Source organism: Peromyscus leucopus, chromosome 8b, assembly GCF_004664715.2.
Source record: "Peromyscus leucopus breed LL Stock chromosome 8b, UCI_PerLeu_2.1, whole genome shotgun sequence".
Taxonomy (NCBI): Eukaryota; Metazoa; Chordata; class Mammalia; order Rodentia; family Cricetidae; genus Peromyscus; species Peromyscus leucopus.
In genome coordinates, this window is record NC_051086.1 from 32,647,773 (window position 1) to 32,717,345 (window position 69,573).

Genomic DNA, 69,573 nt, shown 5'->3' on the forward strand with positions numbered 1-69,573 from the left:
ATATAGACAAAAATTGGAAAGTCGCCATACACACCCAAGGGAAAGAAATCCACCACACAACCACAAAGAGGTATGACAGCCAGAGTTCCGGGAAGTACGTGTGCTCAATGGTGATGAAAGGGGCAGCTAGCTTCTCACCACTCTAATGTGTTCCTTCTATGTCTTAGCTCCCTTCTCTGTTGTGACAAATGCCATGACCAAAAGCAACTTTGGGAGGACAGGGTTTATTTCATTTTGCAGATTACAGCCCACCATCCAGGGAAGTCAAGCCAGGAAGTGAAGGCAGGAACTGGAAGCAGAAAACACAGAGGAAGGAGCTCGCTTCCACGGCATGTTCAGCTACCTTTCTTATACAGCCCAGGCCCATATACCTAGGAATGGAACTACCCAGTGTTCTGGGTCCCCCTACATTAGTTAAGAATAAAGGAAGTACTCCCACGGACATGCCCACAGGCCAATCCAATGAGGCAATTCTTCAATTGGGTCCTTCATCCCAGCTATGACACACTGGCAATCAAGATTAGCCACCCCACATCTGTGTGTTCGCTAGTCTTACGTCAACTTGACACACAAACTAGAGTTATCTGAAAGGAGGGGAACCTCAGTTGAGAAAATGCTTCCATAAGATTTGGCTGTGAGGCATTTTCTTTAAGGGATTTGATGTGGGAGGGCCCAGCCCATTATGCATGGTGCCATCCCTGGTCTGGTTGTCCTGGGTTCTGTAAGAAAGCAAGTAGAGCAAGCCATGGAGAAGCAAGCCAGTAAGCAGCACCCCTCCATGACCTCTGCATCAGCTCCTGCCTCCGGGTTCTTGCCCTGCTTGAGTTCTTGTCCTGACTTCCATTGATGAAGAACTGTGATATGGAAGTGTAAGCTGAATAGAACTCTTTCCTCCACAAGTTGCTTTGGTGAAGGTGTTTCATCACAGCAATAGTATCCCTGACTAAGACAACCTGTAAAAGCATTTACCATGAAACAGTAAATGGGCCAAGTTAAGCCAGCAATAGCTATATAACTTCGTATTTCTTGCCTGAGTTTCTTGTGCTTGATTTAATCTTTTGTTGTTTTGGTATCACGACAAAAGGAGAAACAGACTGTACCTTGTATACATCCTAAATCCTAGACGTGAGGTTTGTGTGAGTATATGCTATGATATCGAATGACAAAAATCACTTGACAGAATGCTGCTTGGAACACCCCTCTCCCACCATTCAGTGGTGTGTGGCTGAGTGAGGAACTTTTACAGATTCACAAGAGAATGACAGGCAGTAGAAAGTGGATGAAAGAATCGAGCAGGCTCTTCAAAGCAGAGTATATGCCGATAATAAAAAGTGAGACTTTTTCCAGTTTGACCAGAATACCTTTTCCTTTCTACCATGAACAACTAGAAAGCAAGCCCTTTTACATGTTGGGCAGCAAACCAGGTAAAGCCTATAAAAATCTCAACTGTCTGTCTAAAGGCACTATGTGGGTCAAGGAGATGAAACCTATATGAAATTATGGTCCAGAACATAGCAAATCAATGAATTGAACTTCATCAAAGCCAAAAACTTCTGCTTTACAAAATACATTATTTTTTTAATTGATTTATCTTTGGGACTGGAGAGATGGATCAGTGGGTAAGAGTTTGGGTTGCTCTTGTAGAGGACCCAGATTCAGTTCTCAGAAGCCACATGGCAGCTCACAACCGTCTGTAACTCCAGTCCCAGGGGATCTAACACTTGACCTCCTCTGGCACTGTGTGCAGGTAGTACACAGACATACGTATGCATAAAGTAAAGAGAGGTTTAAAAGGTTTGAGACTTACTTATTTTCATTTTATGTGTCTGAGTGATTTGGTTATTTGAAGGTATGCATAACATGTATGCAGTACCACAGAGGCCAGAAGATGAAGCAAATCTCCTAGATCTGGAGTTACAAGTGGTTGGGAGCTGAATGTGGATGCTGGGAATTGAACCCAGGTCTTCTGCAAGAGCATCAGGTGTTGTTAACCTCTAAACCATATTCCCAGATCCCCCAAAAGACAGGAAACTCTTAAGAGAATGGCAAGACGAAGTGCAGATATAACATTTACAAATCATATTTCTGATCAATTATATTTCTGTGTCCAAATATCCAATGGGCTCTAAAATAGCCAACTTTTAAAAACAGCAAATGTTTTAATATAAAAGCAGCAAATAATTAGAAAATGAAATGTCCACATATGTTTATCTGTTCAAATACATAGGAATATTAACTATCTGGGGCTAAGTCTAACAGTGTTCAAGAGCTTGACACACAAAACTATGAAAGGTGACTGACAGATAAATCCTAAAATGGAACAATATTCGATGCTTGTGGGTTGAAAGGAAGTCAGCTTTCCCAAATTGCTGATAGACTAATTATTTAAATCAGTATCCAGGGATATCAAAAATGTCTAGAAACTGACAGAAATGAGTCTGAAATGTGAACAGAGGTGTAACTTGTAGAGAACTGAAGTCACTTTTGAAGAGTAAGTTAGGAGGGTTTAACTTCCAGATATGAAGCAAAGGATCAACCAGGGTGGATCAGAACAAAACCTGACAGCGAGACAAAGCCCAGAAACAGTCCCTTCCAAACAGATGCTGTTTACAGCCAAGGCAGAAATGAAAAGCAATGCAGAAAGAATGATCGCTTCACAAATGGTTATGGAGAAAAAGAAGGTAAGCTTGACCCTTTCTACCTCACAGCCATTACAAGTGCCTGGGGGTCTAAATGTAAAAGAAAAACAGTGAGAATTTGTCATTGACAAAGGCAGTGAATGTCTTTGTGATATTAAGACAGAAAAAGATTTCTTTGAATGTATATAAATGACACTAGCCAAAAGGAAAATGATTGACTCATAAAGGTGCTGCACTGAACTAATACCACCATTGTCTCCCCAGTCCTAAGATAACTATAAAGAGTGAGGAAGAGCCGTGGCATGCATCAGGAGGCTGAGGCAGAAGGACTGTTTGAGCCCAAGAGTTTGAGGACAGCCTAGGCAACAGAATGAGATTCTATCTCAAAAAGAATAAAAAATAAGATGCTGAATGGGAGAGGGGATTTGTTACCTCGATGACCAAGTGTGTTTCCCAAAGATGGCTTCCACACTATCTCCCACCCCACACTTCTTACTTTGCCCTGTCCATCGGATCATCAGCGACAGTGACACCGCCCCCCCACCCCACCCAAGCCTTCCCATTCAACGGCACCTTCAGATTGCTAACAGCCCAATCAAGAACAACAAAAATGCCTCTTTCAGGCTCCTGGTTTCCCCAAACAGAAATGAGGTAAGAGCTGCCTTTTCGCAGCTGGGTGTGGTGACACATGCCTTTAGCCTGGGCGGTGGTGGTGCACGCCTTTAATCCCAGCACGCGGGAAGCAGAGGCAGGCGGATCTCTGTGAGTTCAAGGCCAGCCTGGGCTACAAAGCGAGTTCCAGGAAAGGCACAAAGCTACACAGAGAAACCCTGTCTTGAAAAACCAAAAAACAAAAACAACAACAACAACAACAAAAAAAAAAAACACTTGCCTTTAATCCCGGCACTCCAGAAGCAGAGGCAGGCAGATCTCTGAGTTTAAGACTAACCTGTTCTACACAGCTATTTCCAGGACAGCCAGGGTTACAAGAAGAAAACCTGTCTTGAAAAGCCAAAGGAGAGAGAGAGAGAGAGAGAGAGAGAGAGAGAGAGAGAGAGAGAGAGAGAGAAAGAAAGAAAGAAAGAAAGAAAGAAAGAAAGAAAGAAAGAAAGAAAGAAAGAAAGAAAGAAAGAAAGAAAGAATTGTCACTTTGTGTCTCACATTATGAGGTAAACTGTTACATGGCCACAACAAACAAGGCTAAGCAAGGAAACACAGAATTTATTTAAAAACAACAAAGCAACCTCTTTGCAGATCGGTAAGAAAAAAGACAGGCACTAGAGCAAAAGATTTGAAATCCAAATGGCCAGTTATAAAAAATGTGTTCAGCCTCAGTGGCAGTTAGGGAAAAGCCAATTAATACCATAACGGAATTCCAGTACAAGCTAAATAAAATTAAAAAACTAGTCAGAGCCGTCTGCCTGCATTGAAGACATACATATGTAGCAGTTTCATTCCTATTCAGTTTTCTTGTGCTTGAGAGTGGGAGACTTCAAAACGGCCATCATCATCATCATCATCATCAGTCTGGCCTTGAATTTTGGCAAGAATGACCGAGGGCTGGGAAGTGGGGAGCGTGGGAACAGTGTGAAGAGATTAATAAAAGCAGAAGTTGAAATCGTCATTGTCATTCGAATTTATTTTGAAATAGGAAAATTCTAGCAAAAGAACTACAAAGAGAAAGGAAGTCTGTGCGAGAGCGTTTGCCAAAACAGAAAGTGAAGTGTCACCTGATAAAAAAGACTTATGAATGAGCTCAGAGCAAAAGTATTCGGTGGGGAAGCTAAAGCGAAAAAGCCAGTCCTCCAGAGGGAGTGGGGAGGCAGTTACCTGCAGCGCTCCATTCACACTATCTGCATGGTGCTCGCTAAGACTTAACGTACAGCTGTTTTAACCTTATGTTCGTTGCCGCTTTGCTCACTGATGGACGGGATATACAGGAAAACATCACTGCCCGATTTTGTTCACGCCCCGACGCCACAACGCGCCCGGGGGACAGTGCAGTCACCTGCGCGCCTCGCCCGCGCGCAGTGGCCCAGGAGGGGGGCTAGTTTGGGACAGGGAGCCTTTGGCGTAGACTGCGCAAAGTGGGCGCTCTCCGTACTGGGGCTGTATTCTGCTCCGACTCGCTGGAAGGAACAGAGGGGCGAGGGGCGGGCTGAGGCTACGGTGACCCTCCTCCCACCCCCACCCCCCGAGCCCCGCCCCGGGCTGCCTCGGCCCGCCCCCGGTCCGCTGCCCGGTCCGCGCCCGGTCGGCGCCTCGGCGCGCGCTCTCACTCCCAGCCCAGAGCTGCGGCCGCGTAGGTCCCACCCGCGCCCAGGGGCCGGAGATGCAGCCGGGCGCCGCACTGAGCCTGCGCCTGTGGCTCTGCCTCGGACTCCTCCACGGTGAGCGCCCGGGCCACAACCCAAATCCCAGCCCCGCTTAACCGCCCGGGAGCCGCGGCGCTCCAGGGACCAGTGGTGAGACCGCACCGACGGGGCGGGAGGAGGGACGGGCAGCTTGGGAGCCTGGGTGTACGGACGCCCTCCGGAGCCCGGAAAGCCGGGGGGAAGCCGGGGGCTGGGGGCTGGGACCGCGGGGAGCAGGAAAGAACGGGCGGGGACTGCAGCCGGGTCACGGACAGGGTGGAGGGGCTGTGGCCAGATCCCAGTCTTTGGTCTATGGTCCGGGGTGAACATCCTTAGCCTGGCTCCTTCGGATCCTTACTCGCTCTCTGGGGAGTCCGCGCACACCGCCTCTGGGTCCGACCCTCCAGCGTGAATCATTTCCCCACTGATCCCCGCCCGACCCCGCACTTGGGTGCGCACTTCCCGACGCCTTGCGTCTGCGCTGGAGGTCGGTCCCCCGAGGTCCCCAAGAGGGCGCTCCGGGCGGGCGTCTACCTTCTCCCGGGCTGGGATTGAGGACTCGGGACACCCCACCCCGCACCCAACTCCAGGCACCCCACACTAGCGCCATCCCAAGTGATCTTAGGTGCAAGTTGAAACCTAAGGCGACTCTTGAGTCCGCAACTCCAGACCGATCCGCGTCGCGATGAAAGGCCTGGGCTCCTGGGATTTGAGGGGATCTCCGGGTCAGAAGGGACAGGAGACTTGAACCATAAAGCAGAGGCTGCAAAGAGCGATACTTGGGCACAGGACCGGCAGGTTCAAGTTTGTGTTGAGAGCTTGGCTCTGAGGTGCTGAAGAGTAGCGGGGTGGCTGCGAGGAGGGGCCAGGAAGGAAGCACTGGGGATAAGGCATGGAATGAGGGGGCATCCGCTCAGGATTCGCTGTCCCTGGAAATCCAGGGTGGCAGGGTCATCACAGAGCCCCGACGCTTGATTGGAGGAATGCTGAGAGGCTTTGGAGAAAGAGAGAAACCTGTATGTTCGTATGCCATAGAAATCGACTTTGCACGCTTCGTCTCTTATTCCCATAGAGTGTGAGACCTGTTTTATATATGGGGAAATCGTGTAACGTCGCACGCAAGGTTCTCAGGCGTGGGAAGGATGGGAACTAATCAATGCCAGTTCTGCTATTGGAGCCTTGCTTTCAGCTCCCACACTGTACCGTCAGACAGGGAAGCTGAGGGAGATGTGACTGGCGTTGAAGGATGATGATGGACTGGCCCTTTGCTGGTTTTTGCTCCACTGCACTCAGCCCTGGACCAGGCTTCTTACCTATGTTCAGGATGTGTTGTGAAGTGACTGAGTGTGTGGGAGAAGTAAATGGGGCTCTGGTTGGACAAGAAGGGTGAGAAATGAGACTTTGCTGTGCCCAGGAGGCCTCCCACATTCAGCCGAGTAAGGTATCTGAGGCTCTAGGAGGTTAGGTTGGCTGGAATGCAAGTGGCGCAAATTCTTCCCCTCCCCACTGCTGGAATCCTGGGGTAAGAGACCTGAAAGGAAAGGGATGTCTTAACAGACAGGTACTTTGTAAGGATGTGAGGACCAGTAGAGGCCAATGGAAATGGGGGGGGGGGTGCTGTTCACTGAGGTAAGCACCCATGACTCTGACCACATGGGCTGTGAACGGAAGGAGATAGCTTGATAGGGTGTCCTAGGATGGATGGGAGTGTACGGAGGAGGCTGCCGATGGAAATGGAGATGAAACCTCCTCCCCAGTCCTGTACCTAGCTCTACCCACTGCTGGGTCAGAGAAGACCCAGGAGCTCCCAGGCTGGTGAGGTATGCGCTGCAGGACCATGAACCCCCAAGTGCAGAGAGCGGGGTGTACATCTCAGTGGCAGAGCACAGAAAGAAAATCCCCTAAGAGCGGGCACGCCAGAGCGGGAGATCTGTGTGAAGCCAGGGAACCCTAAAATGAAGCCCTCAAAGGCAGCAGACTCACGCTTTCCTCTTATCTGTGCCCTGAAGTCCTCGAGCTGTGGCCTGAGTCCTCCAGCTGTGGCCTGAGCCCTCCCTTCTCCCACTCAGTGCCAATATTTCCGCATGCATTGTGGGCGGGCAGGTAAACACAGAGGGGCTTCTTAGACTTGGGCTGGACTTCGATGCTTGGTGTCCTGATCCAGTCCCTTAAGTCTCACCCCAGCAGTGGCCCTGTAGAAAGGGCAGATGGCAGTTTCAAGAAACTTTATCTCAAGACTTTAGCCTAGGGGTACGACAGCTGGGAACCAGGAGACTGCTGGGCAGCTGTGGTGGCTTCACCTAAGGATGCCCTGACTTGCCATGGCCTACATCAAGCATGGTCACCTATCTCTCTGATATCCCTGCTCTTAGGTACGACCCAGGTCCAGGATAGCGAGGTTTGCAAGTGCCCGTGGCCTTCTGGGCCTAGCTCAGAGCTCTGGGGGCTGAAATACAAGTGTCTCTCAGAACCAATATAGCAAAAAGGACCCTGATCCCTCTTCAGAGCCAGGCCTGGGACGGTGTGGTGGACAGCCTGGCGAACTCCCTAGTGTCTCAGGGAAGGAGACTTGCTCTACGCAGCTACAGCCATACATCACCTGCTCAGCGTGGCAGAAAGGACAGGGCATGACCCCATCCTGCAGGGGTTCCCAAGTGCCAGACTAGTAGGGACTCTGATGTGGCATTGGGTGTCCGTAGTGTGGGGTGAAAGCGCTCAGAGAGACCCAGCTGCTGCCTGTGGGCTGCACAGGAAGGCATGTGACTTCTATCCAGGGCAGTGGTTCTCAACCTCCCCACTGCTGCGACCCCTTAATACAATTCCTCATGCTATAGTAATCCCTAACCATAAAATTTTCATTGCTCCTTCATAACGGTAATTTTGCTTCTGTTATGAATCGTAATGTAAATAGCTAACATGCAGAGGGTCTTAGGCAACCCCTGTGAAAGAGTCATTGGACCCTCTAAAGGGTCATGACCCACATGTTGAGAACCACTTATCTAGGGGACTCTAGGGGGGATCCGCAGAATGCCAGGAAAGGACGTTCTAAGCAGGGTGAGGAACCCCTCATACAAGGCCCAGAGATAGGAATGCGCAGATGAAGACAAGTGAATGGTCAGCTGAGGTTCGCCAGGGCTTGGGGCGGCTGGATAGGGAGTACAGGAGAGAAGACAGGAGCCAGCAGCAACAGATGGCTGTCCAGGTGAGGCAGGGACCTACACATGAATGGGAGAAGGGGCAAGGTTGTGCTCCAGGACTCCGGCTTGAGCAAACAGGTGGATGATAAGGTCATGCATCTGAGGAGGACTCTGGGAGGAGGAAAAGGCATGGAGAAACATGATCTCCAGATGGAGGCATCCATTTGACTTTTCCGGAAGACGCCAGTTCGTGCAGCCAGGTCAGATAAGGAAGGAAAGTTGGGGGAACCTGAGCACAACCCCGTGGAGGGAAGGAAGAAAGTTCTCTGTGTCTGGCTTATTGTTTGGTGTTTTCCCCTACCGGTCAGGTGTCTCTCCACCACGGTCTGGCTTCCACCCCACAGTTTCTGCAAAGCCTCTTGGGAGTGAAAGGCAGGTGGGGAGATGTGTCCAAAGACCCTCCTGCACTCTGCCAGGACATCTCTGATAGAGAAGCAGCCGGCATGTCCCAGCCAGAGCCAGGGATTGCTGAGTTTGGGTCCTTTTCAGACACTGGCTTCCTCTGGGATCTCAGTTTTCCGGTCACACTGTGGGGACACGTCTGGGAGCAGGAAGGTGCGGGCACTCTGCTGGAGGCAGCTCAGAGGCTCAGGGCTCCGGCCCTGCCCCGCTGGGCGGTGCCAATAGCAATCACACCCCTCTGCTCTTGCTCCTCAGCCTGCCACCCTGTCCCTGATGGCCAGGCCCAGGCGGGCGCAGGTCCTGGTAGCAAGTGGGGGAGCCCCCTGCCACGTGGCCGGCAAGGTCAGCAGGGGTTCATGGGAAAGGACTTGTCGGCCACAAGAGAGGACATCCTGCCTGCATTTCCCTCTTCCTGAGGCAGGAGCTGGTGGCCCCGATTTAGCAGCGCTGGGGGGCCACCTCTGAGCCAGCTGGATTGTGTGATAAAGTGGCTTGTCTTGCCAGCCACTGGGCAGAGACCTGGCCCCAGGGGTGTCCAGGGCAACTGGTTGGCACAACTAGCAATACCACAGCCACCCAGTGCTCAGAGGTCAGCACGTGCTAGAGTCCCTTCATCCCCTTCAGCACCCCAAGAGAATGTAGAGACAGCCTGTACTCCCAACCTCATCCCTGGCTCTTGATGTCCAGCACCTGCCAGATGTTTGCCATGGTGTTTCCCCAAGGGACATCTCTGAGACACAGATCTAAAACTCCCAGAAGCCCCCAAACATAAGCATCAGCTCCTGCTAGTGGAGCAGACTCTTCCTTCTGGATTCCAAGGGCATCTGACCTAAGAGACACCCAGCCTTCACTCACCTAGCCCCACAGGTCCCAGCCTTCACCCACCTAGCCCCACAGGTCCCAGTTTGTACCCACTTAGTCTCACAGGCACCCAGCCTGCACACACCTAACCCTGCAGGCACCCAGAATACACCCATTGCATCCCTAACCCACTACTGACCTTTTCCTGCTCCAGACAGACCCCTGGAAGGCTGCTAGAAGCTCCAGAAGTCTGTTCCACTGCAGGAGTCTGCCAGGGTGGGCGGGTTCATTCCCATTCTCTGTGTGCCCAGGGGTACAGATTCCAGGCTTCCAGGTGGGGCTTAGAAAGAGCCCAGAGTACCAGCTTCAAAGCTTCTGTAGCTTCTCCCAAGTGGAGGATCATCTGTATTAAACCACATGCCAAGTACATATGAGTGTACACACACACACACACACACACACACACACACACACACACACACATACACACACACAGAGTGTCTAGGAGAGAGCTATACATGCACACCTCAGCATAAAATGATCCATCAGATCACTTCACATCAGAGTGTATGGAGAGCTTACCCCTGTGATGTAGGTAGGCATCATTAAGCCCATTTTGGAGATTTGGAAATTAAGGCCACAAGGGTGAATTGGTTACAAGAAGAAAGTGACAGGTGTCTGGTCCCAGATGACAAAGAAGCCAAAGCAGGGCAGGTAGGGGAGCACTGGAGAGGAGGGCAGGTGAACTCCTGAGTGTCTGACCCCTCAGACATTGTCACTTGGATGTCCCCAGCATGCCCCCAAACAGTGCTGGGCATTATATTTCCCCCAGGTCTAGCCTGGGCCTGAGGTGCACACCTCAGTGTATGGCATCTCCACTTTGCCAGGTGCCACCTCCCTCCCCCCTGTATGTGCCCATATAATACGAAGTGTTCCCCCAAAGCAGCCATGGGTGAATCATTCAGAAAGAACATTTCATCTCACAGGAACACTCTGAGACTGCCACAATCAAGACAAGTGAAAGCCCCCAGTCTTGAACTGAGGAATTGTCAAGTGTGAGGAACCAAACTTTCCAAGAAGCTGCAAACAAGTGTGGGGGTCCTGTGAAGGGAGCCTGGGGCAGGGCCATTGGGCTAATACTGAAATCAGAGTAGAGGAAGAGATTGTCACACAACGACAACACCGGGAAGACAGCATCTCCAGGGTTGGAGAGGGACAATGTGGGTGACCAGGAAGCCAAAAGCATCCGTATTGCACCAAACAGAAGGGAGGCACAAGATATTTTCATCAGGAGAGGGAGTTGTGTTCCAGGAAGATCCTCTGACCACTGGGCAGATGAGAATATGCTGGTCCAAGACCGATACCCTGAACTAGTCCAGACAGCCTAGTGGACAGGAGAGAGGATGGAGAGAGGTCAGCCCTACAGGGCATCTGAACTCTGAATGCAAAATTCAATGTTGGCATGATAAGGAGAAGAGGGATCGGGACCTGGTCTTTGATGGCCTCTTCCTGGGTGAGCAAGCTCCTACTCACTCTACAAAGGCTGCTTCAGCTCTGAGAACAGGTGTGGTGTGGACATGTATGGTTACTGACAATTGGTGGAATGACCATCTTCGGACCACCAGCCTAAGCAGAGGGTGAGCAGTAATGCCACGGCTGACAGAAGAAAACTGGTTCCCCTTCATAAACTGCAGACGTGCAAGACATACTGACATCCACGAAAGTGGGCGTAACCCTGTCCCCAGAGGCGATCTGTTACTAGCTGTGAAATTTCAGGCAAGTGCCTCAGTTTCAGAGATGAGGGCTTCTGTACGGTGGTAATAACCGTACCTAACTGGCATGGGGATCATAGAAACAGGGATGGACAGGGTGTGTGAGCAGCGTGGTAACGCACTGGCGCACCAAAAGTGCTAAACATGCATTTGCTTTTATTGTTGTAACAGGATGTATTGGTATAAGCAGAATTTGGGGGTCAGAGTGTGTGAACATTTTTTGATTATTGCTGCGTGAGCCACTGCTTCTTCACATCCTTGCCAACCCCAGGAAGTGCGTGCTTTCAATTCTCGCTCAGCAGATGAGTGGACGCTCACATGTTCCCAGGCTCCTGTGTGTCCTGCCGATGTTAGGCGTGGCCTGGGTCTGAGGGTCCCACCAGGACAGAAATGCAGGAGAGCTGTTGGGGAGTGGTCGGGGGGCACAGAACAGGGTTGAAGTCCCCAAGATATGCCGCTGTCCAGAGGAGAGGGTGTATCCAGTAAGCAGGACCTTTTTCTATGGCCTTATCACCCACATCATTCTCTCTTTCTCTCTCTCTCTCTCTCTCTCTCTCTCTCTCTCTCTCTCTCTCTCTCTCTCTCTCATCTACCTGATTTTTCAAAGTCATTTCCTATCAGGCCAACAAACCCCAGATGAGCTCACACGAACACCCTCCCTGGCTCCCATTGAGCAAGGCTGTCCCCAGCCCCCTCCCTGCCTGTTCCGACTCAACACAGAGTGACTAGCAGGCACAGCAGCATAAGCCGAGCGCTCAGCAGGCAGATGGTAGCAATGAGTCAGTCACAGTTTATTCTAAACTTGTAGTGGTTCTGGGCATGTATTGCGGTATTTGTGATCTGCCACTCGCAGTAATCTTAGAAGGAACCATCATCTCACAAGGGGACAATATGGAGCTTAGATTTGGGGGGGGGGGAGTAAAATCTGGTCCAGGCAGTTGAGGTGAAGAACCAGCCAACTCCAAGCATACCCAGGGCAGCACCTTCGAGCCCTGGCATCTCCTGTCCTACAGATGGGAAATGGGAGACTGATGGCCACTCGACCCTTGAGGTCAGAAGGCACAGGATGTCAGCCAGCTCAGGAGAGAACACACCTGCCATCTCCCTGCCAGGTGTTTGCACAGGCTCAGTGCCAGGGTGAGCGCAGGGGCAACCCTGAGAACAGTACCCTAGATCCTGAGCTCCACCCACTCAGCTATGCCCCATTACATTCCACCACCGTTTGTCTGTGGTCGACAGCCTGGCCATCTTTGTCCTCCTGGGCACGGCTGCATAAGAGAGAGCATGTCACTCTGACACGGACAAGCCTGTTTTCCAAGTCAGCCTGGGGGCAACGATCCTGATATCATTCCGTGTCAGTCATAGTGGCTCCGAGGACCGAGATGTGAGCTGCTCACACCCCAACTCTAGGCACCATCACATGACACAAACCCTCCTGGAGCTTCCGGTCAGAGCCGGGCTGCAGGCATTCCTTTAAGCCTCCCTATCGAGGATGCTGCAGAGGCCTTAGAGCAGCAGAAATTCTTCAGGTGTAGACAAGGAGGACAGAGGACATTCCCGAAGCCAAGCCGGCCTCATGTACTCAGCCGGAATGTGGAGAAATAAGGACTTTCGGAAATAAAGCCAGCCTGAGGACCTCCACAGCTCTAGATGGCCTATGGGAGTCAGGCGCAGGGCCCCGAAGCAGCAATGTCCCTCTATGCTTAGAAGCAGGCTAGAGGCCAAGGAGGCTGGCTGCTGGGCATTGAGGAGTCAGGCCAGTGCTCAGAGAGACAGGAAGAGAGAAAGGATGGAGAGGGTTAGGATGAGGGGTGAGGAGGGGTGTCGAAGGTGTGCCCATTGGTGCCTCACTCCATCATGCCATATCCAAGGACCTGTTCAGCAGCTCCCCAAACCCCCTCCAGCCTGCCCTGCAAAGAAGACCAACACTTTTCACCCTCTGGAGTCCTCGCCTAGCTCCTGGGCACATTCATCAAGTAGATGACTTTCCCTTCCCTTGGCTCCAGACTTCTTTGTCTCGGAGTCCTTTCTATAGACATCCTTAGCATCCTCCGTATTTTCTCAGCATCCTCTTTCTTGACCCGCCTGGGTAGGACTCAGGAACACACCCAACCAGGGACAGCCATGGTAGAGGAAGAATCCGCACTAGCTCTCAGCAGCTCTTGTGTTTGGTTGAGGTTCCCCTGTCCCTCTGGGCAGATGCTTTGGAAAATGCATCTTGGCTGGGGATGGAGGTACATGCTGTAATCACAGCATCTGGGAGGCTGAGGCAGGAGGACAGAGCATTTAAGACTAGACTTGGCTAGAAACCCTGTCTAAAAAGAAAAGGAGGGGGAAATGGTTGGTGGTTTAGAGGTTTTTGCTGGCTGTAAACTGGCTCACGAAACTAAAGAAATAGATGAACAGGAAGCAGAAAAGAGAGTGAGGGGAAGCTGGCGTCCCAGGACCACACAGCTTCCCGCATAGACTTTCCTAGGGTGTGGGGGGGGGGGGCGGCAGCGTGGATCTCTAAGGCTTTAGGTGAGGGATGCAGAGAAAGGGGAAGCAGTCGTTTCTGGATGGAGGATCTTTGCCGACTGCCTTAGGCTCCAAATCGGGATGGACCTATGCTCAGCTAGATTTGGACTGCCTTAAAACTTCTACCTGCCACCTCAGTTTCCTCCTTACTGACTGGATTCAGGATCCTCCCCACCCTCTAAGGCTGTTGTGAGTACTAAGTGAGATGCCAATAGCCAGGCCAGCTGCCCCTTTGCCTGGCCAGGGCCCAACACTTATCTGCCAGAAGATTTCCGTACCACCTGCTTGACCCTCAGCTAGATGCCAGCTTTGCCCTGGGAGTGGCTGCGCCACAGTCTCTTGAGCCTGACGCCAGGGTCTCCGCGACCCGAGGCTGGAGGGTGCCCCCAGGGCTGCTGACAGCACAGGGAAGAGGAGGTATGCACTCTGGCCTTACTGACCCCTGCCTGGCGTCTGCCTCTACTGCTCTGCTGCAGCCCTGGGGGCCAGGGATCTGCTGGCCAGGGGGAGGAAGAAGCCAGTTCCCGAGTCAGGAACAGGAAGGCAGGGGGAGCGCAGCAGAGGCCAGGATGACAGTGCTTCCTGCTGCGGGAAAGGAAGGACAGCAGAGACAGACAACAGCCAAGCAGGAAGGATGCACCCTTTTCAGGGTTGCAGTGGGGGCTGGGCAGTCACAGAGCCTCTGGACACAGCAGCCCTCGGGCCCAAAAGGGCTCAGATGCTGAGTAGTCTGGGGTTCTCCTGCCCCTTCAAACCTGGAAGCACCTTTTGCAAAAGAGCAGCAAGTTCCTACATAAGTCTGACCCAAAGGAATAACGCCAAGATCCGTTTAGCCGTCTTCCATCCATCTATATATCCATCCACCCACCCATGCATCCGTTCATCAACACACCCATCTATTCACCCTTCCAACCATGCCTTTCAATCCATCTACCAGGCCATCTATTCATCCACCTGTCCATCCTTCCATTCATCAGCTCACCCACTCGTCTAGTCCCACAACAAACTGCCCTTCCACCCATTATGCATCATCCACCCAATCATCCATCCATCTCCTCACCCATCTATCCTCACTTTTGCCTGTCTGTCTGTTGTTCATCCATCTGTCCTGCTATTCACCCATCCTTCCGTCCACCCATCCACTTAGTCATTAGTCAAGTATTTATTTTGCCAGGTGCTGAACTAGGCATGGGGAGGGATAGAAAAGAGAATTATCTTGTTCCCTACCCATTGAAACTTGTTTCAAATGGAGGACAGTGGCAAGCAGGGACAAACAAATGATTACAATTCGTCATAAGCAAGCACAAGCCTGAAACGGAGCTCGAAGAAGGAGCTTGGGTTTTGTAAAAGTGAGGAGATGACATCTAAGCTGTGGCCTGGAGATAGGCAGAGCATGAGGAGGAAACTTGTGTAGAGGACAGACATGGCCCTAAGGTAGGAATGAGCATGGCATGCTGCGAAACAATGTGGTGGTTGGAGGATGTGGACGTGAGGCCAGGAATGTGTGCAGAGCGCACAGGCACCAGGCCTCTGTCAGGAGTTGGGATTTTCCCAGAAAGGCAGTGTGAAGTCACAGAAAAGATTCAAAGTCATGTGTGATATGGCTTTATTGTGATACACACACACACACACACACACACACACACACACCCCAGACATATAATATGTAATTATATATTATAAAGTGCATTTTATATTATATTGAATATATGTAATTTCTATGTGTATGGATATGTATATACGTACTACTTGCATGCCTGGTGCCCACAGAGGCCAGAAAGAATCAGATCCCCTGGAATTGGAGGTGCAGATGGTGGTGAGCCAGCATATGGGTTCTAGGAATCAAACCCAGTGCTCTGAAAAATAACCAGTGCTCTTAATCACTGAGCCAACTCTCCAGCCCCTCCGTGTGTGTGTGTGTGTGTGTGTGTGTGTGTGTGTGTGTGTGTGTGTGTATGTGTGTGTGTGTGTGTGTGTGTGTTTAATATTACTAACAAATGCATGGAGGAAATCTTGAGAAAGACAAGAGCATGCCTAGGAGACCACTTTGGAGGCAAATGTAGCAGGCCCCCAGCAGGTGAGCACATATCAAATATGTAATGCAAGGTGTTGGAGCCCATTTCCGTTTCCTGGTGACTTTACCCAGCAGGTCTGCATAACGAGGATGATTGGACCATGGGCCAATCAGGTTTTTGGAAGGGTCTACACTTGGCTGTACCTAGCAAGGGGGAGGTCCTTTGCTCCTCCCCTTGGCACTGTGATTAAAAAGCCCTTTGGAATAAAGTTCTGGACTGGTGGATTAGGATCCAGGCCCTCCCGAGGCTATCCTGTGCTTCTGTCTTTCCTCTCGTCCTCGTCGTCGTCTAGGTATCCCCTTCTAGTTAATATGTCTCACTTCTCCATACTCGAGTGCCCTGGGTTGTAAAAGTGGGGGCTGGTCCCCACCAGGCGTTATGGTGTACGAAGTAGGGAAAAGGAGGTAACCATCCATGATGGTTCCCATTTGGTGACGCCAAGACTGAACCTCTGACAGGGACAACAGAGTCTGAGTCTGGCCTTTAGATGAGGAGCATGAAAGTTGGAGTGTCTTTGGGCCAAGTCCAGTGAGCATCTGGACACCTTTAGCTGAGTTGAGAGAAGTGGTCTGAGCTGAAGATAAAGACTTTAATTATCTGGGCCTTTAGAAGAGAGGGCATAGGGAAGGGAGAGTAAAGGCAGGCAGTGGAGGGCAAGGAGACTAAAGAAGAAAAGAGAGCTAGGTCAGGGGAACTGGCAAGTGTCCTGAGTGACCTCTGAATCGGAGGTATGAGAGTCACTAAATGTGAGGCTTCACCCCAGAAGTGCACAAGAGGGTGTGACAGGGAGTTTTGGCCACAAAGGAGAATATAAAAAGGAACAGTAGCCAGAAGCAAGTGCAGAATTGTTTCTCTGTGTTTCCTGTATGAAGATGGGAGGTGTTTCAGTAGAGAAAGACTAGATATCAGAAGAGAAAGGAGCTGGGCAGTGGTGGTGCACGCCTTTAATCCCAACACTCGGGAGGCAGAGCCAGGTGGGTCTCTGTGAGTTCAAGGCCAGCCTGGTCTACAGAGCGAGATCCAGGAAAGGTGCAAAGCTACACAGAGAAACCCTCGCGGGGCGGGGGGGGGGGGGGGGGGGGAGGGGAGTAGAAGAGAAAGGAATTATCTGTGAGATTTGGGTCTAGGGAGTTAGGGTTTGGGGGACACCAGTGAGTGTAGTTTGAGAGCAGGAATTCCAGAAGCCCTTCTGTGAGGTAGGTGTTGGCTTCAGATGAAGAACAGCAAAGTGTTCCATCTGATGTCTTGTTTGTCAATGCTGAGAGTTGGGGAGGAAGGAACATTCTGGACATATTAGCCTGCTCAGTCTGCAAGAAGTAAAATCAATGGGACATGGCCATTGTGAGGGGCTTCGCTAAGCAGAGTTGAGTTTCTCTGGCATGTGGTAGTCTGGCTTTGAAGAGAGGGTTATAGGCAAAAGACAATCAGAGTGATAGGCTATGGACAGGGGCAGAGCCAGGAGAGGAGATGGGGCAATGGATGTTTCAGATGAAGATATAGAATTTATCAATGGTGAAAAAAAAAGAATTTATCAATGGTGGATAAGAACACCTGAGCAAGAAAGAAAGGAAGGAAAAGAAAGGAAACCCAGGTGACAGGCATTCGGGGATGGCGCGATTTCTGGTGGTGACCACATCCAGGGTGTGCCCCTGGAAGCCAGTGGCTGAGAGGGAGAGGAGGAGAGGATCTCAAAGTTGAGGGAGGGTGTGGGTGAGTCATCCTGTGGATGTTGAAGTCATGGAGAATGGCCTGAGCTGGGGTGGGGAGGAGGATGGTGAGCCAGGAGCTATAGTCAGCAGAGAATGAAAGGAAGTGAGCAGGAGAGAAGCCGATGACAGCTTTAGTGGGGAGAACATGGTGCCATCAAAAGCATGAGCCTCCGGGGGTTGCTACAGGGAGGGGAAATGGCCAAAAGGCATTCTCCATCTGGAATATGGGGTGGGGAGGAGAACCCAGCAGAGGAAGTGGTGTCCTCAGTCGGGTTTCACATAAGCAAGAGGAAACAGGATGGACAGTCTTAATTAGGATGAATTCCTACTCTGGGGGACACAGTACGGAGGCTCCTTCAGGCTCTATTCTTCCCATCCATCTATCTTCCCACCCTCTCCCATTCATCCATCCATTCATCCACTCATCAGTCTGTGTACTTCATCCCTCTGTTGGCCCAGTCTCCCATCCATCCCATTTATTCACCTGATGGTCCATCATTTGTCTTATCCTCTTCCCATATCCACCAACCACTCTTCACACCCATCTCCTGAATCTTTGTTGTACATCTCCCGTTTAGTTGAGGAAGATGAAAGCCGCAGTTCAGGCTAATTACTATTCTAATAGCAGGAGCCCCGAGGAGGACAAGGCGGAAGCCTGAATGATGATGACTGCTCCCTAGGGAAGGGGCATATTGAACTAGACTAAAGAGGGATAGCCCCAGAAGGGAAGGAAATGGGAATGTCCTAGACTGCAGGACAGACGAGCTGCAATGCCCTGTGCCTCTTAGGAGCTGAGGCCAGAGGGACAAGGAGCAGCCAGCAGGTGGGCTGCTCCTCTGCTGTGCCTCAGAAGCTTAAAAAAAAAAAAAAAAAGCCCCCAAAGAAAGCCGGGCTTCCAATTGCCACAGTCCTGCAGCTGGCCGTTACCAGGAGTGTGCACAGATGTACACTCCCAACTTCACTGGGGGATTGTCCCCTCTCCTAAATGGGGTTGAAGTAGATGGGCACTGGCCAGGGTAGCTCTCTTCATATACCACATGTCACCTTCCCCGTGACCTCCACCAGGGTTATCAGGAGGGGACAGATCTCTCACTGTCACAGGTCAAGACCCATGCCCACCACACCTCCTCCTTTTGTAGCTCAGGTCGTAGACCGCTGTCCTCTCAATCACTCACGTGCTTGCCCAGCTGTTTACCTAGCACTGCCTTATTCATTTTTTCAGTATTTAGCAGAGGGGGAAAAAAACGACTTCAAGCCGGGCGTTGGTGGCGCACGCCTTTAATCCCAGCACTCGGGAGGCAGAGCCAGGCGGATCTCTGTGAGTTTGAGGCCAGCCTGGGCTACCAAGTGAGCTCCAGGAAAGGCGCAAAGCTACACAGAGAAACCCTGTCTCGAAAAACAAAAAACAAAAAACAAACAAACAAAAAAAAAAACCGACTTCAAAGCCTAGCTCCACATAGACCCTCTTGGGATTCCTCCAAGCCCTGAAGTTGAGCCTTCTGCAAGCTCTCTCCCCAGCACAGTAGACATCTCCTCAGACTCAGACCCAGCTGACATGCATAGAAGGTCAGGTACCAACCCGTTTAGAGAGCAATCTGCAGAGCCCAGACACTTCTCATCTCAGAACCTCAAAGAAAGCTGTTTCCTAAGGCCAGGGCTACTAGTCTGCGTATCAAGAGCTGAGCACAAATGGGAGGCCTTTAGCAACAGCCACAGCAGCTGGTGAGTAGGCAGGCAGCTCCTTCATAGGGCAGAGCCTCCGTCCAGCTGAGGCCTCAGTTTCCCTGACTGCACCATGGGACTAGATACTTAATAAGGTCCCAATCAAGTTTGGCTGGGAGGTGATGGGACAGAAGAGGGAAAATAGTTCCAAACTGTAACCAGGAGAGAGAAGCCAGTGGGTATTGACTGGTGGTCCTGTTGTCCACATGATGCTGCAATGAGACCAGGATGTGTGGAGCGTCTTTTCCTGGCACCATACCACTCGGCCAGGTGGCTTGTGGTCAGGGTGTGTAGAGCCATCCATAGTGGGGTACTCTAGGCTCTCTACCCACTCCCCACTAGCTCTAAGGAATCTGGGACCACAGAACCAGCTGAGAAACAAAACAGCCTGAGTTGCTGCTCCAAACCCCGAGGGCCTGTAGGACTGAAAGGGGCTAGGGACAGGAGAGCAGTCTGTGACCACCACCCCAGGAGGACAGGGAAAAGGGGGAAGGGACAGGACACAGCCCTGGGCTCCAGCCACACAGTCCTCCCTTCCTGTTGTCTCAGGATGGTCCTGGCAGGATGCATCTGCCAAAGTTCCAGGGCCAGACCTCCCCCAGGCCATGCTCCCCACCGCCCCCATCAGAAATCCACTCCCTCAAGTGCATGTATATGCAACTGAGAACCTGTCAGAGATGCACAACCACGCACACTTGTGCACACAGCTAAAGCCCACACATCACTCAGAGAGATGCATATCTGCACACCCAGGCCCACAGACACAACTAGATGTGTGTACACAGAAGACCCCACTTGTACACATGTGCAGATACACATATGTGCATGTGCACATGCATGCCTACTAGGAGATGGATGCTGGTACAGAACTATGTGAGCCACAGAGGTGGGATCCTGTAGAGCAGAGCGACCTCACCTAATCAGCCGAGGCATGGAAGGCTGAAGGTGGGTTCACCAGCCAAAGCAAGTCCACTTGTGCATCTGGAGAGGAGCACCATGGGAAGGCCTGAAGATGTGGAAGAGACCTGGGCAGGCAAAACCCAGAGGAGGCTCAGACAGTCAGGCAGAGTGGAGAGAAGCTGGTAGAACCTAGAAACTGTGAAGAAAGGAACTGTCTGGGGCCTGGGAGAGGGCAAGGTCACGGGCAGAGCATGGGTCTGAGATACATGAACCCCTCACAGCAGTAGATACGGATTCAGGAAGGAAGGGGGGTCTCAGGCAGAGCCGTGGTGGATTTCACACTCCAAATCTCTTCCTCAGTACCCTGCTCCCCCCACCCCATAGGAGGAGACCTGGAGGCTCCTCCTCTTCCTGCTTCCTGCTGGCAACTCAGCTCTTTTAGGGTCAGAGGTCAGGGCAGCAAAGTTAGTTGGGATTGGGCTCCATTTGTGGACGGAGACAGGGTTGTGGTGGGGACCAGTGGCCTCGACCAGAGCAAGGGACAGTTTTGTGGTGGAGATTGGCAGTTGTTGTGGGGCCTTTGGGTTGATGCTGTAGTCAGACTACACATGGGGAGACAAGGCTATGCTGACTGGAAGCCACTGGGCTAGCCCTGCCTTGGGGAAACCTCCCAGAAGGCCCAAGCGTGACTGGACAGTGCCGGGGCAGTCATGTGACCCCAGTAGCACCACTGTAACCTTGTCTTTCACCCCAGGCCTGGCAAATGGTTACTCCATGGCCCCTCCAACCCTGAACATCACAGAGGAGTCATATGTCATTGACACCGGGAACAGCCTATCCATATCCTGCAGGTACTGGCTCCTCCCTACCTGGCAGTCCATGAAGGCTGCCCCAGACTGGGACAAGAGGTGGCTGGCTGAAGAACCCGAAGGCTCCTACTCCCCAGAACAGAGGCCTAGAGGCTGAGAGGGAGTCCTAGGGCGTGGTTTCCCAGAAGCCCCTCAGAGAGGCACCCAGCCTCCCCTAAAACCTCTTCCAGGTCACCTATACCCATTCCTGGCCACCTGTCCCTAGCCCCAGGCCTACCACTGAGGTCCCAGAGCCTCCTCACAGGACCAGCTATTGGAGAAGGCTTATGTTACCAGCCTGCCCATTCACAGCTCCAAGAACTAGGCAGAGAGTCAAGGGCCCAGGGAGTGGATCTGCGGAATACAGCCCAAGCCTGGGTTGCCCTTCTTTGGGAAGAGATAATGATGGGCAAAGCTCTTAGCCCTTGCGGGAGGCTCCTTGGAGACTGTGGCTCTAGGCTAAAACCCGGATGGAGAGATCCTCACTTCTACTATCCTCTGCTAGGGGGCAGCACCCCCTTGAGTGGACCTGGCCAGGGGCACAAGAGGTACTGACCACAGGCGGGAAGGACGGTGAGGATACCCAGGTTGTGCAAGACTGTGAAGGCACAGAAGCGAGGCCCTACTGCAAGGTGCTGCTGCTGGCCCAGACCCACGCCAACAACACGGGCAGCTACCACTGCTACTACAAGTACATCAAGGCCAGAATCGAGGGCACCACGGCTGCCAGCACCTACGTGTTCGTAAGAGGTGAGGCCCGCCTTGGGCAGGGTCCTGGAGGGCCTAGCTGGAGCCTATGCACAGCCTGCTGACACCAGGCTGTCAGGAGTGAATATGGGGCCTTACCGTGCTCCACATAGAGCAGAAGGCTAGAACTTCACCACCCTGACCCCTGTGGCCCCCCTATACTTCCCCCACCCCAGCCCTAGCCCAAGACTCCCTGGGCGGCCACTGCCTTACCCAACTCCTACTCCATCTCCTTAGACTTTGAACAGCCCTTCATCAACAAACCGGACACACTCCTGGTCAACAGGAAGGACTCGATGTGGGTGCCCTGCTTGGTGTCCATCCCTGGCCTCAACATCACACTGCGCTCGGTACGGTTCCCTTTCCCAACCTCACCCCAGGAGCCCACCTTCCCGTGCCATCCCTGGGACAGGCAGCTGACAGTCCCTATGTCCCTCCAGCAAAGCTCAGTGCTGCACCCTGATGGGCAGGAGGTGCTGTGGGATGACCGCCGGGGCATGCGGGTACCCACACTGCTGCTGCGGGATGCCCTGTACGTGCAATGCGAGACCACCTGGGGTGACCAGGACTTCCTTTCCAATCCCTTCCTCGTGCACATCACAGGTAGGGGCTGCCACTCCCATCTCACCCAGTTACCGCTCTCTCTGTGCCCCAAGAAGAACAGGGCAGACATACGGCAACCCTGTGCCTCCAGTTCCCAGTCACGGGGCTGTTAGCATCACAGATGGTCTTATCACCCACTCCTCTGCACTCTGTGTGTGTGATCCTATGAGAAGTGTGGGAGGTGACACTGTATGTGTCACCAGGCAATGAGCTCTATGACATCCAGCTGTTCCCAAAGAAGTCACTGGAGCTGTTGGTTGGAGAGAAGCTGGTTTTGAACTGCACGGTGTGGGCTGAGTTCAACTCGGGTGTCACCTTCGACTGGGATTATCCAGGGAAGCAGGTGAGGTCAGCAGCTCTGCCAGGTACCTCCTTCCCACTGCCCTGTCCTCAGCACCCCCCCTAGGACTCACCATGCCCATGCTACCTGTACCTGGCACATACTGGGCCCCTGTGTGGAGGAGATACAGACTCGGGAACCCAAATATGATGGGGAAGTTTTCCATCCCCAAGCAAACTCGGGGGGCTGAGCATCCAGAGCTACTAGTGTTTGGGCAGGGGTGTGTGCCTTTGCTGGCTTGGGTCTGCCCCTGCTTGCCTGCTGATCCTGGGCTTCCCCTGGGTGTGACAGGCAGAGCGGGGTAAGTGGGTACCTGAGCGGCGTTCCCAGCAGACTCACACAGAACTCTCCAGCATCCTGACCATCCACAATGTCAGCCAGCACGACCTGGGCCCCTACGTGTGTGAGGCCAACAACGGCATTCAGCGGTTCCGGGAAAGCACGAGGTCATTGTGCATGGTATGATCTGGGAGGCTGAGGTCATTGTGCCCGGCATGAGATGGGATGGGTCCAGTGACATGGAGCCTGGAGAACAAGGGTCCCTGTGCAGTGTGGGTCAGAGGTCATGATGCACCTGAGCAGCAGGGGCCAGCCAAAAGGAAGGAAGGGCTGGGAGGGGAAACCCTGCCCAGCTTCTACCCAGCTGGACAGCAAAGCAAGCTCCAATCTGTAGCGGGAGGCTGGGAAGCCTGGTGGGTGGTAGCTCAGCCCCAAGTTTACATTTTTGCCTCCTGTTTGGCAGAAAAGCCCTTCATCAGTGTCGATTGGCTCAAAGGACCTGTCCTGGAAGCCACGGCCGGAGACGAGCTGGTGAAGCTGCCTGTGAAGCTGGCAGCTTATCCCCCACCGGAGTTCCAATGGTAACAGCCTGGGCCCCCTCCCCTTGCTGGGCTGCCAGGCTTAACACAAGAACTGGCCGGAGAGTGAGAAGGACAGTGCCCTTCCCATCAGATCATTAGCCCTGAATCTCAGAAGGGGATCTGTCCCTGCCCATTGGGACCCGCACACCCTGAAACTCAGGTGGAACCGGTACTCAACAGAGCCCCTAAAGAGAATGCATATATCCATCTAGAAGGAAGGTTAGCCCTGGAGCTGCTAACCCTCAAAATATTTACATACCAGGTTCTGGCATGTGGAGTGTAATGGACAGTGTGGGGTTTTATAGCCCTGCTTCCTGCACCCCCTCAGACCCCTCCAAGGCCCTGCCAGCTGGATCTCCACACACTGAGGAAACTCAGGGTCTGCCCTGCAGTGTCTTGTTCTCTGGGCTCCCTTCCTAGAAGGGTTCCTCTCTGAGAACCTTCTGATCCACAAATTTGAGGTGTCCTGAGACTGCTAAACTGTGATGGAGCCTGGCTCTGAGATACATGGTAGTAAGAGGCCTGGAGGAGAATTGAGAGTTAGGCTTTCCCTGCAGGGTGTGCCCAGGGCACAGAAGGGACTCTCAGTGATGGCTGCGTCCTTCTAGATGCTCCCAGGAGAGGACAGCATCTTCTCAATCCTCCCTTACACTCAGTGCTGTTGCCTTGATTCAGTCATGATAGATCCTACTGCAGCCTCCGTCTACATTGTACAGATAAGGAAATGGGCCAGAAGAGGGACAAGCGTTCCCACCTGAGCCCCGGGTCTCCTGGGAGAAGTTCCTGTTCTGTCTTTTCTTGTCAACCCAGAGCAGCCCTGCCCTGCCAAGCTTGAGGCACCTTACACCTGGTAAGAGGTTCTGGTGCCAGGACAGAGACCCCCAAGGTCCTCAGCCAGGACCCACTGGCCATAGGCTGGAAGCTGGCTTCTGGGAAGGCTCAGGGTGTCCCAGTCACGAGCCTTGTGACCCTGAATCCTCCTCCATCTAAGGCCATGGCTTTGGGCCATACAAGTACCGCAAGGCATAGAATCAGAGGGAAGGCCCTGATGGCAGTGATGACGCCAGGAGCGTCTCTTTCATAAATGCAATTTTTAGAGTCCTAGAGTCCCCTGACCTCCAAAGCCAGCAGGACTGAGCCTGCTCGCAGTGTAGCTTTCCACAGGAACATACGATCTCTGACTTTTCTGCTCCCACTTAGCCAACATCTCCCTCTCAGAAGTGTGCAGCTGTCCCAGGGCGCTTGTGTTCATCACAGTCCCACAGGTGGCCGCTGTTCAAGTGGCGTGATGATGGAATTACTCTAAGTCAGTGAACGATGGATCGTCCAGTAGACCGACAGACAGACAGGCTGGTTCTTTGGCCCAAGGTGCCCAGCAAGGTGCTGGCACTGTTTCAGTGAGCCTTTGAAATTCCTGCAAGTATCATGCTCCAGTGTCCAGATGAAGACACTGAGGCTTGGGACAGTTAAGGGATCTTCCTTGGGTCACATACCTGACAAAGTAAAAAGCCTGGGGTTCCAGAAGCCTTCTGCAGCACCGTCAGGCAGATAGCACAGTCTTGATTCTGCCTCTGTCTATGACCCCAGGCCGGTCACATGCCTCTCTAAGCCCTGGCTCCTGTCACAGTTGAGAGTAGGATCCTTAAATCCCTTATCTTAGATCTTTACCTAAGAGATGTAGCTTTTCAGGGCTAGAGTCACAGCTTAGCCTATCCAGAGGGGAGGAGCCTGGGAGAACTAACTCCGAGCCCAGGACTCAGGCTGAAGAAACAGTCCAGGGTGTAAGGCATTTGCTTGCACATGCAGCAGAGGTCTAGAGTGACCACACATGTCCAGTGGGGCATTATGTAAACAGGATACAGCAATGAGTTGTCCCTGTCCCCACTGAATCTCACAGCTCAGTGAGAGGAGAGTCCACCAACAGATCCTTGTATAAAACTCAGTGTGCCAGATAGGCGTGTAACTAAGTGACAGACACTGGCATAGGATGTGGAGGTCCTGAGTTTGCTCTAGAGGAGAAAAGGAAGGAAGGAAGGAAGGAAGAAGGAAGGAAGGAAGGAAGGAAGGAAGGAAGGAAGGAAGGAAGGAAGGAAGGAAGGAAGGAAGGAAGGAAGGAAGGAAGGGGAACAGGGCAGGCAGAGCCAGATGCCAACTGTCTTTGAAGAGCCAGTACCCCAGCCCCAGTAAAGGAAGGAGAGAGCCATGCAAATTGTCATCTACAGAAAGAGCACCAAACTAGTGTAACAGTAAGTCAAAAGCCCTGTGAAGGGTACATGTCTGGAGAACTCACAAAAGCGTCCAGAGCGAGGTGTCAGAGAACCAGGCAATTGCCACTCTGTGGGCTCAGTTGTTACTGTCCCTTCGCTCAAAGGTGCGCACTGTGAGAAGGAAGAGGGGCCCACTGAGGGCACTGTAGTCAGTCTGGAGGCTGAAGGCCAGCAGATGTGGAGGAACTTCGTGGGATGAACTGGCCAACTGCCTTCCTCAACCCTAGGCTAAGCTCACAGACAGCACAAAGGGAGGGTAGCTGCCCTAAGCAGAAACTGGTTGCCGGGGGCTCAGGGGATGGCTGAGGACTTAGGGGTGAGGTCAGAAGTGCCACTCATGATGGTCCTGAAGGTCAGTGACATTGCTGAGCTGGCCACGTAAGTTATGACAATGGGTTGACTCAGCCTAGTCCAGAGCTTTTGTCTGCCTCTCCTGAGGCCAGGGACTTCTCTCCCCTCCATCCCCCTGCTGCCCTCCTTGGTCTGGTATGGGAGAGGCCTCTTGCTCTGGCCTGACCTATCAAGACAGGCCATGTGCCTCCTCTCCCCACCTCCAGCAGTATGTGTGGGTGCTTCATATGTGTGTATTCTGCAGCCGCAGAACCGGTGAACCTTGAATGGAAACTCTCTTTTCCAATGTGTCTGTACCAAGCATACAGACAGTCCGGAGCTTTTGCTTTTGTCATAGTCCCTGAGCATGTGACTGTCGCAACCTCTTGTGTAACACAGTGTCTTGAGTGTCAGGTGTCATCTCAAGATGATTTACAGTGTATAGAGGATCGTCCATCGCTTATGTGCAAATTCTGTGCTACTTTACAGAAGGGACTTGAGCTTTGAGCATTTGGGGTTTTGTTTTGTCTTGGTTTATTTATTTTTAATTAGCATACAAAGTATAGGATTCATTATGGCATCTTCAAACAAAAATTTGTTCGTGTTGATGCCATCGGGTATTTTAGATTGATCATTAAAGATTTTGGTGACCAACAGGAAACCGAGAACCACTCTCACTGGAGGGCCAGCAAATGCCAGCCAGAGCTGGCCTGGGGTCCTCAGAGCTTCTGACTCCCCTTCCTCTGCCAGGTACAAGGACAGAAAGGCAGTGACTGGGCGTCACAATCCACACGCTCTGGTGCTCAAAGAGGTGACCGAGGCCAGTGCCGGCATCTACACTCTCGCCCTGTGGAACTCTGCAGCTGGGCTGAGGCAAAACATCAGCCTGGAGTTGGTGGTGAATGGTACAGGCCGGAAGGATGGGAGAAGGGATGAGTCCCAGGGTGTGGGGGTGGCAATGAGAGCCAGCTGACTGGCTGTTTGCCTATGTCCCCAGTGCCTCCCCACATCCATGAAAAGGAAGCCTCCTCACCCAGCATCTACTCCCGCCACAGCCGCCAGACCCTCACCTGCACGGCCTATGGGGTACCCCAACCTCTCAGTGTCCAGTGGCACTGGAGGCCCTGGACACCTTGCAAGACGTTTGCCCAGCGCAGCCTGTGAGTACATCCCCCACCACACCCTATTCCCTGCTACTACACACAAAATCTTAGCTCATCCATGTCATCCCTTTATAGGTGAGGAAACAGGACCCGAGAAGGGAGACAAATTTCCCAAGGTCAAAGCTGAAAAGCCACAGAGCCTGCCCAAATGCTGAGCCATGCTCCCTACACCCAGCTCAATGTCCAAAGGACAAGAGGAGCTGGGTGGGTATGGTGGTGCATGCCTGTACCCCCACACTTGGGAGGTGGAGGCAAGAGGATCAGGAATTGGAGGTCATCCTTGGCTACATAGTGAGCTCAAAGCCAGAATAACAGCAAACAAAGGGGACAGGGGAACCTGGAAGGACATTCTGGGCAGAGACAGAAGAGACATACAAGGAACAGTAGAGGAGGAGGGTGCCACGTGAACAGGAACTTTGAGGCCGTTAGGGAGCCAGTGAAGGGCATTCAGCAGGAGAATGACAAGACAGGTTTGCCATTTAGTGGAAGAGTCTGTGGTCACATGCTAGGGAAGGAACAGAAGCCAGGAACCGGGCAGGAAAGGAGTCTAGCCCCACCTGCTGGCCCAGGGGCTGTGGCTCCAGAGCAATCAGTGGGGAAGCTCAGAAGCGGCCTGTGGGCCTGAGAGAGCCTGACAGATGCAAAGCTCTTCAGGCACTCTGGTGAACCGCATGGCCCGTAGCTCACACTGGTACCTCCATCTTTGCCCCTTCTGGTCATCTACTATCATGCTCTGTGCCAAATGAAGAGGCCTGGGATGCTCCCGCCCCACTCTTCAGACAGGCAGGCGAGATCTCCTCCTGCTCCACTTGCCCCATCTCAGCTGCAGACCAAAGCCCTGGGCATGCCTAGGAGGAAAGAGAAGGAGAATCGGCTGGGATGGGGTTCGTGGGGCTGAGTGGTGACTCGTGGCCTCCTGGAAACTGGGCGAGCGAGCACATGCAAGGTGGACCGTGAAGAAAGGCACACAGCAGGACAGAGCAGTGTCTGTGGGAAGGAGGATTGCAGGGCTGCAACCATGTTCCAGCCCCTCGCTGCCCTTGGCCCCAGGCCTCAGGGCTGTCTCTTACCCACTGCGGTGTGAGACAAAGTCTGAGGATAACAAAGGTGTGCGCACCCTCACCCCCAGTTTAGGTCTTCCCTGTCCTTATTCCTGATCTGTCCTTGTCTCTCTGGGCTCCATGGCAGCCGGAGGCGGCAGCAGAGGGATCGCATGCCACAGTGCCGAGACTGGAGAGAGGTGACCACCCAGGATGCTGTCAACCCCATCGAGAGCCTGGACACCTGGACCGAGTTTGTGGAGGGGAAAAATAAGGTACAGACCCTCTGCAGAGAGTGCTCCAGCTGCAGACCAGCTGTGGCGGTGAGAGTAGGCGAAGAGGAGGGGGGCTGGGTGAGCTCCCTCCTGTTTGGGCTCAGATGCCACCTGACCTGCCCAGCTCTGGGAGCTGCAGCTGACAGCTAGGTGATTTTTCTGCCCTGCCTGGGCTCCAGCCTCCCTGCCTGCATGTGAGCCAGGCCTTCCCAGACAAGGAAACTGAGATCCAGGAGGAGAATCCAGCTGCCCACAAGTCCCACGGCTGGATGGGGATGGGGCTGGGGGCTGACTAGGTCTCCGTAGAAGGCTGGTGAGCTGTTGACCAGGAGGGGGAGGGGGACTGAACAAAGGCACCCACTTCCTACAGTCACTTCCTGTTTTCCTACACACCTCCAGAGCCTCTTCCTGTTCCAGGCCTGGCCAGGAAGTGCCCGGCTTGGGGTGGGGGTGGGGGTCTTTGGATGGTAGGCAGGGCCTATGGCCCTCTCTCCTCCCCTACTTTTCAAACTTCCTACTCCCTAAGGGCAGAATTTTTCTAGATGCCTGGGATACCTCTATGCACATACATATCTACATGCCTTCTCTGCTAACCTGGACCATGAAGAAGTGTTATATGCCTTTGGACTAATGTGGGCACATCACAAAGACCTTGAACAGTGACCAGCTACTGACCTTAGGCCATAATTTAGAAGAAGCTTGCCCTGATGTGATTCATTACAGTCTGAATGTTAACCCTTGCTTAGAGAGGCCCAGTCACCAAACTGGCTTTTGACTCCTCAACATGGCCACAGTCTGAGACATGGCAAAGATAAGTCCCTCTATTCCAGTCAGCTGTCCATATACTGTTTCTTGGCTTCTCTGAGGTGACACCTCTCTACTGCGAAAGGACCTTGCCTCCTCATCTGGGCTGTCTCTAGACTTTGGCCATTGTCAGCCAAACTGTTTCCCCATTACTAGTGGGCACATTAGCCTCTTTGAAGAGGAGGGTTTAGGCAGACAATGGAGCCTTTTGCCTCTATTCTGGGTAGACGGTGAGCAAGCTGGTGATCCAGGATGCCAATGTGTCAGCCATGTACAAGTGTGTGGTCTTCAACAAAGTGGGCCAGGATGAGCGTCTCATCTACTTCTATGTGACCAGTGAGTAACCCAGATTGTCCCCAGGGACTACCACTTCATCTAGGCAGGCCTGGGTGCCAGGAATGAGCTTCCTGAGTTTCCTGTGACCACGGGAGCACCCGGCCCATGGCATACCACCATGACAAAGTAGAAGAGATAAATGTAGGGATGCTCAGTCTATAGACTGGGTGCTGATGCAATGGGATGGAATGGTACCCACTACCCTCCGCAAAGAGAAGTCCCACCCTTTCTCAGTTTAGAGTCCTGTGATTCGTGTGTGCATTTGGGGAAAAAAAAATCCCATAATTTAATTCAGATTTTCAAATGAGTTAGTGACCTCTAGAAAGAAAGGGGTCCCAGGAGATGACACTTACTGGGTTCAGGGTATGGATGAAGTCCCCTGAAAGGGCAGATGGAAATTGAGAGAATGACGGTGACAAAAGCTAATGAAATCATTCCAAGGAAAAGCCAGGGTCAGGGTGTGGTCAGTACAAAGGAGAACGAGTTCCATTGGGTCTGACGGTAAGCGTTTAAGGACCTGGCTCCTGGAAGTATGCTTGGAGCATAGAGAAGAGTCAAAAAGGTAAGAATGCAGGAAGAGCCTAACCCCAGGGGTGGGGCTGACTTCCAAGAGGTGGTGGGTCCTTTGATTAGGGAGGGGAAGAAAAAGGAGAGGAAGTGGGCTCTAGAGAGTGTGAAACCCTGGATACACACGATGTACACCCTTGATTGAGAACTGAGAGCTTTCCAAGATCAGTGGTGAAGAAGGAGACCCACACTACAGCTGGTGTAGGTGAGCAAACACCGAGACGGTGTCTCTCGGCTTCCTCTCTCCTCCCCAGCCATCCCGGATGGCTTCAGTATCGAATCAGAGCCTTCCGAGGATCCCTTAGAAGGCCAGTCCGTGCGCCTCAGCTGCCAAGCGGACAACTACACCTATGAGCATCTGCGCTGGTACCGGCTCAATCTCTCCACGCTACACGATGCTCAAGGGAACCCTCTACTCCTCGACTGCAAGAACGTGCACCTGTATGCCACCCCCCTAGCGGCCAACCTAGAGGAGGCGGAGCCCGGGGCCCGCCACGCCACCCTCAGCTTGAATATCCCCCGAGTGGCCCCCGAGCACGAGGGTGACTACGTGTGTGAGGTGCAGGATAGGCGCAGCCAGGACAAGCACTGCCACAAGAAGTACCTGTCCGTGCAGGGTGAGGTGGGCGTGGCAAGCCGGAGAGGGCGGGACCACGTTTCTCAGCCTTTTACTTTTGCGACCTCGTGCAGCACAGTCCTGGGTGGTCGAATCAGAAGCCTGGGTCTTCCGGAGCACCCCTACCGCCCAAACTAACCATAGAAGTGCTCAGTCCTTCGCATGCTCAGTCCTTGATCCTTCTGCGCCATGCCGCCCGTCTCACCCTTGCATCTGCCACTACCTCATCCCTACTTTCAGCCCCGCGCTGCACCATCCCGAGGTACCCTCTTGGTTTCTGCGCCTTCATTTAGTTCCCTCTCCACCCTGCCCCAGCCCTGGAAGCTCCTCGGCTCACGCAGAACTTGACTGACCTCCTGGTGAACGTGAGCGACTCGCTGGAGATGCGATGCCCGGTGGCCGGAGCGCATGTGCCCAGTATTGTGTGGTACAAAGATGAAAGGCTCCTGGAGAAAGAATCTGGTAGGGGAGGTGGCCTTGGATGACGGGCGGGGTCCGGAGGTCTACAAGGTCGGTGTCTGCATGCCAACCTGACTGAGGTGGAACCTTCATCCTCCCGCTTGCAGGAATCGACCTGGCAGACTCGAATCAGAGGCTGAGCATCCAGCGCGTGCGCGAGGAAGATGCGGGCCATTATCTGTGCAGTGTGTGCAATGCTAAGGGCTGCGTGAACTCCTCAGCCAGTGTGGCAGTGGAAGGTGCGTCCCTGCCTGGCTCTGTTCAGCCCACCTCACACACCCAGCCGGCACTCTCCTGTGGCTGCTTAGTGAAGTGGTACCCAAGCAAGAGGGGCACTTCCTGTTAGGTACATCCTCCCTCTCACCCACCCACTGTCTACCGCCCAGGCTCCGAAGATAAAGGCAGCATGGAGATTGTGATACTCATTGGCACTGGCGTCATCGCTGTCTTCTTCTGGGTCCTCCTCCTCCTCATCTTCTGCAACATGAAAAGGGTGAGGGTCTTCCCCCTGGAGAAGTTCTCTCCATCACCTAACGGGGCTTCCTGTTTCCCCATTCCATTCTCATCCCAGCAAGCCCTTAAGATTCCCATCCTGGTTCACCCCCTCAAGGTCCTGCCCTGGGAATCCTCCCCACCCTTTCATGCTTGGTTCCAAACGGAGCAGAAGTTATCTGTTGGCCTCGCCCCTCCTTGACTGAGAACTCAGAAGCAAGTGCCATTTGTCCTAGGCAAAATGTATCCAAGCCACAGTACTATGTCCAAATCAATGAGCTGTCTCCACCCCCACCCCCAGCCTGCCCATGCAGACATCAAGACGGGCTACCTGTCCATCATCATGGACCCCGGGGAGGTGCCTTTGGAGGAGCAGTGTGAATACCTGTCCTATGACGCCAGCCAGTGGGAGTTCCCCAGGGAAAGGTTACACCTCGGTGAGGCCAGCACCCAGCTTGCCCCACCCAGCATGCACTGCCTGGCAGAGACAGCTTCAGCTGCCACAGGGTCAAGCAGGCTGAAGTGACAGAAATCCTTCCATTCTTAGAACTGCTGCCAGGATGGCCCTCTTGGTCCCCACTTGGCCTGACCAGTTCCAGCTGGGCCTGAGTCCCCAGAACCACAGCCAGGGCTCCCAGTTCCCAGGCCCCCGAGGTCATTTCCTGCTGCTCTGAGCAGGGTGGACCTGTCCCACCTGCCTGGAGAGGATGCTGGGGCCTTCCTGTCTGTCTCTCCCCTGTTCTCCAGCTTTCCCTCTCTAAGACTCCACTCCCTGTTCCCTTCCTGTTTGTCAGAGAGGCTTTCATTTTCCTCCTGCCCCAAGCTCTTGGGGCAGGTCACCCCTGCTGTCCACACCTCTCCATCATCACATCCCACCCCCTGTACAGCTCACCTGGAACTGGTCCCCTGCCTCCACAGGGAGAGTCCTAGGCCATGGGGCTTTCGGGAAGGTGGTGGAAGCCTCTGCTTTTGGCATCAATAAAGGCAGCAGCTGTGACACGGTGGCCGTGAAGATGCTGAAAGGTGTGGTGTGAGGCTCATGAGAAGAAGGGGTTGTGCAGCTAGGGGGAGGGGGAGGAGCTCTGGGTGGGACGGTGATGCAAGAGCAAGAAGGGAAACATTCAGAGCTACTGTCCCATCCACGACTCTGCAGAAAGGCACAGGGAATCAGATCCAAGCCTCTGCCTGAACGCTCTGCCTCTGTAGGGTCTGCAGCATGTGTTAGGGGCTCCGCGCAGCCCGCGCTCTCAGCACCAGCCCTGAGCGTGCCTTTGCTAAGTCTGTCTCAGGAGGGTTGAGCAAATTTGGAAACATACCAGGGCACGTTTGGCATCGTGCTGTGCCCCCCTTTGTCTCCTCCAGAGGGCGCTACGGCCAGCGAGCACCGTGCCCTGATGTCAGAGCTCAAGATCCTAATTCACATCGGGAACCACCTCAATGTGGTCAACCTCCTGGGGGCGTGCACCAAGCCCAATGGTATGGAAATGAGATGCCCTGGGGAAAGCACCCGGCAGTGGGCTCTGGCACTCTTCACTATGGATGGGAGGAGCCCTGCGGGTCCTGGGGTGGGCTCACGTTGGAGCCTGGCGGGGTTCAGGAAGGATGGACCGTAGGGACGCGGTGCTGCTGCGCTGCTGGCATCACCAAGTGCCTGGCTTCTGCTCCGCCGTATCATAGGCCCTCTTATGGTGATCGTGGAGTTTTGCAAGTATGGCAACCTCTCCAACTTCTTGCGTGCCAAACGGGAGGCGTTCAGCCCCTACGCGGTAAGTGGACGCACTAGTGTGCTGCAGGAGCGCAGTTAGAGAGCGGATGGGCACCAGGCTTGGCTGGGGATGGAAGTCCGAGGGATGAGAGGCAGGCCAGCTTTACACTTCGCTTTGGCAGGAGAAGTCTCCTGAGCAACGCAGGCGCTTCCGCGCGATGGTAGAAGGCGCCAAGGCTGATCGGAGGAGACCCGGAAGCAGCGACAGGGCACTGTTCACGCGGCTCCTGATGGGCAAGGGAGGAGCACGGAGGGCCCCCCTTGTCCAAGAAGGTAAGAGCCTGGCTTCCTCTTGCCAGTGTCTGTCTGGCCCAGTTAAAGCCTCGCAATTGGCACCCAGGGATAATCTAGCCTGCGACCTTCGGTGCAGGGGCTTCAATGGGAGAACTGTAATGCGCTCTGCTTCATGAGGGGAAGACACCCAAGAGGCAGGCAAGGAAATTTAACTTGCGTATCACAGGATAAACAGCAAGTGCCTTGCAGACAGGGTCAGGGAGAGGTACGGAGCCAAATAGCAGGTGAATGCCCCCAGAGGGCATGAAGGTAACAGATATAAACAGTGCATAGTTTCTATTGTCTCCAGGGCCTGGCCAGGAGAGCCACGGTCGGGGTGAGTGCACAAATGTTAGTTTGGGAGCTGAGATGGAAGATGAACTGCTGTAGACATGCCTCCTGAGCTCCCCACCCCCCTTCTCTGCAGCTGAGGACCTATGGCTGAGCCCATTGACCATGGAAGACCTTGTCTGCTACAGTTTCCAGGTGGCCCGGGGAATGGAGTTCCTGGCTTCCCGCAAGGTAGGTCCCCCGGAACCCCACCAGCTCCTTTTTCAGAGGAAAAGGGTACACATCTCTTGGTATAGATATGCCCGGTCGTAATTTTACTCCACAGTAGCCTTGGGATCAATTCAGATCTGTCCCATTTTGGAGGAAACTCAGCCCAAAGCAAGGAATTCCCTGCCCCAGGTCTCCAGGCTAAGCACTAGCCATGGAATCAGCATGTCTGAGTCCCCAAGTCATTGAAGTGTCCTCAATTTCATGTCCTCATCCATTAATCTCTCTCCCAATGAGCAAGATGCAGGCAGGGCAGGGTATACCCTAGAGCACCTCAAAGCTATAGACTGAGATGTCACCCTGGGAGCTGAAGCTAAATTCCTTCCTACCTCCTCCCCTCCCCCCTGCCCAGTGCATTCACAGAGACCTGGCTGCTCGGAACATCTTACTGTCAGAAAGTGACATAGTGAAGATCTGCGACTTTGGTCTTGCCCGGGACATCTACAAAGACCCTGACTATGTCCGAAAGGGCAGTGTGAGTGCAGGCCACAGGGGACTTGGGGTGGGTGGGGAGAGGGAAACCAAAGACCAACTGTCCACTTGGTCTGCCAGGCTACATGCCCGGCTGCTGGGAGACTCGCTGTTCCTAGGAGCTCACCAAGTGTGCCAGCTGCTTGTCTTATGGCTTTGATGAAACACTTGACAAAAGTCAACTTGAGAAGAGTTTATTTTTGGCTAAAAGTTCCAGGGGATACAGTGTATCACGGCATAGAGGGCAGGGTCCGGAACAGGAGGCGGCTGCTCATAGCTATCAGTCAGGAAGGAGAGGGGGATGAACGCTTGTGCCCAGCGCAGCTCGGCTTCCTTCCACTTCTCAATGTCTGCCTGGCTTCTCTCTTCTCTTTCTCCTTTTATTCAGCTTGGGACCCAAGCACACGGAATAGTACAGCCCACATTTAGGCTGGGTCTTCCCATCTCAATTAGCCTATTCTAGGTAATCCTTCACAGACAAGTCCAGACACAATGACAGGGCTGCTGGCAGAGCTCAGAGAAGGTGTTTGGATGAGTGACCATAGCTAAGTAAGGGATTATGCCAGGGAGAGGAAGGAAGATGGCTGGAGAGGGGAAATGATCAGGGTGAGTCTGGGGTGTGGTGTGATGGCCACCCTACTCGGAGTGGAAACACCACAGAAGGATTTTGTCCTTTATGCTAACTCACAGGTGTGGGAAGCAAATGCAGGTGGGTAGCAGGTGTGCACTTCTGCCCGTTCCCCCCCCCCATAAGCTGTCAGGAAATGGACTGCCTGTCTGGAAGGGATCCCAGATGAGGCCATAAGATGGGGGGAGACAGATGATGGGGAAGCATCATTGAAAGCTTGAGGGAGGGAGAGGGAATGAGAACTCTGCTTCCAGCATGGGGGCAAAGTGAGCTGATGAGTGTTGGTCAAGAGGAGATACTGGTGGTGTCCAGGGCTACATTACCTCAGGAGGCTGAGTTAAGTCTCTGCACTTGGAGGAGCAGATACAAGATCCACCCTCAGGAGCAGGCTGTGGGGATGTGCGTGCCTGAGCTAAAGAGGATGAGATAGGAGGATCACAAGTTCAAGGCCAGCCTGGGGTACACAAGAAAGAGGGGGGAGAGGAAGAAGGAGAGGAGAAGAAAGGTAAAGGGGAGAGAGAGACAGGAGAAGAGAGGGAACAGAGAGAGAAAAAAGAAAAGAGGATGGGGAGGAGAGAGAGAGAAAGAAGATGAAGGTATCTGGAGACAAAGGACAGCTGTTGGGAAGAGAGGAGAAAGACAAAAAAGGAAGTGAGGGGGAGACAGAGGTAGAAGAAGGGAGGAAGAGGGAGAGAGAAGGAGGGGAGACAGGGGAGGAGACGGAGAGGGAGTGGAAAGGGAGATCTGGGCACCCAGGACAACTGTGGAGAAGGCATTTTCAGTCCTCACAGAAGGAACTTGGGATTGTGGGTATCCTGGTGTCTAGCCTTAGCCCTGTCTCCTTCACCATGGGACATATCTCTTTCTGCCACTCAGGCTCGACTGCCTCTGAAATGGATGGCCCCCGAGAGCATCTTTGATAAGGTGTACACCACGCAGAGTGATGTGTGGTCCTTTGGTGTACTGCTATGGGAGATTTTCTCCCTGGGTGAGTAAAGGGCAAGGTGCCCATCCAGGAGAGGGGAGGGGATCACCTGCCTTTGGTCACACAACTGTAGCTGTGTATGGATCTGTTAGCCCTGGGGACTTCTGAGGCAAGTGATGGGTCACAGAGAGCCCACCCACTCATCTGCCTCTGCCAACCTGGCCTAGCCCTCCAGAGGACTTTGCCTCCAAACGGGGCTCCCTTGGCACCACTTTGGTGCCCAGAAGGGCAAAACCCTGGTTCACATGGCAGCCTCCTCATCATGGGTCCCAAAGGGAGCTCAGTACTCATTCAGTGTCTTAATCATTGTTCTATTGCTGTGAAGAGAAGCAATGACCAATGCAACTCTTACAAAGGAAAGCATTTAATTAGGGGCTGGCTTACAGTTTTAGATGGTTAGTCCATTATTGTCATGGCGGGGAGCGTGACAGCAGGAAGGTGGGCATGGCACTGGAAAACTAGCTGAGAGGGGCATCCTGATCCTTAGGCAGCCGACGGAGAGAGACTGGGGCCTGGCATGGGCTTTTGAAACCTCAAAGGCAACCCCTAGGAACACATTTCCTCCAACAAGGCCACACCTCCTAACCCTTGTAATCCTTTTCAACAGTTCTGCTCCCTGGTGACCAGGCATTCGAATATATGAGTCTTTGAGGGCCATTCTCATTCACACCACCACATTCAGTCACACCTGCTCACACAAATCCCACCTGGAAACAGGAGGAAGAAGGCCTCATGAAGGGGAGAAGAAGACAATGAGCAAAACATAAATGTCACCAAATGGCAGCCATGAAAGATGGTTACTAAAGACAGGAGCAGGAAGATTCTAGAAAGTTCAGGGGCCCCTGGTCTGCTGGGTGAGCCAGAGGAAGTGGGAAGGAGCCAGGCCACATGAAGAGGGGCTGGAATGCACCTCAGTGGGCTTAGCATGTATCAGGAGATTCTATCTCTAGCAGGACACACACAACCCACAAATAATAATAGAGGCAGGTGGCCTAGGAGGAGCAAGGGGACACCAGTCAGTGGTCCTCATGAGTTGGAAGTGGGCAGGATGATCAAGAGATGCAAAAGGACTTCGCTGAACAGGTCCTATGAGGCTGTACCCCTATCCCAGGAACTAGTCTCACAAATGCACATTGACTATGTGGATGCTTGTGGTACCCTAGTAAACAGGCAACTTCACCAACCCTATTTTAAAGATGTATTGATTTATTATTTTTATTTATTTGTTTGTTTACTTGTGTGTGTGTGTGTGTGTGTGTGTGTGTGTGTGTGTGAGAGAGAGAGAGAGAGAGAGAGAGAGAGAGAGAGAGAGAGAGAGAGAATACATCCAGCTGTGGGGGAGGGGGGGTGCACTTGGAGGCCAGAAAAGGGTGTCAAGTATTCTGTTTGTTCCTCTGAGGCAGAGTATCTCCCAGAACTGGGGCTGGCATTTTCTTGGCTGGTCTAGACGCCAAAAATCCCCAGTGATTCACCTGTCTCTGCCTTGCTTGGATCTGGGGTTACAGACATAGTGCCAGATGCCCAGCTTGTTACATAGGTGTTGGGATGGGGATTTTCATCCTCACAGTTGCACAGCAGGTATTCTTAATGGCTGAGACATCTCTCCAGCGCCATTCAGCCTCTTAATTAGAATTAAATAGAATTAATTAGTTGATTTTAATTAATGTAACTGGAATTTGGGGAGGGGCTAGCAGCCAGCCCAGCCCCTGGGTAGAGACATCATACTGACACTGGTAGCGATGGAGAAGAGAGGAAGAGACAAGGTAGCCTGGGCTAGACCAAGGGCAGGCTGCTCCCCACCCACCCCACCACCTTTCTTCCTTCAGGGGCCTCGCCATACCCTGGGGTGCAGATCAACGAGGAGTTCTGCCAGCGACTGAAGGACGGCACGCGAATGAGAGCCCCGGAGCTGGCCACCCCCGCCATGTGAGTCTTCTGGCTTACCACACAATCGCTGGGGGCCAGGCATCAAGAGAGAAGTGTGCAGTCATGGGGAATGGCGAGGGTTGGTGCAGACACTGAGATGGAAAGCAGAAAGAAAAATCTACATGCATGGAGGAGGGTCTAAGGGCACTCAAGGGAAGGGGGTCATGGAGTTGTGGGACGGGATGGAATTCAAGCCCAGAAAGAGCAGGCAGGTGGGAGATGGCACAGGAGGATAACATCTGTGGTAGACATCGTCTCCAACACTGATCTATCCATTCATCCACTAACATGCCCCCAATCCTGGACTTCACTGCTGGGCCACCCTCAAGAAACCCGGAGCCTATAAAGCAGGCCAGGCCCCTGCCCCAAAGGATACACGCAGATGGTAGTCACAGAATGAGATGGGACACAGACACTCTAGGAGCACCTGAGAAGCTCTAGAAAGTCAGTTGATCAGGGGACGAGAAGATATTGAAGTGGCACTTGAGGGACTGAAAAGAGCTAGAGAACAACGCGGGACAGGCAGGAGGGACAGCCAGCACTAAGTCTGAAGTGGGGACAACAGAATAGGTTTTAGTCCACGTTGTGTCCCTATAACATCCTGGACACAGGAATCTTCATAAGGGAGGGGGAAGTTCAAGAGCAGACATCCCCCTCTGTCTACTGAGCTCTGGTGAAAGCCTTCTGTCTGCATCCCAGTGTGGCAGATGGCACCATGCTGGGAGCACATGAAAGGGACACATGACATGAGACAGGAAGCGAGGGAATTTATATACAGCAGCCTGCTCTCAGGAGACTCCACCCCTCAAGACAGCATTAAGCCAGTCATAAGCCCCTTTGACCTCTCAGTGGGCCCCATCTCGGGAAGGTCCATCCCCTCAACAATGGTCAACCACTCTGGGGACCAAGCTCCCGTCACATGAACCTTAGGGGGACCCACTGCCTATCCAAACCGCCATAGTGATCCAGGCAATACAGGAGTGATGGGGCCGGCTGGTGGGAGGGTCACGGTCCACTCAGACCACAGGTCAACAGCCAGCTGCCCCCACAGACGCCACATCATGCAGAGCTGCTGGTCTGGAGACCCTAAAGCAAGGCCTGCTTTCTCCGAGCTGGTGGAGATCCTGGGAGACCTGCTTCAGGGCGGAGGCTGGCAGGTGAGGCCCATCTTTGTCCTTTCCTGCTGCAACCCATGGCCCAGTCCTGGGTTCCTGCCTTGTCCGTCTTTCCAAGCCCCTCTAAGCCCTGGTCACCCATCAGCTACCAAGCGAAGGTCACACGTGTCTGACCCCAGGCCCATGGGCCTATCCCCCACTGCCCACACCTCCATCTCACTCAACATGAAGTTGGGCAAACACCATCAGTGTCTAGCTGCCATATAGATGGTCAGAGGTCATCTTTACCCACAAGGAGTCCCGGGCCGGCACACAATGAGCCTGCAAGGCCATGCTGTCCTCAAATACAATGGTAGTCCATTCCTTTACCTCCTAGCACTGCTGAGCACAAAAACACTGGACTTGTGTATCCTCCATGTCTCCTTTCCCAGAGGTACCTCCCAAGGGTAGCAGCTTGGGGCTGATTCCTCATGCCTAGGACCTGAATTGAGGATGCCCAGCTGAGGCCTGTCCTGTCCCACTTGCCTGGACCTGGAAGGGCTGTTAGAAGAACTAAACAAGGCCAGCCCAGCAGGCTTTTAGCAACCTCCATGCTTTGCCTGCTGTGAACAAGTGTGCCAGGGCCCACCATAGGCCCACTTAATCCTCAGAGTACTCCACCACACACACAACCCATCCTGACCTGATGGCAGAGGTTGGGACCACAGGAGTCCTGAGTGCAGCATTAAGACTGAGGGTGAGCATGCGGTAGCCCCTGACCCTGGAAACTCCTCCCATTCCTGACAGGAAGAGGAAGAGGAATGCATGGCCCTGCACAGCTCCCAGAGCTCGGAGGAGGGTGGCTTCATGCAGACGTCCACCACAGCTCTGCACATCACCGAAGCTGAGCCTGAGAGTAGTCCTCCCAGTATGCATTGCCACAGCCTGGCAGCCAGGTCAGTTTCTCTCTCCCCAGGTCTGGGCACAGGTCTGAATGGTGACAGCAGTTTGCAAAAGCAACTTGCAATGACTAGAGAGATCTCTTCCCGTGAGTGTCTCAGCCCGTAGCTGTAACAAAATACCCGGGGCTGGGTGCTTTATAAAGAGGTCCATTCAGTTCACATCAATGGAGATTCAAGAACATGGTATCCACATTCGCTTATCTCTAGAGTATCGTGGCAGGTGGCATCATGATAGCAGATGAGGAAGAAAGCATATGGGGAGAACAGAAGCCGAGGGAGCCAGAGGCCCTCACTACTCCCCTTACAACATCCCAGTCTCTTGAGAACTAACCAGGTCATCTGTCCGTCTAAGACGGATGCTCCCGTGCACTAGGCCTCCCTCACCTCAGTGCCTCCACATGAAGCTTCTGGCACACGGACCTTGGGGACACACCCCAGCCATATCTCAACCACAGCAACCGGCCTCCTCCAAATCTCTGTACTTCTCTCTCCTTCACCCCACTTTCAAGGGAGCACCCATCTTGAGCATTTTTTTTCTTTGGGGACACCAAGTAGAGTCGGCTGTGTTTGGGCCAAGACCCCTCCTGGGGTGCAGTCTCTGTTTTATCTCCAGAGCGTGTCCCCAGGAGCACAGGCAAAGCCCTGACAGCAGTGAAGCCCGCACACTCGCCATATGCAGGAGTGAAACAGCCTGTTTCTAGAATGCTGGATCCAAGGTCTCTTACCCTTGGCAGTTTACACCCCTAATGTGTTGTACCATCCATGTTCTGACCAGCTGGGGCTCCGGGGCTCCTGTCCTATGTGCTCAGGGCAGTGACATGCCTGGGAACAGAAGAGCGAGTCGGCCCTTGCCCGGCTGCTTTCACCAAGCCCCCACCACACAGTGCACACACATGCATATGTGTGGAGGGCCGTCAGTGGTTAACAGCAGGAAAACGGCCCATCCTGAGGAGGAAGTCAGACCTGTCAATCAGCTCCATGCCATGCTCAGCCTGGGGGTAACTACCCAACTCTCCTCCACTGCAGAGCCCCAGCACTAGGCTCATAGCTCTCTTGTGCAGGAGAGAAAATGCAAGGCAGGGAAGGAACGAGGACGGGTATGCCAAGGTCAGCTGTGCGATGGACACCAATATGGAATCTGAGGACCGGTCCAGACCTTGGACACAGGCCCCACCCAAGCTCTTCGTCCAGCTGGAAGGCCTTTCTCTTTGGGGAGAGGAGCAGCCCGAGAGGTGGGGGAGGCTAGGATGAAGTCATCGGGACCTTCTGTGTCCTTCCCACAGATATTACAATTGTGTGTCCTTTCCCGGGTGCCTGACCAGAGGAACTCAGACTCCGGGTTCCTCCAGGATGAAGACGTTTGAAGAATTCCCCATGACCCCTACAACCTACAAAGCCTCCGTGGTAAGAGAAGGTGGAGAGAAAGGATGTGTACCTTAGACAGGGCCAAGGGAAGGGAAGAGGTGGGAGACAGTGTCAGGGATTCCCAACACTAGTAACAGAAAAGCAGGCAATATTTCATTTAATTTTTTATTAATGTGTAAATTGTGCATATTAACGGATGCAATAATATTTCAAGACGTGTATCTAGGACGCACTAATAAAATGCAGCCTCCCACGTTCTCTCACTCTTCCCAACCTCTATTAATGGCTGTTCTACTTCCAGGTCAACCATGTTTTAGGTTCCACATGAGAGAACATGCCGTACTCATCTTTCCGTGCGGTTTATTTCACTTCATGTGGTATCCTCCAGTTCCGCTCATTTCCTGCAAAGAATGGCGTTTTATTCTTCTCTGTGGCTGAATAAACCCCATTGTGTGCACACACCACATTTTCCTGTCCCATCCTCTGTTGACGGCACCTAGGCTGGTAGTCACTCTGCTATTGTGAGTCAGGCCACAATACACAGGCATCACAAGGCGTCTCCTTGGGGAAGTCCTTGAAAATATCAAGTCCAGGGAACACCTTAAGCTCTTTCACATCTTGGTGGTCACTCAAAAGCTATCCTTTCTCAGCTGCTGGTCATTCTCACACGTGGCCTCCCTGCCCGTTTTATCCCAGCTGTGTAGAAACCATGGCTTTTAAAGAAAGAGATGGAGAGAGAGAGAGAGAGAGAGAGAGAGAGAGACTTGGAGCCAGTGAGACAGCTCAGTGAATAAGATTACAACCTGAGATCAATCCCTTCCACATAGTGGAAGGAGTTAATTGTTCTCTGCCTTCCAGACACACACTGTGACATTCGTGTATATTCATATATCTGCATATATATGAATGTGTGTGTGAGAGAGAGGGAGAGAGAGAGCTCACATTCCAACAGCGTAGGCCACAGATGACCTTGTGGGTGGTGGTTGGCCCCACCAACCCAGAGAGTACACGTGTCACTGAAAGAGGTTAGGGTGCGGGGACAGGAAGCTGGCAGGGGTCCACTCAGCTGTGGACCCCTTGTGTCCTCAGATCGGGTCACATATAGTGATGTTCTGGGAAGCTCAGCAAGTGTGTCTGTCTGTAAGGGATGAGATTGTTCCCCAGGCCTGAGCTCTGATGGCCAATGGCTTGGAGTCAAGGCTACAGCTTCAGACTTCAGTCCATCCAGAAGGGGCATGGATCCTGGACTCAGTGAGCTGTGGCCCCGGGAGGGTGGGTGGTAAGATCATCAGGGAGGGGCCCTTGAGCAGACCACAGACACCTGAGCTTATGTCTCCAGCACTCAATGAAGACCTCTGGGAACAGCTCTGAGATTCCACCTGCCTCCTAGGGGACTCAGAATGAGTACATGCTCAGCCTATCACCCTCCAGTCTGGAGTGTCCCACAAGCCAGACACAGCTCCTCCCCTCCAGGTCTCCACCATCAGGCCATGGCTTCCCCCTTCATGTCACAGATGTGACCCTCTATGCACATTCTGATGGGCTGGAGACCGCTCGCCTAACTCAGTTCCCATGGGGACAGGTATAAGGCCAGCAAGGCTCAGGTTCCTCAGCACCTGACGAGGCTGGCACACAGCTTCCCTGCAGGAGGGCCTCACATGTGGCCCACAGGCTTGGCTGATTCTCTCCCCACAGGACAACCAAACAGACAGCGGGATGGTGCTGGCCTCGGAGGAGTTTGAGCAGATAGAAAGCAAACATAGACAAGAAGGCAGCTTCAGGTAAGGGCCTCCAGAAGCGGGCATGCCATACTTGGGAGGTTCCTGAGCGGGAACCTGCTGGTGCAGCTGGGGCCTGGCAGTGCTCTGGCACTCTTGCCCAAAAGATTTGCACCTTTCTATTTTCTCTGTGTTCAAAGTGAGCTTCTCTGAGACCCAAACCACTGCTCCATCCAGTGCCCTGCCCCACCCCCCACCCCCCACCCCCAAGCACCACCAAAGGGGTGATGACTGCTGTGGAAATCCAAATCTCCACACTTCCTTAAAAAAACAGTTCCTTGAGGAGTTAGAATGAAGGCACTCAGCTCATGCCTGTGATGCACCTGAGGGAGTGTGTGTGTGTGCGTGTGTCTGTGTGTGTCTGTGTCTGTGTCTGTGTGTGTTCGTGTGGGTATGTCTGTGTCTCTGTGAGTTTGTCTGTGTGTATGTGTATCTGTATTTCTGTGTGTGTGTGTGTATGTCTGTGTCTCTGTGAGTTTGTGTCTGTGTGTATGTGTATCTGTATTTCTGTGTGTGTCTGTGTCTATGTGTCTTGTATCTGTTTCTATGTGTGTCCGTGTGTGTATGTGTGTTTGTGTGTGTCTGTGTATGCGTCGTGTGTCTGTGTCTTTGTGTATCTGTATGTGTGTTTGTCTGTGTGTCTGTGTCTGTGTGTATGTGTATCTATGTGTGTGTCTGTCTGTCTCTCTCTCTCTCTCTGTGTCTCTGTGTGTGTGTCTGTGTGTCTGTGTCTGTGTGTGTCTCTGTCTCTCTCTCTCTCTCTCTCTCTGTTTCTGCATCTATGTGTGTATATGTGTGTGTTCTTGACATCATGATGAGCAGAACCAAGCCTGAGCCACAGCAGGAGGGGCAGCTGGGGACAGTCCCATGAAAGTCATGTGTCACACAGACAGTGAACAATGGAGAAGGCCAAGGTCCTGGCTCAGACAAGTCTGAGGCTCCAGAGGCAGCTATCTTGGGAAAGCATTGCTTCTGACAGGTCAGTGAGCTGGAAGGGATTGCTGCTTGGTGATGAGGAAAGAAAAAAGTTCTAGAAGATAATGACCCTACAGAAGTAAGATAATGTCTGTAATTCAGAGGGAGAGAGAGAGGAAGAGGCTAGAAGAGGAGGAGAAAGCCATTTGCTCATTGCAGAAACTGCACCTCTCCAGAACAGCAGCAGAGGGCGCTACTGTTTGCCCAGGTTTCCCTGGAAATGCTTCATGAGGAGCCATTAAAAGGAGCAGCAAATCACTGGGCAGGTGCATTCCTTGGGCTGATGAATGTTCCCCAAACACTTACGAGGACAGACTGTGGATGGGATGTGGATGGGAGGAGTCTATAAGGGAAGAAGACTTGCTCGGGTCCTTCCCACCTCTTTCAACCCTTGGACCACACTATTCCCATGGATGTCAACTCTTCCTCTCTTCCAATTATACCATTTTTTTTCAAGCAACCATTCAGGATGCAGACCTCACGATCTGCAGAGCCATGTTCCTCCAAGCCTAGGGGTGGGAGGAGATCTTGAACAATGTAGATTTGGATTGGGCAGCATGACCCAGGGAAAGTCACAGTTTGCCTGTGTTGTTGGTATAAAGCAGGACAGGGTAGAGGCTCTGGGAAGGATGTGATCAAGGGGACCTGAGGTGAAACTAAAGATGTGGGTCTGAAATGACGCTTTTGGGTGAGGAAACCTAGAAACTCATCAGCCTCCTTTTGCCTTCTGCTGCTGTCACGGCAAGCCTGAGCCTGAGCGACTTAGAGCGAGCGAAAGTGTAGTTGCCTTGTGTCCCTAAGGCTGAGAAGCCTGAGAGTGTGGTGCTGGGGTCTGCTGGAGTCCTTCTTGTAGCATGGCCTCACAGCACCACTGAGTCCCCTAGAAGGCAGGAACTGGTAAGAGTAGGGTGAAAGATGACCCCAGCTTTTATGACATCAGTCCATGACATGAACCGAATCATCTTGCTACACGGTCGCACTGAGGATGGACTTTCCAGCTTATGAACTGTGAACTGTTGAATCCATCACCTCTGTAGGGGATAAACCTGCTACTTCTGACGTAGGAAATGCCAGCATGAGTAATCACAAAGACAAAACACACATTCTCTCCATGCAAAGTTACTGCAAAACTAAAACGGGAACACAGCAGGATCTTCATTAAAAAATGAAGGCCCAGTGGTGGCAGCAGCGCACACCTTTAATCCCAGCACTCAAGAGGCAGAGCCAGGCGGATCTCCGTGAGTTCGAGTCCAGCCTGGTCTGCAGAGCAAGGTCCAGGACAGGCAACAAAACTACACAGAGAAACCCTGTCTCAAAAAACCAAAAAAAAAAAAAAAGAAGAAGAAGAAGAAGAAGAAAAAGAAGAAGAAAAAAGAAGAAAAGAAGAAGAAAGAAAGAAAAAAGAAAAGAAAAGAAAAGAAAGAAAGAAAGAAAGAAAGAAAGCTGAGGCTGAGGCTGGAGAGACCGCTCAGTGGTGAAGAGCTCTTTCTGCTCTTGCAAAGGACCCAGGATTGGGTCCCAGCACTCTTACGGTGGCTCATAGCCATCTGCAAATGTAGTTCCAGAGAATCTGACACCCTCTTCTGGCCTCTATGGGCACTTCACACACATGGTACACACATGCAGGAAAAACACTCATACACGCTAAATAAAAATAAATAAATCTGAAAGGAGTAAATCAAACACAATATACCAACGAGAATGAAATATGTAGAGAAACAAACACCACACCAAGAATCAGAAATTGTATAACTCAGAATACAAATGGGTAACACAGGGAAAAAAGTGAAAGATAAATCCTCTTAAAATGAAGACCAGGGTACTCCAGGGACAATAAAAATGACTAGATATATAATGGAAGAAATGAAAAGAACCAATAAGCCGGGCAGTGGTGGTGCACACCCTTAATCCTAGCACTCAGGAGGCAGAGGCAGGAGGATCTCTGTGAGTTCAAGACCAGCCTTGTCTATAGAGAGAGTTCCAGGACAGCCAGGTCTACACAGAAAAACCCTGTCTCAGAGAGAAAAAAAAAAGAAACAATAAAATGAAACTAAACAAAGTAAAGAGATAAAAGGATCAGAAAAAAATAAATGTAGAAGATGAGCAAAAGTATGGTATGTATAAAATTGGAGCCTCCTAAAGAAACTGTTGGCAGCGTGAATAAGTTAATATTTATCTTAAACTTGTAAGCTAAGAACAAGCTTTCATCTTTATAAAAACAAAAAAGATATGAATCTACATATTAGAAGTATGCCTGGGGACGAGAGGATGGCTCAGCAGTTCTGAGTACTCACTGCTCTTCCAAAGGACCTGAGTTCCGTTCCCAGCACCCATATCTGCCAGCTCATAACTTCCTGTAACTCCAGCTCCAGCAGCTCTGATGCCTCTTCTGACCTCTGAAGGCATACACACACATAACATACATACACACACACACATAAATTTAAATTTTTAATTTAAACAATTAAGTCTACCTAAAGAAATTGACCTAGAAGAGTAAACTCTGGAATATTTCCTAGAACAATTTGGTTTTAAAGATAAATATTCTGGGGCCAGGAGATGGCTTAGTCAATAAAAGCACTCGCCACTAGACCCAAGGACCTGAGTTCCATCCTCAAGACCCACATGGGAGGAAAGAACCACAATTGTCCTCTAATATCCACATGCGCATGTGTGTCTGTCTGTGTCTGTCTCTCTCACACACATACACACTAAATAAATAAATGTAAAAAAATAGAGACCAAGTTACTAATGATAAAGAAAAAAGGTATCAAAATTTTCTTGATAGCACCATGCTACAAAAAGCAATAAATCACCATTTTATAAAAACCTCAAAGAAACTGAGAGTGAAGGGTGGAGCCCTGCAGGATGATTATGGGCAGGCAAGGGCTGGAGTCTTCAAGTCCTCCTAGGCCATAGAAAAAAGCTAGGATTTTTTTTTCTTTGTGTGTATGGTGTGCATGCTTTTGTGTATCGTGTGTGTGTGTGTGTGTGTGTGTGTGTGTGTGTGTGTGTGTGTGTGTGTATGTGTGTGTGTGTGTTCAGATGCACATGTATGTGCATGCCTATGGGAGCCAGAGTTGACATGAGGTGTCTTGCTCCATCTCTCTCCGCTTTACTTACTGAAGCAGTAACCCTTGCAGAATCCAGAGCTTGCTAATTCAGCTATTCAGCTAGCTTTCCCCAGGCATCCTCCGCCTCTGCCTTCACAATAACTGAAGCTGCCGGCGAGTCACCACACCTGCCTGGCTTTTGCTTTTGCAGGAATGCAGGGGATCCAAACTCTGGTCCTCGTGCTCACACAGTCAGCATTTTATCCGTTGAGCCTCCCCCCCCCCCCCGCCCCAAAGCTAGCATTTCATCCTAAGAGTGATGGAAGGCCCTGGGAGGGGGTGGCAGGAGGAGACCTCAATGTCATATCTAACCTAAAGGATCTCTCCAAATACCTTCCAGGGAGGGAAGTGAGGATGGATGTAGAGACGAATGACCTCTGAGTCGACAGCGATGCTTACCCTGGAGTAGGGGTCTGGAGGTAGACGGGTGTCAGTGGAGGTATTTTTCGGCTAGAATGGAGGGCCGCTGGATGGACTGGATATGAAGACTGAGGACAGTCAAGGACCACAGTCAGGTGCTTGGCCTGAGCTAGAGAGAACACTGACACCATTTGTTGAGATGAGGCAAGACAGGGACAGCTGTCTCGGGAGCCCACTGCTTCAGAGTGGGCCGTGAGCAGGAAGGCAGGGCTGAACCTTAGGTGCTTTGTGGTGAGGTGAGAAAAAAGTGGAGGGAAGGTAAAAATCCTAAGGAAGCAAGTATCAAAATTTCAAAGACAAAGAGGACTTTTCACTAAGTACCCTGCACCTCCCCGTGCATGGCAGCAGAGGGCGCTATTCTCTGTACTGGTTTTCCTAAAATCCATCAGAAGATGCATCAGGTTTACCTGCCCAGGGCAAATAGATTCTCCTGACCTAAAGCAGCAGGGTTGAGGGGATGAAGTTGGCCGTTTCCAAGGCCCTGTGTCCAGGCTTGGGACAGGAAAACTGCCCCTGTCACATCAGATCTGTCTGTTGTGCGGCTGATGTCAAATCTGCGCCTCAAAGCCTCTGCACATGCATCATGCACTGCTTGTCTCTGTGATTCCAATCAGACCCTGACTCAGGGTCCTCTCGCTGTGCTTATTAAGACCACCCTCCCTGTCTTGACAGCTGTAAAGGTTCTGGCCAGCACATGGATATCCCCAGAGGACATCCTGACCCCCAGGGGAGGCGGCGGCGGCCCACCCAAGGGGCACAAGGAGACAAGGTGTTTTACAACAGCGAGTACGGGGAGGTCTCCCAGCCATGCGAAGAAGGCGACTGCTCCCCATCTGCTGGCTCCCCCTTCTTCACAGACAGCAGCTACTAAGGAAACACTCGGCAAGGCCTCCTACCCCTTGCTGAAACCAGGCTCTGACAGCTGGGGCTAGAGGGCATCCCTAGCAGGGCAAGGCTGGAGGCCCAGGCTGGGATTTCATCTCTAGCTCCAACTCTGGAGTTGTCTATTCCCCCTCTCCAGCCTCCCTAGCCAGGAAGAGTCCAAGTCAGACACAAGGGCTCCCTTGAACTCTGGACCATTCCTGTGCCCTTCACCAGACAGTCACCCGCACCCTCACGTTCAGTTGCCTTGGAGCTCAGGATTGGCAGGTGCTGGCCCTTGAATGAGCACTCTGGCAGAGACCCTTCTCCAGGACCGACTTTCACTACCCTGGTGGATGGCAGGGTTCTAATAAAGAACGCATGTGTCTGAGAGTCACACAGAGGACCAAGGTGGAGTTAGACCACACAGCCTCCACGTCCTGGCCCAAACACGATCCCCTCCACTTGAAGTCCCCCGCTTCCATCTGTCTTCCTGCTTCTTTCTCCTGGCCCTCCAGGGCTGAAGAGAGAAAGTGACATTTCCATCTCAGAGTCCTCTAAACACCTAACAAGCAAGCTCATGGCAGCTGTGTGTACGCAATGACAAATCACAATGAAGCCGAACCTCCGCCCTGAGTGTTAGAAGATCCTTGTTTTATCGAAGGTCAGATGCTGCTGTGAAGAATTTATTCTCCAAAGAGTCATGTGGAAAGAAGCCCAAGGACACCCTTCTGAAGCTCCTAACAACTGGGGGGGGGGGGTCATAGCACTCCAGTCACTCCAGTTCTTGGTCTCTCTCTTGAAGGCTCCCAGGCTCCACGTGCATGGCCTAGAACCTGAGAAACCGGCTGGTGTTCTGGACCTCCCTCGAGCCAGGATCTGTGGATTCTGTCAAGGAAGGCTTCAGGGGCTGGCACAGAGGACCACATGGCCTGGGGCCATTCCGCCATCACTCCATGTCCCCAGGCTACTTGGAGGCCCCTGTCTTCCGCTAGCCCTATACTTGGACTTGATACTTACACAGAAACAAACCAAACCTTTGTCCTGAGACACCGCTCCATGGAAGCTGGGACCTTCCTGCCCAGAACCCCTCCAGCCCAGCTCACACTGCCCAACCATCACTACCAGAGGAAAGCCTCACAAAGATGAGTCCCATCAACCCCCAGCCCCACCCCAACAAGAACGCTTGCAGGACAGGCGACCATACAGCAAGCAGGGGCTTGCTCATCAGACCCTCCCCACTAAGTGTATTGTTCTTCTATGATACGTTGAATGCATGTATGGTTCTAGTCTTCTCTGTGCCCAGGGGCCCTCCCCCAGCCCCATTCCTCCACACCTAACCTGTCTGTGGGATTGAGTCTCAAGCTTGCCTCGTGGAAGTAAGAGAGACTGTCCTCTTGGAGGACCAAAGGCTGCGGTGGGGTTTGCAGAGCCCTTGTCAACCTCCTCCACGTGTGTGTCCCCTGTCTGCGTCACCTCCCCTGACTTCTAACTACACACATACAAAATGTACTGGGGAAGAAAATGTACTCTGCCCTTTTAGGCAATGTTCTCAGAAATGATCTAAGATATTTAACGGAAGATAATAATAAATTTGATGCCAGTCCTTGAGTTAAAACGAATGGATTCTAAATAAGCTGTCTGTTAAATTCTGGTCTATGTCGTACAGCCCCCAAAGGCCTGTGGGCTCAAAGGAACCATGGTGTGGTCTCCTTGACAAGGCTGTTTGTTGAGCCCGGATCCCATCCCTCCCTAACCCAGCTCACATTCCCGAAAACTGCCAGCAAAGGGCGCTGAGGAGGCATCAGGATGCCTGCTCAGCTCTCACCTAGTCTGTTTTGTGTGTGTGTGTGTGTGTGTGGTTTTTGTTTTTATTTATTTATTTAATTTTTTTTGGTTTTTTCGAGACAGGGTTTCTCTGTGTAGCTTTGCGCCTTTCCTGGAACTCACTCTGTAGCCCAGGCTGGCCCCGAACTCACAGAGATCCACCTGGCTCTGCCTTCCGAGTGCTGGGGTTAAAGGCGTGCGCCACCACCACCCGGCCACCTAGTCTGTCTTTACCAGCTTGCTACACACATGTTCTCCTAATACCTACTTCATCTATAACGTAAAGCAGTACCTTCTTGTCACCTACCAAAGTCACATGTTGCCCCCTGAGCACCAGCAGTGGTAGACACAGAGGACTCAGCTCCAGGCAAGTCCTCTGCACCAGCTCCCTACATCCTCTTCCGATCACACCAAGGAAGCAGGTCCAGCACACCCCTGAGGTTGTCTCCAGGTCAGATGTCCCAGGAGCCCAGGTGGGGAAAGCTAGCAATGGCCATTGGGAGGCAGCAGGCCTGTCAGCTGGACCAGGCTGGGGGTAGACTTAAGCACCCAGCAACAGGCAGCTAGCACAGTCGGATGGGCCCCGTGCCCAAGAGAACAGGAAAGAGCCTGGCAAAGGCCAGGGGCGAGGTCAGTACCCTGGTGGGCCAGCTGCACATTCTGGGCCTGTCCCGTGATTCCTGTTGTTCCCCTGGTTGTCGTCATTCCAGGGGGAAGAGCCCCTCCCCACAGAGGCAACTGCTAGTGGCAGGGGTGCTTTGTTTGGTCGTGGCTTCTACAAGAAATCTAAATCTGAACAGGGAAAAAAATCCACACTAAACACAAACATCTTGACACTTGGCATTGTGTCGTAACCAGTCGCATTTGACCTCAGAATCAGAGACAGAAGCCTGTCCCCGGGACTGGATCTCCTCTCTCACTATCCAGAGAGACCAGACCAGGCTGGACTGTGGGGATGTGCAGGACCGAGAGTGGCAGGCAAGTGACCGCCGGATGTGGCTCCCTGAAGCTGGGTGAGCCTGGGTGCACCAGTGCCCATCAGATCCTGTGTCTCATCATGACCTGCCATCTTGAGAGCTTTGGTGGAAACCAAGGTGCTGGAAGGGCTTGCCTTGAAAGCCCAGAGGCCAAGTTAAATCCCCAGAACCCATTGTAAAAATGCCAGGTGGAGTGGCATGCATTTGTAATCCGAGCCCTGGAAGACAGGCAAACAGATCTCTGGGGATTGTCAAACAACCAACCTAGCCTAGCCTACTCAACAAGCTCTAGACCAGTAAGAGACCCTGTCTCAAAAATCAGGGTGGATGACATCTAAAGAACATCCAAGGGGGACTTCTTGCATCTACACATACACACGCGCGCGCGCGTGCGCGCGCGCGCGCACACACACAGAGAGAGAGAGAGAGAGAGAGAGAGAGAGAGAGAGCTCCTTTACTCTCTTCCCATCATACGAAAAAAAATCCACAAATCAAAAAGCAAGCCCTCACCAGACACAGACTCGTCCCTGCTTCTTGATCTTGGACTTTGCAGCCTCCAGAAGTGCAAACAATGAATGAGTGTAGTGTTTAATCCAAGATCATGGACATTTGTTATGGCAAACTCAGCTGAGTCACCACCCTCCTGTCCACCCATCTGCATCAGAGTAAGTGGGGTTCTCATCTCCCCACAACGACCCTTCAAGCAATTTCAGAGAGACCTCTAGAGGCTGCAGCCACTGAGAGCAACAGAAAGCTTTGCAGGGAGAGGTGGGAAGCCCGTCTTAGAGGCTCAGGGGTGAAATGGACATTAACAGAAGGACCTGTAGCCCTCTATTACACAAAACCAGAAGTCCTGCGGTCAATGAGTCCATCGGTGACTCTAATCTAGGGAAATTTAGAGTTCAGTGATTGCTACCACCAAAGCAAGGGAGGTGACTTGTTTTCCTGTCCTGGACCTAATGATCTACACTGCCTTGCCATCAGTCACAAGTGCAGAGGGATACAGAATGCCATCAGTCATGGGTGCAGAGGAGTGCAGAATGCCATCAGAGGCACAGGTGCAGAAGGATGCAGGACACTCTACTTTTCAGTTAGAGCTGCATGAGTTTACCAAAAGCCAGACAGGAGTCAGGAAGACATAGAAATGGAGGACGAAATTAGGGCAGGGGAATACTCAGAGAGACTGCAAAGGGAGAAAACTGTGTCTGGGACAGTATCCTTAAAAACTTTGGCCAATCCTCTGCAGGGGTCAGGTGGCTAGTCAGGTGTGCCTCTTGGGGTCCCGTCTGGCTGCTGAGGCACTGTTGGAAGCCTCCTGAGAGCCTCGTGTGCAATAGCACACCTGGGCACTTCCTGCCCGAGAAGAAGGATGGAGCAGCTTTGGGGCTGGGGGAACTGGCACGTGCACATTCCACCCCTTCTATGTCCAGTAAGAGATGAGAGTAACCAAAGCGCTGCTGCTGAACTATTACATTTTAAGCTGTTGTATCAATCTCACTTTGGGACAGCAGTGACTCCATCTTGGATGTGAGCAGAACACTGGGTAGAGTTTGGAATGCGATTTCCCCAGTTCCCTAACCCACCAACTCACATGGCTCTGGGTCCTAGTGTGTGGAGGCAGCCGAGAGCACTAGTTCATGGGGGACCTTCCTGCCCTATGAGGGTACTGGGCATGAGACAACCTCGGCCCTGATGCAGACCCAGTTAAGGGGTCACCGTGAGCTCTACCTTTAGTCCATGAACTCAGTAGGACTTCATCCTAGCGCATGCAGAAATAGTACACAGCCCTTCGGAGCAGTGGGAGCCCACTGATACCTCCAAGGAGGGCCTTGCAGACAGGAGGAGGTCTTGTTTCCCCAAGCCCACATCACTGCCTCCTGTTTGGCATCGCTGGCTGTTGACTTGTCGCTCCAGAAGGGACAAATCAAAAACGGAAAGCAGAGAGATCGCCAAGAAGGGCAAGGTCCTGTTGACATCAGCTGAACTTGGACCAATGGCAGCACCTTCTTTGGACCTTCCAGTCACCGCTTATTGCACGTGGGTCAGCATTTCCGCCACCCTCAGCAATGCCCTGAGCCCTCTCAGGGAGAACCATGCCGACAGCATCGTCCCACCCTCTCCACTGCGGGGTCCTTTGTAGGAGGCCTTGGGAGAGGCAGGAGAAAAATGAAGTGCTTGAAAGAGCCAGATCAATATTGACCAAAGTGAAGGCATCCGTACAAGTGCTAACAGGACACGCTGAAGACACTGCTGTGAACCCCACGGCCCAGTTGACTGAGCTAGGAGGAAGGAGGAAGGAGGCCACTGAGGAGGGTGTGTTGGCAGAGGTTCACGAGTGGCCCCAGAGGAGGGCACAGCACATCTATGTACCTGGTGGGTGAGCCCTGCTAGTGGCCCCAGCCATGCCAGGTAGATCCAGGCTTCTTCCTCAAGCCACCTTTACCTGGTGTTAAAGGCAGTCCAGGGCCCTGCTGCGGTGGCCCCATCTTAGCTGCCAATAGAGCCTGGGTGTGCCCACCTGGCCTCGGGGTGCCTACTTAAGCAAGAGAGAGATAGAAGGATCGATCCCTCGACCATACAACTGTCATGACCCAGGATGATGACATCCCTAGGAAGATAGCCATATTGGTGGAAAGGAAAGGAATCTGAGATCAGACGTCTCCGTAGACTTAAGAAGGGGCCCAGGATCTTGGGAAGAGGCTGCACACCGGCTCACCCCAGAGGCTGTCCATCCATCCCCACCTCCTGATGGAAAAAGAATGCAGAAGGAATGAAGAGAAACTCAACACGGTCCGTTTGTAAGCTTCGACCTTCATGGGCTTTACATAGAGATGGGAGCAGTTTCTTTAAGATCAATCCTGCAGCACATAATAACCACAAAAGAGAGGCCTAACCTAACTAGTCCACAGCAAGGCAACATGGCAATGAGTCATGGTAAAACCTGAAAAGGTCATCACGGAAGTCTCACACTCACCTCCGGACAACTCCCAAGATGAGTAACAATCAAGATGCCTGGTCCGAAAAGGCCGAGAGGCTGGTCTACCTGCTCATGCAGGGCAGCCATACTCCTCACAGAGAGATGGAACTAGGTCCATAGCTTGGTTAATAATGGGCTTAGCCTGGGTATCAGAGAGGGCTCCGGGGTGGCAAGTCTTAGTGACTGGTAAAAATGAAAGTAGAAAAAAATAAGAAGAGACTTTCTGGGACCCTCCTGACCCAGGCACTCAGGGAGCTGCTTGGCTGGCAGTCCCAGCCCCCATTTCAACTCCATCTCTGCATGCCCATGACAGCCACACATTGGGCCCAGGTGTGTACACATGCATGGAGGCGCACCAAGCATGGACCAAGGAGACCGCAGAGCCATGTTGGGAGTTGAGTTGGGCCTGGGATAGGAATCTGAGCATGGAGAAAGCATGGTCAAGCCTGGGGGCCTTTCAAACAAAGGCCTGCTGATGGACCTTGAAGGAGCAGACAAGCCTCTGTTCTTGTCACAGTTCCTGTGGCCTGCTGTCTTTGTTACCTGAGGCACAGCACTGAGCATCCTGCCTGGACGACTCCCTCCCCTGACCCACACCCCACCCCACCCCACCCCCTGCTACCCCTCCACCCTGCTTCTTGAAGCCAGGAGCCATGACGGAGGCCCCATCTGCTGGAGCACCCCATTGGCTAAGCACCCAGCTTTGAGGTCTTCATGGTTCTTCTACAGTTCCAAAGTGGATATTTGGCTCATGCTCAGAGCCTTCAAAGTCACTGTTTACGTCTAGTACTTCCTGAACTCCCAGAGGACAGGCAAGGCATGAATGTTTGTTTTGGCCCATAGGATGTCCTGCAAACATGTCCTGGGACAAGCTGACCCTGTTATCTGAAGAAGTGCCAAGCACTTCCTTGGTATCCATAGCCAGCCCTCTGCCACCAGGGGATAGGCATACAGGAACTAGTAGAGAAGGTCCAGAATGGATGCTGACCACCCCTGTCCAACCTCTCCCTCTCCCCATGCCAGGTAGGCTTTGACACCCACTGGAGACACTCCACTGGCCTGTGAGAAGGCAACACAAATATTAAAGAATAAGAAACATAGTAAAACTAATTGCCAAATCCTTTGAATGTCACTTTCTATGGCGAGTTGGCAATTATACATATTTTGAGACAAGGCAATTCTCCTGGATTATCTGGGTCAGTCCTAAATGCAATGACATGTAGCCATAATAAAAAAGCAAACAGCTCTCTCTCTCTCTCTCTCTCTCTCTCTCTCTCTCTCTCTCTCTCTCTCTCTCTCTCACACACACACACACACACACACACACACACACACACACACACACTGACAATCAGATGGCCGAGACAGGCATTAGAAAGATATAGCCAGAGCCAAAGAATGCCGGAAGCTAGAAGCAGCCAGGAACGGACCTCTGTCTGCATAGAGCCCCTAAGGGAGTGCAGTCCTGCCAACCCTTGGCTTTCAACCCAGTGATGTTGGACTTCTGGCCTCCAGAAGAGTGAGCAAGTAACTGTGTACTGTCTTTAGCCACCAGGGAGGTGTTGACAGCGGCCTCCAAATAATCCAGAAGCACTTCATCTGGCCCCATGATGCAGGCAGTGCTCAACTATCCCCATGGACTTGTCCTGAGGATGGTCACAAGGACAGTTCTAACAGCCAGTGTGTGGTGAAGAATGGGACAGGGTGGAATAAGTCCCGACTTGGATGATTGCATCTGGGGAAAGTGTGTGGGAGCGGTTGTATTTTCGCAGTCATCTGAAAAAGGCCTGTGGTCACACTGCAGGCTCATGGGAAGTCAGGAAGAGATCACTCAAACTATTAAATCAGGGAGGTGGAAGGAGTTGGGGGGGGGTGTTTTGTTTTGTTTTGTTTTTGTCATTTTTCAGCATTGGAGATCAAATCTAGGGCCTTCCTCTTGTGAGACAAGGACTCCACTCACAAGCTACCGTTCAGCCTCAGGAAGGTTTGTTTTGTTTTGTTCTGTTCTGTTTTATGAAGCCCAAGCATACAACACCTCATCCTGCTGGAAGGTTGTTTTAAAAACAAAGAATGCCAGGAAGGGTGTGCAGGGAGGCCACTGGACTGACACCAGGAGTCCACGAGCTGTTGGAGCCTCAGGGATGGCTGGCCTCCACCTCCTCTTGGCCTCTTAGGTCATTCAGGGCTTTGCCTGAACTTGGCTCTCAGCCAGCATGGTGAAAAGTAGACCCAAGTTCAGCCTCTAGATGCCCAATCTGATCACTTGGGCCACTGGAATCCTGCTGGAAGAGAACACGGAGTGCCAGTGAGGATGCACATGCACTGTCTGTGGAAATGCAAAATGCAAAATGGCGCAGCTGTTGTGGAAAAGCATGGTGATTACTCAAGAATGACGAGCAGAACGCTCCAACAACCCTGCTTCCCATTGCAGCAGCCCTGCTCACCTGAAGTCTTGATCCAGGATATCATAGTGGGATCTAGAGTTACCTAAAGGGCAAGGACAGGATGGTGATTTCCAAGGACCATGAGGAAGAAAGGAAGAGGAGGTACAGGTTTCAGCTTTATAAGATGAGGGGTTCTGGGGGGTAGGGGAGTTCATACCTTCAAAAGGCATATAAGGGAATTCACAGATATCTGTGTGATATGGATTAGATCTATGGTAGTTTTTAAAGTTAACTTTTTAGGTTAGCACCCAGAGTAATTACTTTCCTCATGGCATCTTTATACATGTGTGTCATTATACATCGCTACCACACACCCGCCTCCCCTCTCCAGCTCTCTTCCTTTTCACCCTGTCATGTTCTCCTCTGCTTTATTGCCTGTACTCTATTACACTATGCTCCCCTCCCCTAAAATCTCCCTCCCTGTCATGATCCCTCTTCTAGTTTCCTGACTACAGCCCTCCCCCTTCCACCAAACACACGAGCGCACGCACGCACCAGCACACAGATTTACATCTAGGCTCTACACATGAGAGGAAACATTGGTATTGGTCTGTACATTTGTTTCACTTAACACGATGATTTCCGACTACATCCAGCTCCTGAAAATGTGATTTCACCTCCCTTTCTGACTGTACAAAACTAGTAAGACTCTTATACTTTTCTTATTCTTTCTCTTCTCTTTTCTCCTTTTTTTTTTTTGTTTTGTTTTTTGTTTTGTTTTTCGAGACAGGGTTTCTCTGTGTAGCTTTGCGCCTTTCCTGGAACTCACTTGGTAGCCCAGGCTGGCCTTGAACTCACAGAGATCAGCCTGGCTCTGCCTCCCGAGTGCTGGGATTAAAGGCATGGCCCACCACCGCCCGGCTCTCTTTTCTCCTTTTTATTCTGTTGTACAATTTCACTTATTTTCTTTCCTTGCTAACATTTTTCTTTATTAGAAATAACTTTGTATTACTTTAATTTTTCATTTATTCTACATTTTGTTGCCTTTCTTTAATACTGTCAGTGGAAAAGTAGTTTTTACATCTTTAAAGTGTATTACTGTATCTGATTTGTTTTTAATGTTGTTGTTACCACTGCTTCCTCTCCAGACAGAACTGGGGATGGAGTTCTCCAGAGAAGTTAGTCACTGACACCCCCCACAAAAAATGGACATTATCCACCCCGACACATGTACAAATCTCAGCACAGAAACACAAGAAACATGGTGTGGGGGGTTAACATGTCTCCTCCAAAAATCCATAGCTTTTCAGTAACCGAGAATCCAAAGATGCTGGACAAAGAATGAATTAAGAATATTTTAAGTGATCCATGAATAATAATAATAATAAAAACCCAAATGATTAGCCTGGTGAACTAAAGAGGACCACACAGCATATGAAAGGGGTTGTTCTCAACCTTCCACATGCTGCAACCCTTTAGTACAGTTTTTCATGCTGTGGTGACCCCCAACCACATTATTTTTATTGTTACTTTATAACTGTAATTTTGCTACTGTTATGAATTGTAAATATCTGATATGCAACCCCTGTGAAGGGTCATTAGCCCCCAAAGGAGCCGTGACCCACAGGTTGAGAACCACTGCATTAGCTCAACTGGATTTAATAGACATTATAGTCCATCCAGCAGCAGGAACCCACATTTTCCTTTTTTTTTTTTTTTTTTTAGCTCCTGAAACTTTTTCCAAAATAGCTTTTTACACTCTAAAGCAACTCCCAACAAATACAAAATAATTTAAATAATCTCTTACATCTGATCAGATCATAATGGAATAAAATCAGAAACCAACAACAAGAGACAGAATAAAAAATATACAAACACATAGACTAAATACTATGCCTTTTCATGAATACTGCATGTTTTCTCTTATCCATAGAATCCGGACTTACAACACACAGAGTTGAAAGCAGAAGAGGCCATACTAGGTTTCGGGCAAGGGGCTGGGGAGGGGAGGAAGACAGAGGGCAAGAAAGAGCCTTGGAAGAGTGAGTCATGGTCACTGCATCATCATACATGCAGTACGGGAATGTCACAGTGAAACCCCCCAATATGACAGCCTGCATTTATAAATGTAAAGATTAAAAAAGAAGAAAAGTAAGGCAGGTTCATCTGATAAAAATCCTGAAAGAGTTGAGAATTACCTGTGGAATTTTCCGTTTAACGTTCTCAGACTACAGTTATCATAGGAAAAGAAGCCACGGTTCAGGTGGGCCCTGCTGTCAAGCCAGTTCGTGGGCCTGGCTCTTCAGGAAGGTGGCAGGTCAGAGCCATGTCCCTTCTGAGCAAGAGGCTCGGGGTATTCTGGGTGTGACAGTGGGGCCCACTAGATCCACAGTAACACAGATGGCCTCGACGCTGCCTCTCAAGCATTCCTTCCAGGAAAACCATCCAAAGGAGGTGCAACCTCCCAAGTTGAAAACTCATCTCCCACTGAAATCACTTCTACCGTGACTAACAAAAGCCTCCCAGGTCAAAAAAATAAGGAAAAGATGTAAGAATGAGCAGACCCAATGTGAGTCTGCTCAGTGTTAATGAGCCATGGGCTAAAAACAGGTGGAATCTGTGTAGCTAGAGTTTTCTCCAGTCCTGCCCAGCACCACGGTCCCCGAAAGCACTAATAAAATAATCACTCAGAAACTTATGTTAATTAAACTGCCAGGCCATTAGCTCAGGCCTACCACTGACTAGCTCTTATATTAACTCAGCACATTTCTGTTCATCTATATGTTGCCACGTGTTCCATGGCTTTACCTGTTGCCTTTACATGTTGCTCCCTGGACAGCAAGCTGACGCTGACGTCTCTGCCTGCTCCGCCTTCCTGTTCCCCCCACCCTCCTCTTTGCTAGTCCCGTCTATACTTCCTGCCTGGCTACTGGCCAATCCATGTTTTATTTATCAATCATAGCACCATATTTTTATAGCATACAGGACCTCCCACAGCAAAACTGCCCACAGTAGGTCTTCACAGCAGCTTGGGGGCAGCTGGAGACTCTTCCTCTCCAGCCACAAAGACCAAGGCACAACTCATCTGCTGTGATAGAGGCATTCCAAAGCACTGGAAGCCAGATCTCCCCATTAATGAGCCAATTGGAGGAGTAGCAATGATTTGTTCTCTGCTACACTTCTGCAGGCGGCAGAGAAGAACGGGCTTTCAGAGAAACTCTAAATACACCGAGCTCATCTGCCACCTTTGAGAGTGATTCCAAAGACAGAGAAATGTCCCAGGTTCCCACCCCACCCCTGTGCTTTTTTTTTTTTTTTTTCCCCGCAGCAGCTACCTATGGCCCAACTAAGAAGTAGTCAAGATTAAGGACTGGTCATCTAGCCAGGCTACTAGGCTTTCCTTTCTGGGACTCCCAGACCAGCAGGAGCTGGGAAGACTGTCACTGTGACATTTCCATAGTCTGGGACCAGGAACCTATAGCTCATTGAGATGTGGGGTCCTAGGGACCTTCTGATTTACACTGTGCTCTTCAGGCTTCCAGCCCCAGAACCTGCATAAGCATTCGGGCCTTTCATACCCGTGGGGAACCTGTTCCCAACCAGGCATGGGCCCCAGACCTGGATTGTGGTGACGTTGAGGTGGTGTCTGACCACAGTTTCTAGGTGTAGGCCTGGGTGGGCCCTATGGAGACAAAGCATATCCTCAGTTCCCGTCTTCAGGAAGAAAGGCCCAGCACTTGAGTTCAGGAGACCCTGCCAAGAGGAAATCCCCAGGACTGCTGAGGTGGGATGTGAAATCCTCCCAGGGTCCACTGACCAGAGGAGGAAGTTGGCTGAAGTTCTGCCTATTAGTTGAGCAAACAACACATTTCTCAGAAGGGCGAGGTTCCACCCCTGGATATATGAGACCCTCAGGAACAGGCTCCAGAAGAGTGTCTTAGGAGCATCTTCTAAGTCTCATTCCACCATGAAGCTTACCACCACCTTCCTAGTGTTCTCTGTGGCTCTGCTCAGCGACTCTGGTGAGTTTCCTTGGAGCTTGGCATCTCCTATGGAGGGTCTGCCATCAGTTCCTGCTCTTTCCTGGTCCCTGCTCCAGCTGGTTTGGGTCCTATAACCTCCCACTCTATTGCACCAGGCTGCTGACGGTAGCTTTTCTAGCAGAAATGCCTCCAGAGGAAGCCAGATGCTCCTCCACTTACCCCTTCAAGGGTTTCCTCTTTTTTCTGTGCCCTTCAAAGCCTTCTGCTGCCAGGTCCACTCGAGCCTTCCAGCTGCCTCTCACATGCTCACCCACCTTTGGTTTCTTCTCCCTACCCACCAGGCTGACAACTGAGTCAAAGGCTAGCCCTGGCTTGAGAATGCCCACCCCATCTGTTCTAAACCTGATTAATGTCCCCTCATTCATAAAGGCACAGTAGGAATGTCCCCAACTCTGAAACCCTCCCCATCTTCCTATGGTTCTCTCTCGGCAGCCATCTCCTCCCAGGGCCCACTCTGAGGCCACCTTTCCTTACCTCTTGTTGGTTTCTCCTTTGACACTGGGCAGTCATCAATCAAGAAGTAGGTGTGTGGCTGTGAAGTCTCCCTTGGGTGCTGTCCCTGGAGGAGTTGGGTCTTCAGGATCCTTGAGAAGGCCCTCGGTGTTCTCCTTTGTGTTGGCAGGTGTTGCTTTCTTCGTGAACTCGGTGGTCAAACCTGTGGCAGAACCTGTGGCTGCCCTTGCCCCAGCTGCGGAGGCTGTGGCCGGGGCTGTGCCTAGCCTACCATTAAGCCATTCGAGCATCCTGAGGTTCATCCTGGCCAGCCTGGGCATTCCGGTGGATCCCCTTATAAAGGGCTCCAGCAAGTGTGTCACTGAGCTGGGCCCTGAGGCTGTGGGGGCTGTGAAGACACTGCTGGTAATGTCAGCATCTTCCCTGAATGGCTCTCCCTCCCTGTGTGGGTGGGTAACCCTCCCTAGTCACCTTCACAGTCATATAGGAAGCAGCAGCCCAGTCTGTATCAGGGAACCCTTGCTTCCTGTTCTGCTCCAGGAAGCCATATCCTAACCAACCTGTGAAGAGCCCAAGGAGTTATCGGGGTCTACCTTTTGCAGGCTGCCAGCAGGCCATGACACTTGTCCTAGGGCCCCCTCCCCATGGGCTTCACAGGAACCCTCCCCAGAAGCAGCAGCCATGCCTTTCTGCCTTGAGGAACCTCGGGTGCCCAGGTCCTCTCCTCAGCAATCTTTGGTAGCAGTGAAGGGCACTCTCACACTTGGCTTCTTTTCCAGGGAGCCCTGACAGCATTTGGTTGAGGTGAACCTGGAAGGACTCTGCCTGACAAGATGTACTCTTCAATGAAAGATGGAAATCCTACTGCTCACAACTTCCCTCTGCCTTAATAAACATGGCCAGCGTAGCTTTGCAGTTGATGCCTTCTTGCCTCAAAGCCAAATCCTAGAAAAAAAGCATCATGCCTCTTTCTGTGTATGGGGCAGGGGGGGGGGGGGGGGGGGAGGAAGGGAGAGGGTGTTCTTGTTTTCTGTGGTTTCTGGTGTCTTTGCTCAGATATCCCAGTGTCTTCGATTCCCTCTAGTCTCTATTCTACCAAAGAGACCATGATGGTCTGACCCTAATGTTCATGGAAAGGCCCCATAGAACGCGGACACTGATACCCACATCAGGGGAATTGCCCCAGTAAACTTCATTAATAACTGCATTTTCCTTCTTGGGAAGGGCTTCACTCACTTCTTGGACTACCTACAAACTGAAGCTACTTGATCTTTTACATGAAAACCCAGGGCTCCGAGTTTTCCATTCCTATTGTGAATCCATTTCCATTCCTATAAGAATCATGGGGGATTTAAACTTTCCAGTGTTGGGAGGTGATGAGCTCACAAACTAGAGTAGAGGGAAAGGCCACCTGGATTCAGATGAGGTTTGAACCTCACTTTCAACACACTGCCCCTATGACCATCAAAGGGTATGGAGCTTTGTGGAAGACTCTGGTCTGAATAGTCCCCAAGGCTAACAAGATGAATTGTTTTCCATCTCTGGTGAAGCAGATGGGGACACTCTGACATGTCCTTGGATAACAATAACATGTCCAGACTCTGTAGATTGCCTGATAACTATGCCCTAAGTTGCCATGGGAACACTGTACACTACAGAAGCTCACCAGAACTGGGAGTGGGTAGGCTTATGCCAGATAAAAGAGCCCATTCTGAGCCAGATCTGCTACCCTCCTCAACTTGTGGATTTTCCCCCCAGACAATGAGAAACCTTAGGACTGAAGTCCAAGACAAGCTCCTGCAGATTCCTGGGGAAATGCGACCAGCATAATCCTGAAGAGACTGGTCCCCAGATCTGTTATTTGAGAAGTGTGGAGAGTGCAAAGGGGTGGGCTGTATTGGATGCTGCAACATGTCACCCAGTTTCCCCTTCAAGAGGTCCTTTCCATAGCTGTCAGGTGTTGGCAACTGGTAGCACCTAGCTGAGTTGCTTTCTGAGAACTGCCCTCAAAGAACTGTAAGGTCATACTCTGAGGCAGAGGAAGTCTGCATTCTGGCTGACAAAGGATCTATTCATTTCTATGTCACCAGCTCTCTGGTGTAGGTCATAAAGACCTGGACGCTTGGCTTCAAGGGGGAACAAATCTGAAGGGTCTTCACAGGGTCAGGGTCTTTACACCATGGAACCATCCGAGGACTTTGTGATTCCATTACGGGCAGCTTCCCCTTTGCCCAATATTAATTCCTTAATTGTTTTCCACACCACCACAGAATTGTTTTAACAATTAACTGTTATTGTTATTAATGGTGTGTGCAGTATTCTGGCTCCCCATTCACACAGGTGTTATCTGCTATCTGCATCTTTCCATTCCTTAAAAATTGTTTATGTGTTGTAGAATATATTTTAAGGTGTGTTTTGTTTATGTTGCGTTTAACTCTGTGAAGCTGTGTTACTTTGCCTGTCTGAAACACCCAATGGTCTATCTGACAGAGAACTGAACAGCCAGCCAGCCAGGGTAGAAGAGCAGTCCATGCTCATAACCAAGTCCCCTCTGCAGCCCGCTTCATCTGTTCTGGCATCAGGGTAATAATACTGGACTCAGGCGAGGTAAAAAGTTCTCATCCTGTTTTAAATATTTGAAGAACTGAAAATTCCAAAATACAAGGATTTAAAAGAATGAATATTGATCCTTAAATGTCCGTTGGAATTTACCAGAATTCCAGAATGAAATCATAAGAAGGCATAGGCTCTTCTTTCCACGGGGTTTTTGTTTTACATTTCCCATTACTAACTCAGTATCAGTATTTGTTATATATCCACTCAGATTTTAAGTCTCTCCACCCTTTTTGAGATGTGTAACATTCTACAATATTCCACAGTAGTGCTCTCTACTCTGTGAGGTTGGTAGTAATGTCCCTTTGGTACTTAATTTTAGTAACAACTCTTTTCTCTTCTGCTGACTTGGACACTCATGAATTTCACTCATCTTTCCAAAGTCACAACAAAGGCCAGTTTTTATTTTCCATTTTCCATTTTCTATTCCTTATTCCACAATTCTCTGCTCTGCTCCTCATTCCTTCCTACTTTCTGCTTTGGTTTGTCCGGTTAGTAGACCGTTTTCTTTTTATTATTAAGAAATTTTCTATTCACTTTACATACCAACCACAAATCATCCCCTCTTCCCTCTTCCCACCCCCCATCCCCATATTTTCCAAGTCAAGGTCTCCCATGGGGAGTCAGCAGAGCCTGGCACACTCAGCTGAGGCAGGCCCAAGCCCCTCCCCCCTGCACCAAGGCTGTGCAAGGTGTCAAACCTTAGGCACTAGGCTCCAAAAAGCCCCCCCCCACCATGCACCAGGGATGGATCCCGATCCCCCTGCCTGGGGGCCCCCCAAATAATTCAAGCTAAACAACTGTCTCCCTATCCAGAGGGCCTAGTCTAGTCCTATGGGGGCTCCACAACTATTAGTCCACAGTTCATGGGTTTCCACTAGTGTGGCTAGTCATCTCTGCACGTTTTTCCCATCATGATCTCGACGTCCCCTGCCCACAGAATCCCTCCTCTCTTATCGATTGGACTCCCGGTGCCAACCCCACATCAGACCGAGGGCTGATCTCCAAAATATATAAAGAACTCAAAAAGCTAGACATCAAAATACCAAACAACCCAATTAAAAAATAGGCTACAGAGCTTAACAGAGAATTCTCAAAAGAATTTCAAATGGCTGAAAGGCATTTAAGGAATTGTTCAACATCCTTAGTCATCAGGGAAATGCAAATTAAAATGACTGTGAGATACCATCTTACACCTGTCAGAATGGCTATGATTAAAAAAAAAAAAAAACACTGAAGACAGCTCATATTGGAGAGGATGTGGAGCAAGGGGAACATTCCTCCACTGTTGGTGGGAATGCAAAGTTGTACAGCCACTCTGGAAATCAGTATGGCAATTTCTCAGAAAACTGGGAATCAATCTACTTCAGGACCCAGCTGTACCACTCTTGGGCATATACCCACATTTTTGTTTGTTTGTTTTTTGAGACAGGGTTTCTCTGTGTAGCTTTGTGCCTTTCCTGGAACTCACTTGGTAGACCAGGCTGGCCTTGAACTCACAGAGATCTGCCTGCCTCTGCCTTCCAAGTGCTGGGATTAAAGGTGTGGGCCACCACCGCCCAGCCTTTTTTCCTTTTTTAAAGATTTACTTATTACATATACAATGTTTTGCCTGTATGTATCCCTGCAGGCCAGATGAGGTCACCAGATGTCATTACAGACCGTTGTGAGCCACCATGTGGTTGCTGGGAATTAAACTCAGGACCTCTGGAAGAGCAACCAGTGCTCTTAACCCCAGAGCCATCTCTCCAGCCCCGGAATGCCCAATCTTACCACAAGGACACATGCTCAGCTATGTTCATAGCAGCATTATTCGTAATAGTCAGAACCTGGAAACAATCTAGATGCCCCTCAACCAAAGAATGGATAAAGAAAGTGGTACATATACACAATGGAGTACTACTCAGCAGTAAAAAAAAAAAAACAATGATATCATGAAATTTGCAGGCAAATGGATGGAACTAGAAAATATCTTCCTGAGTGAGGTAACCCAGACTTAGAAGGACAAACATGGTATGTACTCACTCATAAGTGAATACTAGATGTAAGGCAAAGGATAACCAAACCACAACCCACAGCTCCAGAGAACCTAGCTAACAAGGAGGATCCTGAGGGACACACAGATAGCCCAGCGAAGGAGAAATAGATGAGATCTACATGAGCAAAATATGAGTGTGTGGGGGGGGAATTAATGGAGGGCAAAGAATTGGGGATGATAACATAAGGAAATGAGAGGGACAAGCTGGAACAGGGACAGAGTGGGAGAGCAAGGAAAGAGATACTGTGATAAATGAAGACATCATGGGAATAGGAAGAGGCAGGGTGCCAGGGAAGTTCTTAGGAATCCACAAGGATGACCCCACCTTGGATGACTGGCAATGGTGGAGAGGGTGCCTGGACTGGTCTGCTCTGGTGACCAGACTAGTGAATACAACTGTCATCATGGAGCCTTCATCCAGTGACTGATGGAAGCAGATGCAGAGATCCATGGCCAGGTGCCAGGCTGAGCACAGGGAATCCAACCGTTTTCTTCTTTAATGCCTCTGCATCATAACTTCCCTCTATGCATTATTCTCACTGCATTCCTTGCTTCAATTTTTTTTTTCAATCACTTCAGAGAATGCTACTTTCCCTTTTCTTTGTTCCACTGGCTATTTTGGTGTTAAGTTCCACTTAATCTTGAATTCCCCAACTTAATTTCATGTCACTAACTATAGACTAAATTTTCTATTAATTCAACCTATTCCATGTACAGTTGAAAAGACAAGCACTCTAATAGTCTCACACATTTATTATTTAGTTGGGTTACAGCGCTGTTCAATTTCCTACTACCTTATATTCTGCCCAGTTTTGTTTTTGACATGGAGCCTTATTATGCTGTTCAGCAACTGGTGGTGCTGGTCATTGACAGCCCAGCTTGAGTGTTCAAGTACGACTGTTCAATCACCCACTTCCCCATTGTGTTGGCTTTAGTCCTAGTTTGGAGCTCTGTGGTCTGGTGTGCTCATCATTACAAGCAGCCCCTTAGTTTCTAGTAAGGATTTGTTGTCTGATTGGCATGGCTACTTGCACTAGTTATGTTTATGTGACATTTTTCATCTGCCTATTGTATCTTTATACAGACAGCTCCCATAGACAGCACATAATTATGTGGGTGCTATGGATCTGAACTCATTTTGGAGAAAATATGTCTTTTATTCTATCATTTATACAACAAAGCCTTTCTCTTATTCTACTATAGTAAACTGTCATCCATGCAGATTTTTTGTGACATACCTAGTTTTCACTGTTGTAATTAATAGCTCTGCATATCCAAGTTCTGTATTAGAGCTGATTCTAACTTGCCCACACTTACCTAAAAGGAGTCTTAATACAAACATACATAGACACTACTGTACTTTATACTTCCCTTTTACTATACTAGATATTTCCAGTGCCATCTGTACAAAATACTCAAATCAACTTTACAATGCTTTGGCTTTAGCAATACATGGCTAGAATTCAACTGACACTGATTGATGGGATGTTTATGTGCAATACAGATCAACAACATGGTAGTTCCCTACCTTGTACAATGCAAGGAATCCTAGAAAGATGAGCCAAGGGGCCAGAGAGATGGCTGAGCAGTTCAGAGCACTTGCTGCTCTTTCATGTCAGGCATCTCACACATACATAAATTTTTATTTATTTATTTTGCTTTTTGAGACAGGTTTTGCTGTGTAACAGTCCTAGCTGTCCTGGACCTCACTCTATACCAGGCTGGCCTACAGAAATCGGCCAGCCTCTGCCTCCCTCCCGAATGCTGGGATTAAAGGTATGCACCATCACTATCTGGCATAATTTTCCTTTTTTAATTAAAATTCTTTGTAAGCGAGGCAGCAATAGCACATGCTTTTAATCCCAGCACTGGGAGGCAGAGCCAGGCGGATCTCTGAGTCCAAGGCCAGCCTGGTCTACAGAGCAAGATACTCTCTTGTCTAGAACAGGCACCAAAACTACGCAGAAAAACCCTCTCGAAAAAGAAAAAAGAAAAAAAAAAAAAAAACTTAAAAAGTCAAGCTTCATAAATAAGAAAACCCGTTTCACGGTGCCCATCAGTCAGATTTCAGGTTTAGAATAAAGTTTCAGGTGCTTAAAAGCCATGAGTGGCTAAGCCCAAGAGCTAATGCCTTATGAAGAAACATTTAAAATCCTTGGATTGCTTCAATCTTCAAGGGGTTGCTGTTTTGTTTCAAGGTTTAATTTTGTGTGTGTGTGTGTATGCGTGGCATGGACATTTACTGCTCAGCTCATCGTCTTCCAAGCGAACCATATTGAAGCTGTTAGTCACTGAGTAGTCTCTTCACTTTCGTCTCTCCTCTACAGTGCTGCTTACAACAATGCTTCCAGAATAAAGATTTGGCAACACTGCTCCTCATTCAAATCTTCATGTGGCTCATTACACCACTCACAGGATGAAGTTCAAACTTCCCATCATGTCCCAGCTGTTTTACTAGCGCTGTCCATGAGCTTGGACTACATCATATGCCAAATCCACCCATTGTGGTCATAGACAGTCCATAAAGGATTTAATATTTCTGCTGTTCATCTGGGAAACAAGTTCTCAGTACGTTAAAATACAGCCACAAAGTCACCTCTCAACCCATGCAGGCAGTTGCTCGTTGGAGTTTGTGTGGCATTTACTGCAACAGATTATAAGAGCCAACAAGGCACAAAGACTGCACCTGTAAATCTATTAACACCTGCAACTCAAAATGAGCATCAACGAAAAACAGCTTAAACCTCATCATTCAACAAGATAGATCAATGACACAGAGTGTGAGCCCAAAGGCTTATTAGACTCACTCTGGAGCCATCTGGAGAATAGTGGCAATAAGAGCTGTTGAAGTCTGCCCTGGGTCACACTTGCAGAAAAAAGCAGTTTGTCCAGACAGGTCCAAAATAAATTTAATAGCTATGGGGTAGATTGTAGAGTGATTTAACTTTGCAGCTCATAGAAAACAAGAACACATGATTAGAAGTGCTGGAGACAGGGTTCTGACATCACCATTGCCCAGCAGTTTCCCCATTTCCTAGGTACAGATAGACTTGCAGGTAACACTCATTCGGAGAACTTAGAACCTGATGGGACAAATGTACCTACAAACAGTCCCCAAATCTGCAAAAAACGCTAGTAAGATCTTTTATAATACCTACCTATTCTAATTTGTGTTAGATTAAACTTGTGGTAGAGAACACCTTTAATCCCATCGCTCTGGAGGGAGGCAGAGGCAGATCACAAGATCTCTAA

General features: G+C 51.0%; 2 protein-coding genes across 2 annotated transcripts; both read left to right on the forward strand.

Annotated features, from left to right (window-relative positions):
* Nucleotides 1–4,898: 4,898 nt before the first annotated feature.
* On the forward strand, nt 4,899–50,631 carry Flt4 (fms related receptor tyrosine kinase 4). Its single transcript, XM_028855011.2, is given in 31 exon segments — nt 4,899–5,029; nt 20,843–20,939; nt 21,442–21,686; nt 21,921–22,033; nt 22,124–22,286; nt 22,490–22,629; nt 22,918–23,065; nt 23,068–23,085; nt 23,369–23,486; nt 26,834–26,988; nt 27,081–27,243; nt 28,435–28,561; nt 29,593–29,701; nt 30,523–30,885; nt 31,200–31,346; nt 31,451–31,582; nt 31,730–31,836; nt 32,137–32,272; nt 32,754–32,858; nt 33,198–33,311; nt 33,513–33,601; nt 33,723–33,873; nt 34,301–34,395; nt 34,784–34,906; nt 36,407–36,518; nt 38,342–38,441; nt 39,493–39,598; nt 40,343–40,491; nt 41,781–41,901; nt 43,558–43,643; nt 48,821–50,631. Coding segments are annotated over 31 exon segments (4,089 nt in total). The 5' UTR covers nt 4,899–4,971; the 3' UTR covers nt 49,020–50,631.
* A 10,417-nt stretch (nt 50,632–61,048) lies between these two features.
* Nucleotides 61,049–62,577, forward strand: Scgb3a1 (secretoglobin family 3A member 1). The gene is made up of 3 exons (XM_028855020.2): nt 61,049–61,196; nt 61,840–62,075; nt 62,450–62,577. Exons 1-3 carry the CDS (start codon nt 61,142–61,144, stop codon nt 62,471–62,473), a joined length of 315 nt encoding a protein of 104 aa, XP_028710853.1. The 5' UTR covers nt 61,049–61,141; the 3' UTR covers nt 62,474–62,577.
* Nucleotides 62,578–69,573: the final 6,996 nt, after the last annotated feature.

Bases quoted from the DNA above. Each gene is read 5' to 3' on its own strand.
- Scgb3a1 (XM_028855020.2), top strand. From the start codon at position 61,142: ATGAAGCTTACCACCACCTTCCTAGTGTTCTCTGTGGCTCTGCTCAGC. The intron at 61,197-61,839 runs GTGAGTTTCCTT...TTGTGTTGGCAG, and splicing joins GGCTCTGCTCAGCGACTCTG to GTGTTGCTTTCTTCGTGAAC. The intron at 62,076-62,449 runs GTAATGTCAGCA...CTTCTTTTCCAG, and splicing joins GGGCTGTGAAGACACTGCTG to GGAGCCCTGACAGCATTTGG.